The 70,315-nt window shown below is 36.5% G+C and overlaps 8 protein-coding genes and 1 pseudogene across 16 annotated transcripts; 5 read left to right on the forward strand and 4 right to left on the reverse strand.

The window, feature by feature from the left end:
- Positions 1-8,955: 8,955 nt before the first annotated feature.
- On the reverse strand, positions 8,956-13,538 carry LOC121741521. Of its 2 annotated transcripts, none has more exons than XM_042134307.1 (4): positions 13,350-13,538; positions 11,794-12,868; positions 10,148-10,264; positions 8,956-10,028 (listed from the first exon to the last, which is right to left on the reverse strand). In XM_042134307.1, exons 2-4 carry the CDS (start codon positions 12,859-12,861, stop codon positions 9,054-9,056), a joined length of 2,160 nt encoding a protein of 719 aa, XP_041990241.1. In that variant the 5' UTR covers positions 12,862-12,868; positions 13,350-13,538; the 3' UTR covers positions 8,956-9,053. The 2 variants fall into 2 exon arrangements, with proteins under 2 accessions (XP_041990241.1, XP_041990242.1); XM_042134308.1 differs by having other exon boundaries at positions 11,794-12,896.
- Positions 13,539-17,481: 3,943 nt separating this feature from the next.
- Positions 17,482-20,913, forward strand: LOC121810363. Its single transcript, XM_042211155.1, has 4 exons — positions 17,482-19,247; positions 19,712-20,020; positions 20,096-20,195; positions 20,281-20,913. The coding sequence occupies exons 1-4, from the start codon at positions 17,482-17,484 to the stop codon at positions 20,911-20,913; spliced, it is 2,808 nt and encodes a 935-aa protein (XP_042067089.1).
- A 3,103-nt stretch (positions 20,914-24,016) lies between these two features.
- On the forward strand, positions 24,017-28,378 carry LOC121741523. Of its 5 annotated transcripts, none has more exons than XM_042134312.1 (11): positions 24,017-24,274; positions 24,711-24,806; positions 24,904-25,062; positions 25,145-25,404; positions 25,612-25,812; positions 25,885-25,977; positions 26,281-26,379; positions 26,486-26,812; positions 26,894-27,115; positions 27,202-27,259; positions 28,126-28,378. In XM_042134312.1, exons 2-10 carry the CDS (start codon positions 24,716-24,718, stop codon positions 27,217-27,219), a joined length of 1,470 nt encoding a protein of 489 aa, XP_041990246.1. In that variant the 5' UTR covers positions 24,017-24,274; positions 24,711-24,715; the 3' UTR covers positions 27,220-27,259; positions 28,126-28,378. The 5 variants fall into 5 exon arrangements, with proteins under 5 accessions (XP_041990246.1, XP_041990245.1, XP_041990247.1 ...); XM_042134311.1 differs by having other exon boundaries at positions 24,714-24,806; XM_042134313.1 differs by having other exon boundaries at positions 24,714-24,806; positions 28,138-28,378.
- Positions 28,379-28,868: 490 nt separating this feature from the next.
- Positions 28,869-33,452, reverse strand: LOC121741522. 2 transcript variants are annotated; one of them, XM_042134310.1, is made up of 4 exons: positions 33,263-33,452; positions 31,707-32,809; positions 30,061-30,177; positions 28,869-29,941 (listed from the first exon to the last, which is right to left on the reverse strand). In XM_042134310.1, exons 2-4 carry the CDS (start codon positions 32,772-32,774, stop codon positions 28,967-28,969), a joined length of 2,160 nt encoding a protein of 719 aa, XP_041990244.1. In that variant the 5' UTR covers positions 32,775-32,809; positions 33,263-33,452; the 3' UTR covers positions 28,869-28,966. The 2 variants fall into 2 exon arrangements, with proteins under 2 accessions (XP_041990244.1, XP_041990243.1); XM_042134309.1 differs by having other exon boundaries at positions 31,707-32,781; positions 33,263-33,451.
- Positions 33,453-40,188: 6,736 nt separating this feature from the next.
- Positions 40,189-41,842, reverse strand: LOC121741069 (RHOMBOID-like protein 2). The gene is made up of 6 exons (XM_042133762.1): positions 41,510-41,842; positions 41,280-41,443; positions 41,030-41,193; positions 40,691-40,959; positions 40,483-40,600; positions 40,189-40,413 (listed from the first exon to the last, which is right to left on the reverse strand). Exons 1-6 carry the CDS (start codon positions 41,812-41,814, stop codon positions 40,288-40,290), a joined length of 1,146 nt encoding a protein of 381 aa, XP_041989696.1. The 5' UTR covers positions 41,815-41,842; the 3' UTR covers positions 40,189-40,287.
- Positions 41,843-42,527: 685 nt separating this feature from the next.
- Positions 42,528-44,036, forward strand: LOC121810364 (probable xyloglucan galactosyltransferase GT11). The gene has a single exon (XM_042211156.1). It carries the CDS (start codon positions 42,528-42,530, stop codon positions 44,034-44,036), a length of 1,509 nt encoding a protein of 502 aa, XP_042067090.1.
- Positions 44,037-45,075: 1,039 nt separating this feature from the next.
- On the forward strand, positions 45,076-48,885 carry LOC121811673 (PGR5-like protein 1B, chloroplastic). 3 transcript variants are annotated; one of them, XM_042212571.1, is made up of 7 exons: positions 45,076-45,430; positions 45,515-45,577; positions 45,676-45,762; positions 46,446-46,683; positions 47,677-47,750; positions 47,873-47,965; positions 48,439-48,885. In XM_042212571.1, exons 1-7 carry the CDS (start codon positions 45,212-45,214, stop codon positions 48,517-48,519), a joined length of 855 nt encoding a protein of 284 aa, XP_042068505.1. In that variant the 5' UTR covers positions 45,076-45,211; the 3' UTR covers positions 48,520-48,885. The 3 variants fall into 3 exon arrangements, with proteins under 3 accessions (XP_042068505.1, XP_042068503.1, XP_042068504.1); XM_042212569.1 differs by having other exon boundaries at positions 45,078-45,430; positions 47,873-47,992; XM_042212570.1 differs by having other exon boundaries at positions 45,078-45,430; positions 47,873-47,971.
- Positions 48,886-49,339: 454 nt separating this feature from the next.
- On the reverse strand, positions 49,340-51,136 carry LOC121742661 (protein INVOLVED IN DE NOVO 2-like). Its single transcript, XM_042135866.1, has 2 exons — positions 50,989-51,136; positions 49,340-50,413 (listed from the first exon to the last, which is right to left on the reverse strand). Exon 2 carries the CDS (start codon positions 50,411-50,413, stop codon positions 49,586-49,588), a length of 828 nt encoding a protein of 275 aa, XP_041991800.1. The 5' UTR covers positions 50,989-51,136; the 3' UTR covers positions 49,340-49,585.
- Positions 51,137-62,229: 11,093 nt separating this feature from the next.
- LOC121742685 lies at positions 62,230-68,249 on the forward strand (annotated as a pseudogene).
- Positions 68,250-70,315: the final 2,066 nt, after the last annotated feature.

The following is a 70,315-nucleotide window of genomic DNA, read 5'->3' on the forward strand; positions in this document are numbered from 1 at the left end:
TAAATTACTTTTATAATTTTTATTATCTTTTATATATTACATAGTATATACGAATACTTTTTATTTGTATAATATTATTATATTATATTATATTATGACATCAATATATATGTATATATATGTTGTCCTAGTATATAGGAGTAAATTAGATAAGGAAATTTCCATATTAAATACTAGTATTAGGAGAGTTTCCATAATATGAGCCAATGAAGTTAACTCCTCTTATTATTCCGTCAATTTACAGGAGTATATGTGTTAGCATGTGGCCCTATTTATTTTCATTTGTCAAAAAGTTAATAATAAAGTACACCAAATCATTATACCAACATGGTGTGGAGGGATCATGAAATTTGTAATCCATGTATCATACTATTAACTATTGTAAATTAAGACTATAACACAATAAATTAGAAGTATTGTGCTATAGTTTATTGTTGGCTGAAATTCAAAATTTTTACCAATACCCACCTTTAAAACTTTATAGAATTTGTCGTACCAATGAGCATTTAGCAATAGATTAAAATCTACAAGGTGAAAACTAATTATTTATGAATATACTAAACTATACTGCCTCTTAAAATAACAAGTGATGGCGGAATTGAAAAAGTTACTAGTTCGAAACTGATTACTTATATGCTTATTTTTTAAAAGCAGAATGCCGACAATTGTAAAATAAAGTGATATAATTATATAGTACATTGGTCAAAAAGCAAAAATTAGTTCGCCAATAAAGTTAATTGGAGTATTAATTTGTATCGCAGTGACATACATGATACATGTGTAAAAACAGAAGTAAAAATAACAGACGATTTACGCCCATTGTATTTAATCCAGGAAATGACACTCCGTTGACATATATATACCCCATTCAATACAAACAATACATGGACAAACATTTAGTTAATTAATTAATTAGTTGAATGAAATGAAACGTCTCTGGCTGCATGTTTGGAGTGTTTCAATTTGGATTATTATTTTAGACATTTGTCCACAAAAGACCTAATTTATAGTGTAATACGATTAATATAAATCTCACCAAGTTTTCATAGTAATTCACAAATATATATATTTTGAAATCCATCATCATATGATTTGTTCGTTTATGTTATCTGATTATTTGTCGTTATTTCTTGGATTTTCATTTGACTACTTTTATCTCTTCCGATTTGGTATTTTGTGCCTTATAGTCTCTCAAATTTGTAATGGTATTTTTGACCAACACTGTGAAGTTCATTGGCTTGTCTCAATAGTAATTAGTAGGCGTGAAAAGTCGCAAAATATATGCTTAAGTTTATTTCAAGGGAATTTACTTATTCATCTCGAACAATGATTAAGAAATATCAAATTTGGTTTTCCAAATGAGAGTTTACAAAACTAAAATTATACTAGCTATAATAAGTTCGATTTTTATTCAACAGGATAAGTCTCAAATGTATCTCTAAAAGTATTAAACATATTTTCTAAAATATTTAAAAAACACAAATTTTCAATTATTAACAAAATGGACAAAGTTCAAAAATTTGATCCACACAATTCTGATTTATGAGTCAAATTTCCTACGCAGGTGAAAAAAATATCTCTGAATTGTAATTAAAGGTACTTGATTTTTTTTGCATGTTTATTTTCATTACTGACCAATTCCATAAAACTAATAATTACTGAAACTATTTATAAAAATATAAAAAATTAAATTTGTTTGAACTAGACATATAAATCAGATTTGGGTTAGCGTGTCAATTGTTTGACTTTCCACATATAAGTGCCTAATAACAGCATAAAGTTTACGATCTATAAAGATTGCTTATAATTGCATTATATAGTTAAATGGAAGACCTCGATAAAACTAATTTTAATATACAACGCTTGATAAGTTTAGTGGAATCAACGGTTGATCTAGGTAACAACTCTTCACAAAAATATACTAAGGCCAAATTGCCATAAAAATCATAAATCTAGATTAAATTTAGATTAAGGTTAACTTTAAATTTAGTAATAAAATCATAAAATTTAGATTTGTTCTTATTATCCCACGATAAAAAATTCAGTCACCTTCATATAATATATTAATTATATTTTCAACCAAACAAAGATATTTCATTTATGGGGACTTCATTGAACTTAAAACAGTCATTTATCATAAGGTAACACACAAAATACTAAAAATTCCAATAATTGATCAATATTAGAAAATAATATAAAATTATTATTTAAACCTGACAAAAACATTTTATCTCAATATCAGGAATGTTTTTTTAAGTTCATATACATCAAAAAAGGGATATTGCATGTGACAAGTTGCCGGTTTATGCGTTTATAAAATGAAACTACGTGTTTTGTGCTACTATAAAACAGTTCCCACAATTGTTGAGTTTTTAGTATTTTCATTAAATTACTCCTAAACTAATACCAATAGTATTATTTATTGTGCTAAAATACGAATTAATATTTATAAGACGAGTATGATTTCTTTTGCGAAGTTTTTAATTTAAAACGTTGAATGGCAATTTGTAATTTATTAGTACTATTTGTTTACAAAATTTTAGAGTATTATTTGAATGTTGAATGACATGTTAGTCAAATTAGAATGTACTGGTTTATGCAAGGTCGTCTTTTGTCTTTTCTCCTTGAATATTATTGTTGCTTATCTTTAACAACCAATTGCACATGGGGATGTATTAATCAAGTTATTACCACCAAAAACGGAGTATATACTTATTTTTCTATTTTGATCTTCACCTAGATGTGCCCTATGACTTCTAATATTCCGGTTAATTAATTATTCATAATTATGGACATTTAAATAATAAACCTTTTTATGAATAAAAAATTACTATTTCAATTCAAATTTCAACCTCACTCCAGATTGAAAGTATATCGAGTGAAGTCGAGCATTTGAACGATTGCGTTTGTTGCATGTTGTGCATTTTCTAAACAAAATTTAAACTTGCAAGCATTATCAATTTATCACGATCCCTTAATGAAATCCATTCATACCATGTGACAATTGATTAATATTTATTTCTAATTAGTTTAACGCAAAAGCTGTACATTATAGCTAAGGTAGTTTTGGTATAACTAGAATAAATCGCCAATGTTATTATTATATTGGTATGATAGGGTGTATTTAATAGATATTGGAAGATAAATCAAATTTCTTGATTTGAATATAAGTATTTATGATGTTATTAGATTTCTCATAAAATTACATTTAATTTGATAAATATTTTATGAGAAAAAGTACAAATAAAAGAGTTATTCGAAGTCTTGTTTTGAGATATATTTTAAAGGGATTACCTTTTAACTATAAGTCTCTCTATTATAATACCCTGCGACAATATATTGTATACCATTATTGAATACTTATATCCGTAGCAATAAATCCACATCATATATTTTATAATCAAATGATTCAAATCGTCCATATTGGTTATATATATATATAGTCTCATTTTAAGAAGAGTTCTAATTCTATATATCACCATCATTCGTTCCAGAACTTATAGTATGTGGCGTATAATTAACTTACTATACCGAATATATATGAGAATTATTATTTTTAGCCATAAGTTTTAGAAAAGTTCAGTTTATATCCCCAATTTTGATTTAATTTATTTTATTGTCCGGACTTTGAGAACAATTTCAATAATAGTCCGAACTTTATTTTCGTCTAGATATAATAAATAATATCTCATAATTTGAGTTATAATTTAAACTTTCTTAGAGTTGATATAAAAACTAAATCAAAGTGTAAACTATAGTTGAATCTTATCTTAAAATTTTACACCTATAAATAAATTAAACCAATAACTTTTCTCAAAAAATAATTGTAGAAGGAATCATGATGTATCGAAGAATTCGTTAAACTTTATGCGCAGCAGGGGCAAAATGTAAACTTAACTATTGGATAGTGACTTGAAGATGATTAATTTTTTTATATAAAAGAATACAATTGCAGAAATTTACTACGTCAAATAATGTTAAACTTAATAGTAGTAAAAAATATTGTTAAAAAAAGGATATAACAATACACACATGTTTCATCGCATATCTCTACTTTAATTTGGCCAAAGAAATACTACTACTACTAGTAGTAGTAGTAGTTCGTAGTAATTAATTAAAAGTCGTCGCAAACAAATCAAACAACCTAAAACAAAATTGAGCTTTTAATTGAAGAACAAGTTTCGCAAATTAATCTGGATTTAGCATATTAGAATGAGATGAGTGGTGAAGTTGTAATAGTAGTACTATTATTTTGTACAAATCAATTTCGATGACATTTTTTCTTATCTATAAATCTTGTGATTTTTGGACAATATTTGCAGATTTTGATATGAGCCCCATTTCTGACATTTATGTCCTCCAATTTTTCTTGTTTTCTGTTTCACACCTTCATTGACCAATAATATTATGTAGATGTGAATATGTCCAACCTAGTGTTGCAAAAATACCTACTTGTCCATATCATGATCCATCTACAACGTGACCAGCCATTCTCCATTTAATTGCACCACACTATATTTGTTTCCCTTCATTTTTATATTTACGGATGAAATGTATATTTTCGAAAAGGACCCTTGGATCATTGGATGTTATCTATAAACCCAAAAATCATGTTGTATTTTTGGAATTATTGATACCCTTCTCGATATTTACAATCTCCCTTCTCGTTAAATGTTTATTCGTAATATAAAAGAAAGAGTCTGATCTACTTTCTGAATTTTGTTGCTTGCACATTCACAAATCACAATCCTACTAAATATATCATCAAAAGTATCTGAATTTCGCAATTTGTATAAAAGAAAGAGAAAAATATAATAGTTTCTGAATTTTGTTGCTTGCACATTCGCAATCCATACGAAAAAATTATATCAACTGAAGTATCTGAATATTGCACTTTCGTTCATTTATTTTTGCTCTTTTTCAATTTTTTGACTAAAATGCCTATAAAACTATAAGGAGCATTTTCGTATATATATTTCCACAATTTAAATAATTATCGGGAATGCATTTGAGAAAGAAGAACAAGGTGGATTGCAGGTGTCGGTGATGTGTTTTACATGCTAGTTAAGGATTTTTTTTTACAGTTCATTTATGATATAATCTAAATAAATATCTCTAGTTAAGGATTTTATTACAGTTCATTTCCACAATTTAAATAAATATTATTTTGTTTTTTAATTACACCTGGCAAATACTAGTAATATTTTTTGATACTCCCTCCGTCCACGAAAAATAGAGCACATTTGTCATTTTTAGTTGTCCACGAAAAATAAGGCACATTCAAAAAATGAAAGTTTTCAACAACTTCTCTATTTATTTTTTTTTCATTCTCTCTTACTATTATAATATGGACCTCACATCTACCAACACTACTTCTCTCTTACTTTTTTCTCTTCTCTCCTTTTTTCCCTTCTCTCCTATACTAATAATATGGACCCTACATTCCACTAACACTACTTCTCTCTTACTTTACCAATTCTACATTAAAACTCATGTCATTCACAAAGTGCCCTATTTTTCGTGGACGATGAGAATATAACAAACAAAATATTCAAACTATGTCAAATTATGACCTAAAAGTTTACAAAAAATAGAAAATAATAACAATTATCTTGCTAGCAAAACATAAAGGTCAAAAGTAAAATGACAACTAGTAGGCTCTGTCAACAAACCAAGATCACTATGGAAATGACAATTACTATCCAAATTTAGCTAACAATTATCTTGTGAATGCTTTTTCCATTATATATTTTGATTTGGCTAACGTAACTGTTGCTTCAATTGATGCTTACTTTATTTTACTTATCTGTGCAAAATAATGAATTCTCATATAGTACTCTACTAAATTAACCACATCTATTCAGATTTCCTCCAAAAAAACTGAAAATTGTTTCAAATTCCACTAATTTTTTATTCATTATTCTATCTGTACAAAAAATTAACGCCGAAGAAAACAATTAGTCTGCAAATCACAAATAAGAAAACACAAGTAAACATAATTTCGACAATCTGTGTGAATGAAGAGACCTTTGAAAAAAAGTGTCTCACTTTATATAAATAGATGGTGACAGAGTTGTATAATACATTTGACTGCCATCTTAGTCGTCACATTAATACAAACTTCTGTTTTTGGAAAAATGGTCTGTGCCACGATACATAATTAAAGAAAAGGGCCCGACACTTACTCAACATGATTAATTTTTTCAACACATATCTTTTTTTAAGGAGAAACGTACATGCTTTGAATATTGTATCAATTTATTAAAGTTCAGACATTTATTGAAACATCATTTAAGGAAGCAAGTACTATCATCCAAAAATTAGTTTATATTCATTCATGCCGATGTTCTTATTGTGTGCGCCTTATATAATTGAAATAATTTGACGCGTGTCGCATTCTCTTAATAATTAATTAAATCTAGTATTTACTTGACATTAAATCAATTCAAGATGTTTGAGAAAGCATAATTTTTGAAAATAATGTGGAATTCTTTTTCATCATTATCAATTGAAATAGCCATTCTACCTTTTGCAGAGAAATTTGGTCTTCTTGAAAGAGGTCATAGTTTTGGAAAACCCAATCTGAACTAAATCTTTCTTGTATCAAAAAAATAAAAGAAAATCTACTCAAATCTCAAGAGTGAGATACAGCTAAATAGCTTGGAAATTTTCAAGATTTTCTACTCAAGACTTTTTTGTCTTTTCTACTTGAGAGCATATATAGCATGTCCTCCACTTAAGTATGTTTAGCAAACCAAATTAATGCATAAATGATAAAAGCTAGCTAATTGATAACCTATTCTTAATTTAGGTTACATGAGACCTTTAATAACAATTTGATGGAGTGGAGAAGAAAAAAAATAATTATGCCACTTATTAGGGGTGAGATTTTTGGAAAAAGGGGACCGTTTTGTTTAGAGTTGTTTCGCATGCACCCTCACTTTGTTAAACTATGTCTGGTCTTCCACTTTAAGCAATCCCCATAACTAATCGAGTTTTTCACACCCTTTTACTTTTATCAATCATATTGCATCACACATTATCCCACCAGGCCCGCCCGTGTGGCCTGTGCGACCGCACAGGGCTCCCAATTTTCAGGGGCCTCTGAAATATTTCAGCCCATATACATGTATTCCTATTTTTTCAGCCCAACAAAGCTATTTCTCTTGTATAGCAACGCCCAGGCCTTTTTCTAGCACCGTGACTCCAATTCTGATCGGTTTCTTTTCCCGATCGTAGACCTGGGAGCCGCCTGTTCGTGTTCGGTGTTCCTCATCGACAAACGCCGCAACAGGGACCAGCTCACCAGAGCCATCGTTGATCGCTTCTGCAAGCGCCTGCCATCGTCGGCCATTGCGATTGGGAGCAGCGCAAACGCATCAATTTGTCTTTTTTTCTATAGTATATTTCTTTAAAATGCATTGTCTTTTTTTCTTTAATTATCATATAGCTTTAAAATGCATTGTCTTTTTTTCTATAGTGGTAGGCCTCATTTTAGATTTTTGCACAGGGCCTCTGATTTTGTCGGGACGGCCCTGTATCCCACCATTTCAAACAATTCTACTTTGTGCTGATAATAAGATGTATTGCACCTCTTTTCATGCCCAATATTTTATACATCATTCCTGTAGGAAAATACACAGCGATATATATAGATCAAATAAGTAGAGATGCCAAATATTTTTTTATCCACTCAATTCGGAAATAAAGGACAAAAGTAAAAGGGAATATGAAAAGAGCATATTGTAATTGTGTCTAAAATAAGATTGAGTTTTGTAATCATGGCAGATATTGGAGTAATATAATTGATGTTCCTAAACAAATTGTGTTGAGCAAACAAGGACCAGAACTCCCTTCTTTAACTTTTGCTTTTGAATGTGCAGCATGCCTATGACTACTTTAGAAGATACTGGAAACCAACTGCTACAACTACCTTTAACTAACTTCTGATATGGACTTGTCCAAATCTGGTGAAAACTCAACCAAAAAAAAGTAGTACTACAAGCAATCAAGAAAAGTCAAGTTGAGAGGAGAATGAATTATTTGTGATATCCAAAGTATAGAGTGGTACCAATTACCCTATCGATACTTGTTTTCTACTTCTAAGAGCATGATCAATTGATTCTATCATCGAATAGAGGTGCGCCCATTTCTTTTCCTTTAATACCAAGCAAATTAATTTCTCTTATACTCTTAATTATTTTCCAAATGAATTTAACGTGGCATTTCAATAGAAATATGCTTCACTTGAAACAAATCGGCAATCAACAATTACAAACAAAGATAACATATGTATTCAGTTCTCTAACATAAATAAAATGTGACCTTTCAAATCGTCCCAACTCCCAACTAAAGTGAGCGTTAAAGTTAGAATTCACCTAGTCTTGTATGGAGTATATACTACGGTTTGATGGAATCACCAATGACTCAAAACACATTCTAAACAACAAATATGTCCATAAATATTAGTTTAGCCCATCCCACAAATTTGTGAGAGTAACCTACAAATTTTATTAGATACGAACGTACATACTAGCATCAATAAGCCATAATAAAAGTTACCTTAATTTACGTAAATAAAACAACAATCAACTACAACTTCTTCCCCTTGATATACACATATTGAAAGAGGCCCGCCACCTTAAACAAATAAATATACAAACATAATCCTCACGCACAATTAAATAAGCTCACCACCTTCAACAAAAAATTTACGAACATAATTCTCACACTTGTTTTCACATCGAGAAAAGAAGCCATCAATCTTCAACTTCTGTATACAAGCGGAAAATTGTTTCCATATCCTGTTTGAATCATGATATTTATCTTCACTAAATAGCAGGATATGGTGGAACAAGAAAACCCACCGTAAGAAAATATGAGCCATAAATGTAATGGCAACCACTACCATTAAAATCTGATAGTAAATCATTAAACAGCCTAGAGAGTCTAATGTTATAAAAATCTGATAAATCATTAAAACAGCCCAGGGTCAAATGTCACAGCTTTCATACCGTCGCTAGAATTTTTATTACAAGGACTAACCAGAAAACCTAAAGACGATACAAACCTGCCCGGGACGGATATGTTGCAGGATACAGAGGGTCTGCATAGGATAACCGCTCCCTGTTTGAAACATAAGCATCACGGCTAACAATGTCCTGACGATTCCTTGAGTCTGACTCGGACCGGAGTTCATCTAGCCTATAAGAGTCCCGGAGCTCAACCCCTCGGTCATCTCTATAAAAATCACGGCTATCTGATAATGGAGGCCTCCTGTATGAGTTATAAAGCTCAGAATGTGCACTGTCTACGTATGGAACCTGGCGCTCCAGATACAGAGCTCGTCGATCTCTAAGAGAATCACGTCTTTCTATGTATGGATCTCGCCCATCTCTGTAAGACTCACGTGTCTCTATGTATGGATCCCGTCCATCTCTGTATGGATCACGAGGCTCTAAATATGGAGCCCTTCCTTCTCCATAAGGATCACGCCTCCTTGGATAAGGGTCCACGCCATCTATATAAGGATCACGGCGTTCTATACGTGAATCTCGGCTGCTATTGTAAGCATAATGACGTTCTAGAGGAGGTTCGTGCCCGTCTCTGTAGCGATCACTACGTTCTATAGGTGGAGCTCGCACACCTCCGTAAGGATCAACACGAATTAGGGGCCGATCATGCCTCTCTTTGTAAGGGCTACGGCGCTTCAAATATGGATCTCGCCTATAAGCATCTGTGCCTAAAGCTCTGTCATAGCCATATGAGGAAGGAATCGTAGAAGGCAGTGGTGGTGGAAGACGAAGGCGTGGTGTTGCTGCTGAGCTCATAACCTTCCTCTGACGCTTACGAGGTTGCTCAGGGTGTCTGACCTCCTCCCTCAATGGAAGACGTCTCTTATCACCTGTTTTCTGCCTTCTACTACTCTCTCGGAGTATGAGGCGTTTTTCTGCTTTGAGACTCGCACCCAACTTTTTTGATGGGCGCCCTTTGCTCGAAGCAACAAACAACCTACAGAGTTTCTTGACCTGAGGTGTGCGGCCAAGCTCATTGCATCAGACAGATGCAGATAACAACATCATAGTTGGGAATATAACGCTATAGGTTATCCCGTTAAGACATTATTACATAAATGATATTAATATACCTGCTCGGAGTTCAGTTGGCAGTCAAACTTGGTTTTGGTAAAGTAATTCTTCTCGATAATCTTCTTGAACTTCTCCTCAAGCAATGGTAAGCAATTTTCCAAAACTTTGAAGCGAACCTAATAGTAACCAGACTCTAGTCAAAAGCAATATTTAACATATCTGTCTAGGAGATTTTCCATTTCACGTTCTCTATAAACAGAACAATAGATTCACTAAGAACTACTATTTTGCTACATATTTGCTATGTCAACTAAGCAGCAATGATAAAAAATAAAGAAAAGACCTTGTACACTCTAAACACTATTGATACAAAATATCTTATATGAATCTAGCGAGGACCCTATGACCCGGTGTTTACTACAGTAACTGAAAAGCTCTGTTTGGGGTAAGGGCAGTAGGCCCTATAATAAACTTTAATATTATAATTTGCTCCATGCTAGTTTAACTTTTAAACTGACTGGTATGAATGGATTACTTAAGTTCCAGCACGTAATAAATCATTCTTGCAAATATCGAAGTAATAGGAGAACTTCAGATATCTCCACATACGAATATTTATGCTTGTGTTCTTACCATTCTTCAGTTTCATCAACAAACACTTCTTCGGACATAATTTCCATAACCCACATGTTGACCCAAATCGCTCCATGTCATATCTTTTATATTCTGAGGTTGTGTACATGATGATGGAGCATTGATACATCTAATCACATGTTTATGTTTAATAAAAAATCTGTCAATTGATTTTAGTGATTTTCTTGTCCTACACCTACGTTATTTAATCATTACTGTATACCAATGTTACAACCTAAGGGTCTTCATAAAAAAACATAAGTGTAATTATAATCTCAACAACAAACAGAAGTTCTTTACTTTACCCCGTCACTGAAATTTGAAAATGAGTCCCTGATAGTACTAAATGAAGGCCCTAAACTAGGTAGGGAAGAAGGTGAATTATCTACTGCTACTAAAATAAGCTCGTAATTTCATCTTCAAGAAAGATAAGAACAGGTTATTGGTCTACTAAAGCTTCACATAATCTGACTAGGAAATGTACTTGGCACTCTCAATTAAACATAGATGTGTTCAAATTATGCTTCACACTATCAAGCAATGCCAAGTACTACCTCCGTCCCGCAATAACTGTCACATTTACTTTTCTGCACTCGTTTTGTAAATATGATAATAAATAGTTAAAGTGGAAAAATAGTAAAGTACTCCTCTACCTTATTCTCTCTCTTATTTTACTATTTCTCGACTTTAACTATTTATTTTCATTTTTAAATCGAGTGCAAAAAAGTAAATGTGACAATTAATGCGGGACGGAGGTAGTATATTAAAGTAAATTATTTCATCGTAAACTCATCTCTAAAACATACTCCAAAAGACAATGATCAATTGATCATGGTCCATGAAAACTTCACACAAGTGTGGCAATCATAGGTTTTAAAAAGGTCAGTGTAATGCATAAAAGATTATCTGAGCTTTTCAATTTTTAAGGATGATTTTCCTTTCGGAGATTGCACTTCAACTTATACCAACTTGCCTAACTGTCTGAACCTTCACTGAACAAATTATCTACAAGCAACGAATGTTAAGTATATAATAGCATAGGTTGTAACAAGTAACTAAAACTCAAACAAACCTGAGATGGAAATTGTGATTTGAAGGCATTAGGTTTGATATTGTAACCCCCAGGTCCTGCAGCTTTGTAGATTCCATACATCAATTTCAGATCAGTGTCATATAGAAAGAGTCGCATCCCAGTATAAATCTTTTTAACAATATCTTTCTTGTTTTCTGGCAGACCAAAAACGCCATGCTGATAGCAGTCTTTCTTTGTCCCTGAACTGCACATAAAAATCATTCCCATGCTTTCCACTCTCTTCTTCACCTTTCTCTTGCGTGATGACTCTGGCTTATCTTCAGAATCCACTTTTATCAACCTGCCTGCTTGTTCCTTTTTCTTTCTGCTACTTTCATTTGACTTCTTGATGTTCTTCAAACTGGCTTTTGATTCATCCTTATTAGAATCCCTTCCATCTTCTTTTACCTTGGCATCCCTTCCATCCTTTTTTACCTTGGCGCTCCTTGCACCTTGTTCACCATTACCTTTTTTTTCTTGACTATTTTCTTTGCCCTTTTTTTCTTTTACTGCTTCTTCCTCACTCACTTCATCCTCTTCTGTTGCCTCTTCCTCACTAACTTCATCACCCTCGTCATCCTCATCTGTAGCCTCTTCCTCACTAACCTCGTACTCGTCAAGAACTCTGTCTTCACTGTCGTGCTCAAAAGCTTCATCCTCATCCCCCCACAGCATATCTTCATGATCATCTATTTCATCATCTTCAAAAGCATTTTCACCCAGTTCTGCCTTATTATCTCCATCTGATTCTGTCTCTGGCGTACTCGGATGTTCATTGTCTACTTGTGTCACTTTTTCACCTTCTTCTCCAGGTATCTCACTGAAATTCTCATTGCTTGTCTTGTCAGTAAGCAAGTCTTTATTTTCATCCAATTGAGCATCCTCCTTGGGCTCATCCAATTGAGCATCCTCCTTGGGCTCATCCAATTGAGCATCCTCCTTGGGCTCTATCGTATCCACTGTCGGCGAAGCAGAAAGTGCCTCGGCTGGACCGTTTTCAGCAGCTTTGTTCTCCTCAGGGGTCACATCGGAGCTTGCACTCTTTTTCCTGCCTCTGGTAGCCACCATTTTCAACCTTTATGATTCAGAAGCACATGTCAGACCTATCCCATGAACACAAAATTGAGAGGGGAGAAAAATAATGATACCGGATTTACATGTAGTGGTGAGCATTGCTCGACCAAACCAACTGACAGTAAAAATACTAACAGACCGAAACTGAATTCAATCAATTATTTGCTACAACAAGGAGAATCAACCAGAATACGGCAGATGCGTTTGAAAATACATACAGAATATTCATTAAGTTACGAGACAAAAAACAGCCAATTTGAGTAAATGCTAAAAAAAACCTAATTTTGCAGCGCCGTAGAGATACCTAACAAATCTTCTCTGCCAATTGAAAAGACTTAATTAAAATATGAAGAAGAAGGAGAGAAGATAAGCCATATTGAAAAGCGAAGTGCATGTAGATCCAATTTTTATGCTTAACAGATTTAACCCTAAAGCTGTAATTTTCAGGAAATAGGTATACAATGTTAAACAGTAAATCTCACAGTCGAGTGTGGCGACTCCGTGCTGGGCGAGAGGCGAGAGGCGAGTCGGCGGCAATTGGTTTTCGATCAGTCGTCGGGAAGGTAAACAGCTGAGGGCGAGATGCCTGGGTGTGCGTACCTCAATAAATTGGTAATTGACGACTGAGAAAGAGGCTACAGTCAAGGATAAGAAATCGGAAATTCAATAATGCCCCTTTGTTCGTGTCACAAAAAAATAACGTCAGTTTTAGGCCATCGGCAAGACTGTCTCTTATCCATCCTTAACCGTATCTTAGATTACTATTCTTGGGCCTCACTGTACTTTTTTACTACATCTCTTAACTAAGGGACAGAACCTGCAATCCTCCATTTCTTATCCGTCTCTTAACCATCTCTTAAATTACTATTCATTCATTTTCATTTTTTATTTTTATTTCCAACAAATTCAATTAATAAAAAACATACTTCATTAAATAAAATAAAATTACAACATAAAATAAAAATACAACTTAAAATTCAAAAAAATAAAAAAAAACACATAATTAAAATCCTAAAAATATAAAATTTACATAATTTAAAATACAATTTTATAGAAAATAAAAAAAACCACTCTGCTGGCGAATCATCCCCCGAAGGCGGTGGAGGTGCACTGAAGCCACCTGGAGGCGGAATACCAAGTTGTCTTGCCATAAACTCAATTCCGGCAAGATAGGCTTGGTATTGGGGAGGCGTCATGCGGGAAGTGTCCGCCATTGTGGCGGTCATGTACATGGACATTAGGGAGTTCGAGGGTGCCCCCGAGCCCGCCTAGCTTGATTCGGCTGGGCCCCTCCTCCCTCTAGCCTCCTTCGCCGCATTTCTCCCTTGCGGCCGACGGCGCCCACGGGAGGACCCCCCCGGCATCGTTTGTCGTGCCCTCAACCTCCTGCGAGGCAAACTCTTGTGCGGCGCTGCCCGAACTGCCCTCACTAGACGAGTATTGGACACCCGCCGTGTGCTTCGTGCCCTTCGAGGTCGAGCCCGAGTTGGATCGGACACCGCCGGCCCACCTTTCCTCGTCTTTGACGACCTCCCAAACATCGACATGTTTGAATTGTTTGGCGGTGTCGTCGAAGTAGACTCGCAAAGCCGACCTCAGAATGTCGGCTCCCGTGGCTCCGCTTTGGCAATGAGTCGCTTCACTCTTGTAGATGGCGCATAATTTTTTGACCTCTCTGTCGACTCGGTCAACGTGAGCGCGGAGCATCTTAAATGTGCGGCGGCGGGACCCCTTCGCTTAATCTCGTGGTAGGCCTCGGTTACCTTTTCCCAGAAGCACTTCCGAGATTGTTGATTCCCGACGATGGAATCGTACGAGACGCTGATCCAGGCGTTGTACACAACCAGCGTTTCCTTGGGGCTGTACGAATGCCGGCCTAGATCCTCCTCCTCGTCCGCCTCCGCCCTGGAGCTTCCACCGCCTCGGCCTCCTTTCGGAGTGGGTTCAACCCAATAATCCTCCCGAATCTGGGATAATCCCTGCAAATACCTGGGGCGGAGGGACGGGCGTATGCATCCACATCAAAATGGGGTGGTTGGTACCCCCGGCGTCGCCGAACCCTGGCTGCCTGGCGTCGACGAACCGGAACCACCACCCAGGACATTGTACATGCTCCCAGTCGCCGAACGCGTTGATGTCAAACCCGCCGGAGCCGCCACCGCCAGAGTTTCCGTCGCCGGACATTTTGTGATGAGAGGTTAGATGAAAATTGGAGAGGAAATGGAGATGATTTGGGAAGAATAGATATGCATTTGTGTGTGAAATGAGGATGAATTAGGAGTATTTATAGAGTAAAAAATATAAAAAAAAAACAGTCGAAAAACGGTAATATTACCATTTTTCAATTTTTTTTAATTTATTTATTTTTTTTAAAATCAAATTTTTAAAAAAATAATTTATTGCGTCAGCGTGACGATACCCACTCGCGGGCCGGCTAGTAGGCGTCACGCATGGCGCCGGAGCGCGCCACGTCGCGCGGGCGCGTGGCGAGACGGCTCGCCATTCGTCTCGGCGGGACGGGACGGGATGCTCGGTGGGCTGGGGACGAGACGGGACGTTGCAACGCGTCTCGCCGCCGTCTCGTCCCGGCATGATGGTACGAGCCACCCGCGTGACGCGTTGCGGGTGGTCTTAATTATTAGATTCTTCTGTTTGGTTTAGTTATATAAATATGAGAAAATAATAAATTTTCACATATTCAAGCCTTCTTACAATCTTCATTTGTATATAAGGTAATTAAGAGTCAATTAATTGTGGTTATTACATTTTAATTAGGTGATTAAGAGTCAATTCACTACTAGAAAATTGGGCTATCCTTACATTCATCTTATGGCACTTTGTAAAAGATGTCAACCAAGATATTTTATCACCACACCATCCTTTTGCTGCATTTATATTCAATACTAATACTACATAATTAAATAAATGCCAAAATAAGACTTCTGTATTTACACTATCAAGTTTCTTTCAATTCTATTATTATAAAAGTTTTCATGCGTAATTATTAAAAACTAGTCTTATTAAAAAATTATGTAAGTAAAATAAAGTACCGCATTAGCAAATTGACAAAGTACACGCATTAGCAAATCAAATTGTCAATATTTACGGCTTTTGTTATTTTAATTATATATTAGGTGTCATAGCAAATTGGCAAAATTATAGTATGAAGCCTAAAGGCCCAAAACAGAATCCCAAATTTATGCTAAATTAACAGAATCAACTCCATCGTTCTTGTCTTTCTCTTCAACTCCACCGTTCTAAATTAACAGAATCTGCTCTCTTCATCAACCCCACCGTTCTTGTCTTTCTCTCCCCTACTGCTCTATCGTTCTCCACATCTGCCAATGCTATTTGAGTCGAAAGAATTCAATCTCTCTGTTCTTGTGTGCTCTATCTCGGACGAAGGGTTGTCGTGCCACCACACCACTGTCGTGCTTTGTCTTCTCTCTCAGGTCAGCTCATCATCATCATCTCGCATTCTTAATTAATTTTGGTTTTATAGCCTTTTTTAAAAGAATTTCCGTAATAATTAAAGATTGCATTGGATATTTTGGATTGAACTGAAGAGCATTCATATTACTGTTTTAACAGCAAGTTCGATTTTTGGCTCCCAAATTCCATAGTGATTTGTAATTATTGACTCTCTTACTTTTGCTTATATGATTTTCTATTTTGCATTGTCAATGCCTATTGTCCTGCTGAAAGAGTTTTAAGGTTTTAATAATTCATGATATGAACAATAAGATTGAGCTTTAAGGTTTTGCTTGCTCACCCTGTTGTTCCAGTTTGTGCTTACTGAGTATGTTTATGTTCACCATGTTTTTCCAGATTGTAATATCTAAGTTTCATTATTGGATAAGTGAAAAATGCTCTTTTATTCTATACTTGTGGTTGTACTCAGGATATGAGGATTTAGTTTTTATATAAAATATCGGATACGCTTCAATGATCAATAATATTGTGTCACCCGGTGGGTCTAGATGCAAAATATTCCATACTCTCAATGTTAGCTAGTTAAGTTACCTTGCTTGAAGGAGCCTTTGTACCTACATTTGTTAGTTCCCTTCACAAGGAGTAGTTGGTTCAAATTGTTTAAAACCTATGATATTCTTGTTTCTAGCTATTTTTATTTTTGGACATTGCTTATATGGAATTCATAATTATTAAGCTAAGCACTTATTGTTCTCATACAGATAACTACATTTGAACATTTTTTTTACTATTGAATATGACTTGAACAAATACTTGATGACTTGAATGTTAAAACCAATATAAATATTTTATAAAGATTTTGTCCAATAATTTAAAATCAATTAAAACAATACAATCTGGGAATTGTTAGTGAGTTTAGCACAATTAATATTACAAAATTAATTTGTTATCTCATGTTATTTGACATTTTATATGACTATTCATTCTCTTATTGACTAAGTTGTCTACATTAATTTATGATATATATAGGTTTGGTAGGAATTTATTAATATGGATAAAAGTTGGATGACAAAGTCAAGAGTAACCGATGAATACCAAAATGGACTTCAGTACTTTTTAGATTATGCTTTTCGCAATGCAAGCATAAATGATAAGATATTGTGTCCATGCAAACGCTGCCAAATGACAACATTTGCGAGTAGAGACGAAGCGTATGAACATTTGACAGTCGATGGATTTATTCCTGGATACACGGATTGGATAGCTCATGGAGAACTTCCTAGTATTCTTGCTTCTAGGCGTGAAAACCAACAAAATAATGTAGAGGCTTTAGGTGATGATGATATGCAGGGTTTAGTTCATGATGTCTTTGGAGTTCCAAATGAAGATGGATATACAGACGATACTAATTCCCAAATGGATTCGGAAATTGCTAATGGGCAAGCAAGAGAGTTCTATAGATTGATTGATGATTCAAACCAGCCTTTATATGAAGGATGTGCTAAATTCTCAAAACTATCATTCATAATCCGTTTGTTGCATTTAAAGTGTCTTGGGAGATTAAATAATAAGGTATTTGATATGCTATTGGACTTACTAAGAGATGTTTTTCCTTATGCCATGGTTGGTCTACCAAAGTCTTATTATGAAGCTGATAAATTAATGAAAAAGCTAGGACTTGGTTATGAGAAAATTGATGCTTGTCCGAATGATTGCACTCTGTACTGGGGGGTGAATGAAAACAAAACTTCATGTGACACATGCCATAAGCTTAGATGGTGTACTACTGATAAAGATCCCACGGGTGAGAAAAGAAAGGTTGCCCAAAAGGTGTTGTGGTATTTTCCACTCAAACCAAGGTTGCAAAGGTTGTTCATGTCTTCAAAAACGGCATCCCATATGAGATGGCATGCTGAAAGTCGTACGAAGGATGGGTATATGAGGCATCCCGCCGATTCCCCAGCATGGAGCACATTTGATAGTTTGCATCCTGATTTTGCTGAGGAATCTCGCAATGTTCGATTGGGATTAGCGTCAGATGGAATTAATCCCTTCAAAAATATGAGTGTATCACACAGCACGTGGCCTGTCATATTGTTTCCATATAACCTTCCTCCATGGATGTGCATGAAAGAGTCTTCTTTTATGTTATCTCTATTGATACCCGGTCCATCAGCTCCTGGACAAAATATTGATATTTATTTGCAACCACTTATTGCTGATCTAAAGGATTTGTGGGAAGTAGGAGTTGAAACGTATGACGCATCTAAAAAGCAAAATTTTCAGCTACGTGCTTCATTGTTATGGACAATTAGTGATTTTCCAGGATATGCCTATTTATCCGGATGGAGTACCCAAGGTGAATATGCATGTCCGGTATGTAACAAAGAAACACATTCTATTAGACTGAAACATGGTGGAAAGTATTGTTACATGGGGCATCGAAGATTCCTACCTAAAGAACACGAGTTTCGGAAGAATAGACGACTCTTCGATGGCACCGTTGAGTTTGGAGAAGCACCGCAACAACTATCTGGCGATATGGTGATGGATGACTTGAGAGACTTTACTATGAAATATGGTAAGCTAGTTAAAGATAATCCAAAGCTTTTCAGTTGGAAAAAAAAGAGTATATTTTTTGAGTTGCCATACTGGAAAGATAATATGGTTCGTCATAATCTCGATGTCATGCATACTGAAAAAAATGTCTGCGAGAGCATCTGTGCCACATTGTTGGATTTGGATGGTAAATCAAAAGATAATTATAAATCACGCCAAGACTTGGAACAGATGGGAATAAGACCTGAACTTCATCCAATTACTAATGAACGGGGAAAAGTTTATTTACCTGCGGCAGCTTATACAATGAGCAAGAAGGAGAGAACAATATTTTGTCAGGTTTTGAAAAATCTCAAAGTTCCTGATGGTTATGCCTCAAACATCTCAAGGTGTGTTCAGTTAAAACCACCAAAATTGCTAGGCTTGAAAAGTCATGACTATCATATTATGATGCAACAATTATTACCTATAGCATTGCGAAAAACACTCTCTAGGACAGTACGTTCACCTTTGATTCAGCTTAGTAAGTACTTTCGAGAACTATGTTGTAAAGTAATTTGTCCTGCTGATATCATTCGTTTAGAGAGAGATATTGTTGTGGTACTTTGCCAATTGGAGAAGATATTTCCACCATCTTTCTTTGATGTAATGGTGCATTTGATTGTACATTTGGCTACAGAAGTGAAGCTAGGTGGGCCGGTTCACTACCGTTGGATGTATCCAATAGAGAGGTAATATATATTTGCAAGTTATATTTATGAAATTTAATAGTGTATATAATGAATGATGTTTTTTCAATGATGAACCATTTAAAATATTTGAAAATCTAATACTTGTTTTTTTTTGCAACTAGATATTTGGGCACATTGAAATCATATGTTCGTAATCGAAGTAAACCTGAAGGTTCGATTGCTGAAGGATATCTAGCAGAAGAATGTTTGAGATTTTGCTCTTTGTATTTAGCTGACTATGTGGAGTCAAAGTTTAATCGAGCATCTAGGAACGAAACTATTACAGATAATACAAAAATAGGATTAGATGTATTTACGATTAACGGTCGTTCTCTTGGAAAAGGAACTGCAATGAGATTAGATGACGTAACATTGAAGAAAGCTCATCAATATGTATTGTTCAACTGTGAGGCTGTCAGACCATACATTGAGTAAGTTATTTTGTGAATTCCTATTTATTATAGCTTTTGAACTTTTTTTTAAAACTAAGAATTGTTCTATTTCAGGCAATATTGGGCAGTAGTTGAACAATCTCATCCTCACGTTGCACGTCATCAGTTGGAACGTATCCACAGTGAAAGGTTTGCTGGTTGGTTTGCTCAATATGTAAGTTATATGCTTCACAATGATTGTAATGGTTAATATGCAGTGTTGTTGCTATATATTATTGTGATTTAATTTCTTTCAATAGGTTGAAGGGTTAACTGTCCATGTGGAAAATCCAACATTAAGAGCTCTGAAGTTACTTGCTCGCGGGCCTAATATAATTGGAGTGAAATATAAAAAGTATATTGTAAATGGTTTTCGGTTCCACACGAAAGATTTGGAGTGTACAAAGAAAACACAAAATAGTGGGGTGCGTGTTAAAGCTACAACGTCAAGTTTTTCAAGTACTAGGGATCAAAATCCAATCTTAAGCGAGTTGGACTATTATGGAATTCTAACCGATGTCGTTGAGCTGGATTACAATTGTGGACATATAGTTGTGTTATTTGATTGTGAATGGGTGTCAAAAGGAAAACGATTGAAGATAGATGCTGATGGATTTACATTAGCTAATTTTTCAAATGTGATACGCCATAATGAACCATTTATTCTTGCATCTCAAGCTGAGCAAGTCTTCTATGTAGAGGATCCAACTGAATCACAATGGAGCGTAGTTGTCTCTGCTGCAGCACGAGCTCATTATGACATGGAACCTATTATCGATGTGGAGACTTACTTACAAAGTAATATTTGTGTTCCTGCTGATAGTATAGAGTCGGATGACTTTGGTTGGGTTCGTGAAGACATTGATGGAATAGAGGTTGACTTAAATGAATGATTTTGATGACTTATATGTTATCAGAAGGTGGTTATCGAACAACATTCAGTATGGAAACTACGATGGTGAGTAAAGAAATATCTTCTTATTTTGACAATAGATACATGATTAATTGATATGCATTGATTTTTTGATTCTTGAATGTCTATACATTGTGTTCATACACATAAACACATTTATTAAAATCGAACTAATTTTCAAGTTTTTATTCTGTTTTGCAGCATATAAATTTTGGCATCTTATAAATCAGAGTGAAGAGGTGTATTGTTGGTTATTGATTAGAGATAGACTGATAGATTGCATCCTATTACTCAGAATTTTTCTATCAGGAATTTGGTCCAGGTCCCTCCGTCTATAGCTATTTTCTATGAATCTTCGTTTGTGTCTGAATTAAGATATTTTGTGATTCTATAGAAAAGTTTGATCCTTTTGGGTATTATATCACATTCTTAGAATTGTTTATTAATGCAAATTAGTATGATTTTACAGCTAAGCTTGTCCCTGTTGGATGTGGAAATTATGAGGTTGTCAACACCATGGCAGCAGCCAAGAAGGGTACAAAGTGAAGAATGTTCACTCCACATTTCAGCTCTCCCTATATTTCTTACAAGAACTCTTATGTTTTATCGGTCTTGAAACTTTTGGGCTTTAAAATTTGTCTGGTATTTGTCGTGCAACTTTGGCTCCCATAATTGGATTCTGGATCGTGGATGGCGTCAGTTACTATGTCTCTGTTGCTATGAATCTTAGTTTGTCTTGATTGAGATAGGTGTGAAAATTTTGTGCAAATGCATTCTCATTTGAGATTTTTATACTATGAATGAGTTTCATTGTTAACTTGAGGTCTTACACGATTCAGTTGAGCTACACTGTCTAGTTAGTTTGATCACAATATGATTCATAAGATTGATTTTCTGATATGGTGCATGAAATGGAGCTGGAATGCACGTGTTTAGATTAGCATTTGTATGAGATTCTGATATATAGCTTTGTTGCCACACGAACTGCCCACCCAGAAGGCATGGGTTGTCATCTGCTGCCACCTTCCAGCCTACTGTCGAGAGCTGCTGCTGCTTCGTCGTATCCGCAGCCGCTGCTGCTTCGTCGTATCCGCAGCCGCTGCTGCTTCGTCGTATCCGCAGCCACTTAATATAATACTCTAGTTAACGTATTACAAAGTTTTACTCAGAGTGTAGTTTCTCATAAATGTCTTAAACTATTTTTAATTTCTATATTTCTTGTGATCGAATTTCATCATCAACTTTCAAAACTCGTGTTTAAAATTGACTTGAATTTCATTGGAATTGTTTAAAGTATAAAGTAAATGGTGCCAACTATTAGTTGGTCAATTCTAGATTCGCCACTTAATATAATACATATTAAAGTAAAAAAATTTAAAATATTCATAGTGTAGATTCTAATAAATGTTCTTAAACTATTTTCAATTTCTATATTTCTAGTGGTCGAATTTAATCGTCAACTTTCAAAACTCGTGTAAATTTTACTGGAGTTGTTTAAAGTATAAAGTAAATGAGTAAGCTATTACTTCGTACAATGATAATCTTGTTTTTCGTCCCGGTATACCAATTCTAGATTTACCACTTAATATAATATATTAAAAGTAAACAATTTTAAAAGTTTTGTTCAGAGTGTAGATTCTAATAAATTTTTTTAAACTATTTTTAATTTTGATATTTCTAGTGGTCAAATTTAATCGTCAACTTTCAAAACTCGTGTTTGAAATTGACTTGAATTTCACTGGAGTTATTTAAAGTATAAAGTATATGGGGTCAGCTATTATTTCGTACAATCATAATCTTGTTTCTAGTCCATTTATTACCCATAGGGGTGGCAAATCGTGCGGATTGGGTCGTTATCGGGTTGACCCGATAACGACCCAACCCAATAAGGCCAAACCCGAACCCAACCTGTTAAGGAAACCCCAAACCCGAACACGAATCCGACCCGCCATCTCCAAACCCGGACACGACCCGGACACGACCCAAACACGATAGCGACACGAACCGCTTTGGGTTGACCCGACACGATAGCAACACGATATCGACCTGAACACGATAGCAACACGATAGCGACACGATAGCGACACAATAGCAACACGATAGCGACCCGACACGATAACAACACGATAGCGACACGAACCGCTTTGGGAGGTAATTCTAATTTCTAAACCCTAATCTATTTTTTTATTATTTTCCTAAGTAAAAGTTACTAAATTAAATCTAATAAAAAATAAAAATAATAAAATAATAAAATATTAATTTTTAACAGGTTACCCGCATCCGACCCGCACCCGACCCGCACCCGACCCGAATTTTTCGTGTTCTTATTGGGTCAACCCAATAATGACCCGTATCCAATAAGACTTGATCCAAACCCAATTATTTCGTGCGGATTCGTGTCGGATTATCGTGCCGTGTCAAAAATTGCCAGCCCTAATTACCCATTCTAGATTCTCCTTAATCTTGAAGTTAGGAATTCTATTTAGAAAAAAGAGAACATATTAACCACATAGCTTTACAATAGTACTCCCTCTGTATTTAAAAAGTATGGACAATTTTTTTTAGTCTGTCCCTGAAAAGTATAAACATTCTAATTTCTGGAAAGTCTTCTCTCTAAAAAGTTAGGACCCATTATCCACTAATCATACTTTAATTACTTTTTCACTCCAACTCTTTCTTACTTTAACAATTATGAATTAAAACTCGTACCGAACCAAATTTTCATACTTTTCATGGACGACGGAGGGAGTATTAAATACTATGCTTCAAAACACGGCACAAAATGCTGTGGTACAAAACGCACATATTTCCTTTTCCTTTTTTCAATATATCATTCTTGTTTTTATATTTTTAAGTAACTACTGCATTATTAATTTTCAACAATATATCATTTACTGTATACCTTTGTACTTAATTATTTTATACAATTGATGATTTCAATTCATTAACATTAAGTTGGGGATAATTGAGTTTGAAATAATACTCTAATTATAAAAATATGGAAAAAAACAGAAAGAGAGAGATTGATTAAACATGTGCGTTTTGTAACTAAATATGTGCGTTTTGTACCACAACATTTTGTGCTGTGTTTTGAAGCACATAGGGGATCCTCCGCGTTCTTCATTCTCTGAAAATCAAGCGCCAAATCCATCCAAATCATAGCGCTAAATCTCAAATACCAAAACCGTCCACTCTTTCCACAACTCCCATTTACGATTTCTTTCTACAATTCCCAAGCGAAAAGAATAACTCATTCTCTGGTGACCAAAGATAATTCGAAATTAAAACCAACAGCTGAAGGTTAATTCTCTAACATCGGAAATTTCTAATTCGATTATAAGGTAAGTGTTCTTTACTGAATCTTGATGGAGACATTCTTGCAAGAGTAATATCTGTTTTCATTGTTGGATTGTAGGGTTTCTCGTTGAAATTACTTTGAGAAGGTGAAATAATGCTTGAAATTAATTGAAATTGGTTAATATATATAGCCCCTGTTCTGGGAAGAATAATGCTTATTTATATTTGGAATACAAAAAATTTGACAATTTTGGGTGCATCATGGGAACTTCATTGATAGTGGTTTGGTTTATTTTGAAATCGTTATGAGCAAAACTAGTGTCAGTAGCCAAGCTGTCAGATTATGAACAATTGAGAGTTTATAACAGAATGCATACTGAAGTCCCACAACATTTTCCGGTTATGAATAATGGTGAATGTTATCCACTTACAATGATCAATAATAATGTTGTCTATGCTTACTTTATTACTCTAATGTAGCAGTTATGACTTCTAAACGACGGGGGCAGTGTAGCAAAAGTGTTCGTTTGCAAGACGAACCAGATGTTTCACAACAAAGGTTGAAAACCAGTGAAGGTAACAAACAGTGAACTGATTATTCTAACATGGAATCGGATTTGTTGTTCGAAATGGTGTACTATACTTCAGTATATTCTTTTATAATGATATACAGGTTTCACTACTAAGACATCAATAGGCAGAAGAGTTTATAGTAGAAATCTACATCAAAAAACTTTGGACATGGTCACACCTTCGCACCACAGCCATGAAAGTGTGCCACCATTGGAGAATGAGAGCTTGAGTGTTGACGTCGAACAACAAGAAGATGAAGGTAATGGGAAATCAAACATTGTGACAAGTTGTGTAATCTTTTAAGTAATAGACTAATCATATTATACTCGTCGTTCTTCAAGGTATTGCATCTAGTGCTGAAATTGTTGAAAAGCAAAGTAGAGGCCCTACGTATATGAAAAATATTTGGGGTCGCCCTCTAAACTTGCCCCCCATTCATGTTGAATATAATGAGTTCGGTCAAGCTATAGGTGGTGAGGATAGCACGCTCTGCCATTTCCTAGGTTCGATAGCAAGAAGCGGTAATTATTGTCCTATAGATATTAAAAGTTGGCATGCCATTCCAAAGGAGAGAAAAACTGAGATGATTGACATTGTAAAGGTAGTTAATGTTATTTAACTTTGTCAGATATTTTCGTTCCCTTCTATGCTTTTTGACTATCTTTTAACTTTCTCATTTACTACATGATTGATGATTATACATATATATATACATATATATATATATATATATATATATATATATACGGTATATATATATATATATATATACCATATATATAACATTATCTGACTATGTTTAACGTAGTTACGATTCCATGTCCCTATCATTGCTGAGAAATGGATTCTGGAATCTATCGGGCTTAAATGGAGAAACTGGAAGCATTACTTGAAAACGAGATACTGGGCTGACGTACCTATCGAGCATTTAATAGATGATAGGGACGAAAGAGTTTTGGAAGTTCAATGGATCAATCTCCTTGCCTATTGGAGAACGGAACATGCAAAGGTTTAATCTACAATTCTAATGCTCATTTCATTTCAACTATGCATTCACTTCCCCTTTATCTCTTGCTATTAGAATGCAAGCAAAAGAAACAAAAAAGCGCGAGAGAAAAAGTTAATGAATCAAAGAACAGGAAAGAAGTCGTTTGCTCAAGTTAAAGCAAAAATGGTAATGTTTTCTTTATTTCTTTTTCCTATGTTTTACTGATTCTTTTTACAATATATTACTCCCTCCGTTCCGCGGTAGTTGAGTCATTTCATTTTCTGCCCTCGTTTTAGAAAAATTATAATAAATAGTTAAAGTGGATAAAAAGTAAAGCAAGAGAGATATCTAACTTATTCTCTCTCTTGCTATACTTTTTATCTACTTTAACTATTTATTATCATTTTTCTAAAACGAAGGCAGAAAATGAAATAACTCAACTACCGCGGAACGGAGGGAGTAGTAATTTGACAATGTACATATTCCTAGACCAAAGAACTTGGACAATGCCCATCTCGTGTTCAACTATTCAAAACTTGTTTTGTTTCTTCAAATGGAAGCACAAGTGATGCTGTCTCTAGCAAAATTGTATGTGACGGTATATTTGTCCGTTATATGAAATGTATTATGCAATCTAATTCGTGCATTAACTTTTTAAAATTTATGCATTAACTTTTTTAAATTGTGTAAACAGTCAGCAATGGAAGATTGTAATGATCAATCTCTTGAAGGTTCGGACGATGCAATTGGTCCAGATGATATCTTTGCCCAAATTATGGGGAAGGATAGACCCGGCCATGTTAGGATGATGGGTAGGGGAGTGCGTCCTTCAGATTTATGGAACGAAACTTCTAAAAGCACATCAAACCGTTTGCTAGTGGAGTATCGAGAAAAGATTGAACGGCTAGAGGCAAGGCTTGCAACACAAGAAAGAGTTTGTGGTTCACAAGCAGACACTATGCCAAATGTGATAGTCTCTAAGCCTTCCTCAGTAAATGCTACAACAGCTCATATTGATCAGGTAGCTTTGCTTTTATTTTCATACCATTTTAAAATATAGTACATATTAAAATGGTGATTAATCAATTTTTATGTTTTGGAGGTTGGTACATACGTGTCTCTGAGAAGCATTTTCACAAAAAAAATTGTTGCCAAAGGATGTATTCATAGCATAGATCCAAGTACAAAAATGTTAGGATTGAATTGGTGTGAAATAAATGTTAAAGTTGTGGTTGAACCTAAGGAGCAATTGATCAGACCCTACGACAACTTGCAAGAGCTTTCCCAGACAGTTGGTCGTATGATTGCTTGGCCATGTTTTTTGGTATATTTTATAAATTATTTACTTACATATAATTACAAATGTATTTTAGTTTGATCCATAGTGCATATCCACCTCTATGTATGCAGGTGGAACCCATTATGTGACAACCATTGAATATTGATACATTCTCTTCTTGGACCACAGGTACTTGGAAAGTTTAAATAAATTATAGTATTTGTATGATTAATTTGGTATATGCATTTTATTATGCAACTTGTATTAGGAATTATTTTGACCTTTACTTTACAACAACTCTTATGTTTTATCGGTCTTGAAACTTTTGGGCTTTCTGCTGAGCATGGCTACTTCTTAAGGTAAGTTGCATTGTTTTGTCTGCTGCCCTGTCAAGTCTTAGTTGCTTTAAGCTATGGTAGAAGTTCCTTTAAGTTGTGATGAAAGATCCAGTCCGCATGGTCTGATGTCGTTTAAGATGAGGAATCCATGGAATATGATAGTAACATAGTCTGTATAATTCATGAGCTGATGAATGTACTGTGTTCTGTTAGTTGAGAAATACTCTTTATGGTTTCTACAAAAATGTTTGCTTGGAATGATTGTTTCCAAACTATTTGGTAATCGGTAGTTATTTAGACCTTTACTTTTCTTCTCATGTTATACATATGGCTTTGTGGATGTAAATCATTTTAGATTCCCCAGTAGATATAGTTTCTTATCATATATCTCTAATACACATTTTTATACATCATATAGTTTAGAGGGATGTTGCTTGTGCTAAGTTTTATCTTCCTATAACATTGTTGCATCTTGCTCATAGCCTTATATACTTTGACATTATCTAAAAAACATGATATTCTAGAATTGGGACCACAGTTACAGTTACAAAGTTTTGTGCCTCTATTTTCTAATATGTGTTTTTTTCTTCCCATTTGGTTATATTTCATTCTTTAACAGTTTGTTTCTTACAGTTTTTTTAATTCTTCTAGTACATATTACATATATATAATTGTTGTTTATGTATAACTCCAGATTTTTAAAATCAAATGTTTCAGGTGGTGTCGCAGAGAACGTTTGCCCTTTCGACAGATTTAAGAGGCTAACATATCTGAAGAAACAAGCAATGCACTTCTGGATAGATAGGATTTTACTAATTCTAGTATCTTTTGTGTATTTTACGTAGATTATGAACAACACTTTTAATATTGTTTAGTATGTAGATTGAAAATGCATTACATTTTGGCATTAGATACTTTGACCTTATGTTATTTAAATATGGCGTTTTATTGGAATTTGTTGTTTATGAAATGTTGTTGGATGAATAATTATAGTTTAATATGAATTTTATATATGTTGGAAGTGAAACTAGAATATTATATAAACACTATATATATACGTCAAATATAATTTTAAGTATTTGAAGGATTAAAATATAATTTATTAATATTTGAAGGAGGTAAATATAAATTATAGAAATTTGTAGACTAGATTGTAAATTATTTAAAATGCAGGATGAAATTGTAATAATATATATTTATGGGGGGTATTCCTTAAATTTTCGTGGGGTAAATTGGTGTAGTCTAATAGAACATGTTGTGGCAATTTCTAGTGCCATTAGATGTGATTCTTCATTACATCTTTTGAGTGTAGCAATGATTGATCTTTACTTACACATGAGCTATTACTACATGTGTTGGGGCTGACACTTGCTTCAAGTGCCATTATAGATAAAGTGTAATGGCAACCACTACCATTAAAATCTGATAGTAAATCATTAAACAGCCTAGAGAGTCTAATGTTATAAAAATCTGATAAATCATTAAAACAGCCCAGGGTCAAATGTCACAGCTTTCATACCGTCGCTAGAATTTTTATTACAAGGACTAACCAGAAAACCTAAAGACGATACAAACCTGCCCGGGACGGATATGTTGCAGGATACAGAGGGTCTGCATAGGATAACCGCTCCCTGTTTGAAACATAAGCATCACGGCTAACAATGTCCTGACGATTCCTTGAGTCTGACTCGGACCGGAGTTCATCTAGCCTATAAGAGTCCCGGAGCTCAACCCCTCGGTCATCTCTATAAAAATCACGGCTATCTGATAATGGAGGCCTCCTGTATGAGTTATAAAGCTCAGAATGTGCACTGTCTACGTATGGAACCTGGCGCTCCAGATACAGAGCTCGTCGATCTCTAAGAGAATCACGTCTTTCTATGTATGGATCTCGCCCATCTCTGTAAGACTCACGTGTCTCTATGTATGGATCCCGTCCATCTCTGTATGGATCACGAGGCTCTAAATATGGAGCCCTTCCTTCTCCATAAGGATCACGCCTCCTTGGATAAGGGTCCACGCCATCTATATAAGGATCACGGCGTTCTATACGTGAATCTCGGCTGCTATTGTAAGCATAATGACGTTCTAGAGGAGGTTCGTGCCCGTCTCTGTAGCGATCACTACGTTCTATAGGTGGAGCTCGCACACCTCCGTAAGGATCAACACGAATTAGGGGCCGATCATGCCTCTCTTTGTAAGGGCTACGGCGCTTCAAATATGGATCTCGCCTATAAGCATCTGTGCCTAAAGCTCTGTCATAGCCATATGAGGAAGGAATCGTAGAAGGCAGTGGTGGTGGAAGACGAAGGCGTGGTGTTGCTGCTGAGCTCATAACCTTCCTCTGACGCTTACGAGGTTGCTCAGGGTGTCTGACCTCCTCCCTCAATGGAAGACGTCTCTTATCACCTGTTTTCTGCCTTCTACTACTCTCTCGGAGTATGAGGCGTTTTTCTGCTTTGAGACTCGCACCCAACTTTTTTGATGGGCGCCCTTTGCTCGAAGCAACAAACAACCTACAGAGTTTCTTGACCTGAGGTGTGCGGCCAAGCTCATTGCATCAGACAGATGCAGATAACAACATCATAGTTGGGAATATAACGCTATAGGTTATCCCGTTAAGACATTATTACATAAATGATATTAATATACCTGCTCGGAGTTCAATTGGCAGTCAAACTTGGTTTTGGTAAAGTAATTCTTCTCGATAATCTTCTTGAACTTCTCCTCAAGCAATGGTAAGCAATTTTCCAAAACTTTGAAGCGAACCTAATAGTAACCAGACTCTAGTCAAAAGCAATATTTAACATATCTGTCTAGGAGATTTTCCATTTCACGTTCTCTATAAACAGAACAATAGATTCACTAAGAACTACTATTTTGCTACATATTTGCTATGTCAACTAAGCAGCAATGATAAAAAATAAAGAAAAGACCTTGTACACTCTAAACACTATTGATACAAAATATCTTATATGAATCTAGCGAGGACCCTATGACCCGGTGTTTACTACAGTAACTGAAAAGCTCTGTTTGGGGTAAGGGCAGTAGGCCCTATAATAAACTTTAATATTATAATTTGCTCCATGCTAGTTTAACTTTTAAACTGACTGGTATGAATGGATTACTTAAGTTCCAGCACGTAATAAATCATTCTTGCAAATATCGAAGTAATAGGAGAACTTCAGATATCTCCACATACGAATATTTATGCTTGTGTTCTTACCATTCTTCAGTTTCATCAACAAACACTTCTTCGGACATAATTTCCATAACCCACATGTTGACCCAAATCGCTCCATGTCATATCTTTTATATTCTGAGGTTGTGTACATGATGATGGAGCATTGATACATCTAATCACATGTTTATGTTTAATAAAAAATCTGTCAATTGATTTTAGTGATTTTCTTGTCCTACACCTACGTTATTTAATCATTACTGTATACCAATGTTACAACCTAAGGGTCTTCATAAAAAAACATAAGTGTAATTATAATCTCAACAACAAACAGAAGTTCTTTACTTTACCCCGTCACTGAAATTTGAAAATGAGTCCCTGATAGTACTAAATGAAGGCCCTAAACTAGGTAGGGAAGAAGGTGAATTATCTACTGCTACTAAAATAAGCTCGTAATTTCATCTTCAAGAAAGATAAGAACAGGTTATTGGTCTACTAAAGCTTCACATAATCTGACTAGGAAATGTACTTGGCACTCTCAATTAAACATAGATGTGTTCAAATTATGCTTCACACTATCAAGCAATGCCAAGTACTACCTCCGTCCCGCAATAACTGTCACATTTACTTTTCTGCACTCGTTTTGTAAATATGATAATAAATAGTTAAAGTGGAAAAATAGTAAAGTACTCCTCTACCTTATTCTCTCTCTTATTTTACTATTTCTCGACTTTAACTATTTATTTTCATTTTTAAATCGAGTGCAAAAAAGTAAATGTGACAATTAATGCGGGACGGAGGTAGTATATTAAAGTAAATTATTTCATCGTAAACTCATCTCTAAAACATACTCCAAAAGACAATGATCAATTGATCATGGTCCATGAAAACTTCACACAAGTGTGGCAATCATAGGTTTTAAAAAGGTCAGTGTAATGCATAAAAGATTATCTGAGCTTTTCAATTTTTAAGGATGATTTTCCTTTCGGAGATTGCACTTCAACTTATACCAACTTGCCTAACTGTCTGAACCTTCACTGAACAAATTATCTACAAGCAACGAATGTTAAGTATATAATAGCATAGGTTGTAACAAGTAACTAAAACTCAAACAAACCTGAGATGGAAATTGTGATTTGAAGGCATTAGGTTTGATATTGTAACCCCCAGGTCCTGCAGCTTTGTAGATTCCATACATCAATTTCAGATCAGTGTCATATAGAAAGAGTCGCATCCCAGTATAAATCTTTTTAACAATATCTTTCTTGTTTTCTGGCAGACCAAAAACGCCATGCTGATAGCAGTCTTTCTTTGTCCCTGAACTGCACATAAAAATCATTCCCATGCTTTCCACTCTCTTCTTCACCTTTCTCTTGCGTGATGACTCTGGCTTATCTTCAGAATCCACTTTTATCAACCTGCCTGCTTGTTCCTTTTTCTTTCTGCTACTTTCATTTGACTTCTTGATGTTCTTCAAACTGGCTTTTGATTCATCCTTATTAGAATCCCTTCCATCTTCTTTTACCTTGGCATCCCTTCCATCCTTTTTTACCTTGGCGCTCCTTGCACCTTGTTCACCATTACCTTTTTTTTCTTGACTATTTTCTTTGCCCTTTTTTTCTTTTACTGCTTCTTCCTCACTCACTTCATCCTCTTCTGTTGCCTCTTCCTCACTAACTTCATCACCCTCGTCATCCTCATCTGTAGCCTCTTCCTCACTAACCTCGTACTCGTCAAGAACTCTGTCTTCACTGTCGTGCTCAAAAGCTTCATCCTCATCCCCCCACAGCATATCTTCATGATCATCTATTTCATCATCTTCAAAAGCATTTTCACCCAGTTCTGCCTTATTATCTCCATCTGATTCTGTCTCTGGCGTACTCGGATGTTCATTGTCTACTTGTGTCACTTTTTCACCTTCTTCTCCAGGTATCTCACTGAAATTCTCATTGCTTGTCTTGTCAGTAAGCAAGTCTTTATTTTCATCCAATTGAGCATCCTCCTTGGGCTCATCCAATTGAGCATCCTCCTTGGGCTCATCCAATTGAGCATCCTCCTTGGGCTCTATCGTATCCACTGTCGGCGAAGCAGAAAGTGCCTCGGCTGGACCGTTTTCAGCAGCTTTGTTCTCCTCAGGGGTCACATCGGAGCTTGCACTCTTTTTCCTGCCTCTGGTAGCCACCATTTTCAACCTTTATGATTCAGAAGCACATGTCAGACCTATCCCATGAACACAAAATTGAGAGGGGAGAAAAATAATGATACCGGATTTACATGTAGTGGTGAGCATTGCTCGACCAAACCAACTGACAGTAAAAATACTAACAGACCGAAACTGAATTCAATCAATTATTTGCTACAACAAGGAGAATCAACCAGAATACGGCAGATGCGTTTGAAAATACATACAGAATATTCATTAAGTTACGAGACAAAAAACAGCCAATTTGAGTAAATGCTAAAAAAAACCTAATTTTGCAGCGCCGTAGAGATACCTAACAAATCTTCTCTGCCAATTGAAAAGACTTAATTAAAATATGAAGAAGAAGGAGAGAAGATAAGCCATATTGAAAAGCGAAGTGCATGTAGATCCAATTTTTATGCTTAACAGATTTAACCCTAAAGCTGTAATTTTCAGGAAATAGGTATACAATGTTAAACAGTAAATCTCACAGTCGAGTGTGGCGACTCCGTGCTGGGCGAGAGGCGAGAGGCGAGTCGGCGGCAATTGGTTTTCGATCAGTCGTCGGGAAGGTAAACAGCTGAGGGCGAGATGCCTGGGTGTGCGTACCTCAATAAATTGGTAATTGACGACTGAGAAAGAGGCTACAGTCAAGGATAAGAAATCGGAAATTCAATAATGCCCCTTTGTTCGTGTCACAAAAAAATAACGTCAGTTTTAGGCCATCGGCAAGACTGTCTCTTATCCATCCTTAACCGTATCTTAGATTACTATTCTTGGGCCTCACTGTACTTTTTTACTACATCTCTTAACTAAGGGACAGAACCTGCAATCCTCCATTTCTTATCCGTCTCTTAACCATCTCTTAAATTACTATTCATTCATTTTCATTTTTTATTTTTATTTCCAACAAATTCAATTAATAAAAAACATACTTCATTAAATAAAATAAAATTACAACATAAAATAAAAATACAACTTAAAATTCAAAAAATAAAAAAAAACACATAATTAAAATCCTAAAAATATAAAATTTACATAATTTAAAATACAATTTTATAGAAAATAAAAAAAACCACTCTGCTGGCGAATCATCCCCCGAAGGCGGTGGAGGTGCACTGAAGCCACCTGGAGGCGGAATACCAAGTTGTCTTGCCATAAACTCAATTCGGCAAGATAGGCTTGGTATTGGGGAGGCGTCATGCGGGAAGTGTCCGCCATTGTGGCGGTCATGTACATGGACATTAGGGAGTTCGAGGGTGCCCCCGAGCCCGCCTAGCTTGATTCGGCTGGGCCCCTCCTCCCTCTAGCCTCCTTCGCCGCATTTCTCCCTTGCGGCCGACGGCGCCCACGGGAGGACCCCCCCGGCATCGTTTGTCGTGCCCTCAACCTCCTGCGAGGCAAACTCTTGTGCGGCGCTGCCCGAACTGCCCTCACTAGACGAGTATTGGACACCCGCCGTGTGCTTCGTGCCCTTCGAGGTCGAGCCCGAGTTGGATCGGACACCGCCGGCCCACCTTTCCTCGTCTTTGATGACCTCCCAAACATCGACATGTTTGAATTGTTTGGCGGTGTCGTCGAAGTAGACTCGCAAAGCCGACCTCAGAATGTCGGCTCCCGTGGCTCCGCTTTGGCAATGAGTCGCTTCACTCTTGTAGATGGCGCATAATTTTTTGACCTCTCTGTCGACTCGGTCAACGTGAGCGCGGAGCATCTTAAATGTGCGGCGGCGGGACCCCTTCGCTTAATCTCGTGGTAGGCCTCGGTTACCTTTTCCCAGAAGCACTTCCGAGATTGTTGATTCCCGACGATGGAATCGTACGAGACGCTGATCCAGGCGTTGTACACAACCAGCGTTTCCTTGGGGCTGTACGGATGCCGGCCTAGATCCTCCTCCTCGTCCGCCTCCGCCCTGGAGCTTCCACCGCCTCGGCCTCCTTTCGGAGTGGGTTCAACCGAATAATCCTCCCGAATCTGGGATAATCCCTGCAAATACCTGGGGCGGAGGGACGGGCGTATGCATCCACATCAAAATGGGGTGGTTGGTACCCCCGGCGTCGCCGAACCCTGGCTGCCTGGCGTCGACGAACCGGAACCACCACCCAGGACATTGTACATGCTCCCAGTCGCCGAACGCGTTGATGTCAAACCCGCCGGAGCCGCCACCGCCAGAGTTTCCGTCGCCGGACATTTTGTGATGAGAGGTTAGATGAAAATTGGAGAGGAAATGGAGATGATTTGGGAAGAATAGATATGCATTTGTGTGTGAAATGAGGATGAATTAGGAGTATTTATAGAGTAAAAAATATAAAAAAAAACAGTCGAAAAACGGTAATATTACCATTTTTCAATTTTTTTTAATTTATTTATTTTTTTTAAAATCAAATTTTTAAAAAAATAATTTATTGCGTCAGCGTGACGATACCCACTCGCGGGCCGGCTAGTAGGCGTCACGCATGGCGCCGGAGCGCGCCACGTCGCGCGGGCGCGTGGCGAGACGGCTCGCCATTCGTCTCGGCGGGACGGGACGGGATGCTCGGTGGGCTGTGGACGAGACGGGACGTTGCAACGCGTCTCGCCGCCGTCTCGTCCCGGCGTGATGGTACGAGCCACCCGCGTGACGCGTTGCGGGTTGCCTTAATTATTAGATTCTTCTGTTTGGTTTAGTTATATAAATATGAGAAAATAATAAATTTTCACATATTCAAGCCTTCTTACAATCTTCATTTGTATATAAGGTAATTAAGAGTCAATTAATTGTGGTTATTACATTTTAATTAGGTGATTAAGAGTCAATTAAGGTTTAATTGTTAGTGCTCATGGAGTGAGAGACTACTTTGGGCAGTAACAGAAGCATGACAGCTCTGGGGTCGTTGTCGGAGATACACGAGCAAGAAGAAGAAGAGATAGTAGGAGAGTTTGAGACAATGACAGTAGATGAAGATCAGCCGAGCGAGGCAGTGAGAAGACAGTGGCCTCGCCGTAATACTCGCCCGCCGAAGAGGTTTCAAAATTATGTAGCCGTTAGATTGTAGTTTGGTCCTTGCTTGGCAAGTAATTATTTAATTTCTTTTTGAGTATTTAAACATTAAGCGTCGAGCATATCTATAAGCTCCTTTCCGAATTTTTTTTGTTATTCTTTCCCGGATCGCAAAAAAGAGTCAAATTAACCCTATGGTCCTTAGTCTATGAGTAGAAGACTTGTTATTTTTCCACAAGCAATAACAAAAACCCTATTTTCCTTTATGCATTTTTATTCTCACAAACCCTAGTATCGGTTTGATTGACAAGAGCAATCCCACGACTGCCACTTCTTGGCCAACGAGCGCTATACTGTCGCCATATCGTTGTTAAGAGAAATTTTCTCTTCACAATGTGCATGTAAAAATGCTCTTATTACATTTTGACCATGCATGGTAGTTATAAGGGTATAGTTGTAAGGGTAGAATTGCGGGAAGATGTGGAATGTCACTCACGTTGGTGTTCATTAGGAGCGTTCAACAAATCAATTCATATCTATTTATCTATCTATACATATATAAAAGACGAGTTTTAGCCTTCTTTTGAAATATTTATAAGTTTTGTCCTCATTCTGAATTATTTATAAGTTATAGGATCAATTTGAATATTTATGAATCACTAATTCCTTCCAATAACCATTACATGCAGAAACGTATAGTTATCACTTTATGTATATTTACGTTACGTTATCACCAAACCAAAGAGAATGATTTGGGCGTTACTTTTTCTATCAAATATTGCATTTCAAAGTCTAACTTAAAGTTTCAAATTCACCACACCAAAGAGAATAATTTGGGCGTTACTTTTTTCTATCAAAAATTGCATTTCAAAGTCTAACGTAAAGTTTCAAATTATCAGTTACTTTGGCAAATAATATGACAGATTATTAGTCTCACTCCATTTTAGGAGTTTAGTTGTTGGTATAAGACTTTTTCTATCTGAATATTCAAATTAGTAATTGGACGAAACATAATTGTTCCTTATTAATTTGTAACCGCCCACGTTTATGATTCCTTTTTAATACTTCCTTTTTAATACTTTATATCTATAAATATGTATCATTTGCAAGATTTTATTCCACTTCTTCATTCTCTCTCCTCACTCCATCACAATTTTTCGCAAAAATAAAAGTTTGGTCACATCATGGAATTCACATTTCTTAACTATCTACAACCTAACAATACTTCGTCAGTGATTCGAGTGCGGTGCGTGTTTATGAATTCATTAAACATGGACAAACCAATGTAATCTCCTTGGAATGTGTGTTCCACGATCGGAGTACTACTTTTTAGTTATTTATCTAAAACTAATTCATTCATTGTTTATTTTTCCATGCATGGAACAAGGATTTAAGGTACGGTCCCAAGGAATTTACAGAATACTTTCAACTTTTTGTCCATTATGTATCATTTGCTAGCTTATAGTAATTCATTCTTCATTGTCTTGTCCCATTGCATCATGAATTCTATGCAAAAAGAAGAATTTTTCACGGTATGGTTATTACTCTTTACCTATAGTAGTACATTTATAAGAGATTATTTTGTTTTAGTGATGCTAGTTCGTATTTAAGTTTTATCTTGACGTTCGCTTGTTTTATTTTTTGTTAGTTTTGTTTTAATTTTTTCGTCCAGTCTATAATAGTTATTTTTTTTTACAGATATAGAAATCACATAAGCTTCTGACTATCTATAATATTTTGAAGCTACAACTTTACACATTTGTATCCAACTTCGTCACTCCATAGTTTTCATGCAAAGAAAACACCTAAAACAACAAAATGACGTAAGGAAGCAAAGGCGATATAAGGCGAAGGAAGAGTCAGCGGGATATTGGAGTTTGTATTTTATTATTTATTTTTTCTTTCTTTTGCAATTCTTATTATTGTACAATTAAGGTTGTTCGCATATAAGTTTTTTCATGTCTTACGAACTACTACATTCGTCCCTTAAAAATAGAAACTTTCTAATGTTTATGTGTCTGTTTTTTATTTGTTTTGTACATCATTTTATCTTTTATGACAATATTATTGTTCTCATTATACTTTTTAGTTGTATATTAAATATTTTATTCTGTCAATTTAATACTGATAGTATTTTAGTTTTGAAGTATGTATGATAGTATCTTTTCATGTTAGTTTAATTTAAAATTTATTTAATTTTATATCTATACTTATTTAACATAATGTTACTATATAGTACAATATTTTTTTATTTTATAATCTTAGGTAATGATGTATTTTTTTATTTAGTTTATTCACAATATCTAATTAATAGAATAAAAATACTATAGTCGCGCATAGCGCCTGGGCTAGCACTAGTTAGAGTAAATTTACAAGATATTTGTGCTTAGAAATATCAGAGTAAATTTATAGGAGTACAAGATATTTGTGATTAGAATTAAAACCTAAGTACAATACTGGAGCATAAAAAATGTATTTTTCGATCTCTTTTTGAAGAAATAAAGTTTTAACATTTAGTTGCTAAGTTGAAACCTATAAAAACAATATTTCATTGAAATCCCCTCTTTTACTTTCATTGATTACTCATATACTATCAAAAAGATATGTTATTAGCATATTTCAAAATTCTCTCACTCCCCTAATGAAGGATGCTGTATTACTGTATGGAAAACACTCATATAAGGTCGATTATATGACCAATGTACATTTATCCTACTTTACTTTAACAAATGAATTTATTAAATCATTCCTTTTTATCATACTAGTATTAACACCCGAGCTATGCACGGGACATAAGAGTTTCAAATAATGAATATAAAATATAATAAATATATAGAAAATAAGAATTGAAAGCAATATGGAGATTTAAAAAAACAGAAATGTACTTATCTTGTCTTACTCAAAATGAAGAATTTACTAGTGAATGAAATATTTATGCAATTTTAATTTATAATCTAAGTGAAGTAAAAACAATAAAATTAATGACAAAAATAAGATGTGTGACTAATGATCTAAGAGTATGACTTAATTAGAATAAGATATACAAATAACGAAAATATGTGTGAGTAAAGATGTTTATTGAAAGTGCTATGCAAGTCATTAATCTAAATAAAAGGCAAATTAATATATAAATTTAATAGCTTAATTTATAAAAAATTAATTTGAAAAAAATATATGGAATATTAAACATATCCACATTAAATATATGAATAATTTAAATCATATATATTTAAAACTTCTTTGAGAAGTCAAGTTAGAAAATTTGTATTATCCAATAATCACATTTTAGTTTACTGTTTATTTATTTCTTTTAATTTCAGATCATAGCATAACTTGATATACATTGCCAAAGACTAAATGAATTTTTTATATTGGAAAGAATAAATTTCTTACTTCCCGCCACATATACGTATAAAAAGTAAATTACTACTATCACTTAAAATAACGATAATATTTTATGCATCTTGTTTGTTTTGAATAATGTGAGAATTTACACTACTCTTTATATTAAGAAGTTATACTAAGTTAGATTTAATTTTAAATATATATAATGTCATCTTATTCCTTAGTTTAATCTATAAACTTAGTAGTATTGTTTAATTAGAGGCGAATTAAAATATAAGAACTAAAAAACTTTAATTGAGTAAATATAGGATGGAAATTGTAAGCATTACATATATGTGTTGTCGTTTAGCTTGTGAATTAATTCGGAGAAAAAGTATTGCAATAAATGATTAAATCTCAATTTGAACCTAAATAAATGGAAGGCAAACTAAACTCTGTAGCACAATTCCAATTTAACTCAAATATAAGTCTAATTAATATATAAATTTAATAACTTAATTATAAAAAAATTTTAATGGTAGTGCACTATTTAAATGTGTTTTAAAACTTCTTCAAGAAGTTAGCATTTTATTGGGCTATTATTTGTCCAATTGTTTTTGCCTTAAAAAATTATTTTTGAATAGAAGACACCTCATCTTCTATTTTCCCTCCAAAAATGGCATTAAGAACTTTTCATCAAACTTGCACTTTAGATTATGATAGATTCTTTAGCAATCAATCGAGCACAATACAATTCCACTTAAACATTGTTATTACGCATGGTTTTGTATTGTCATGATTAATTATCATATGATAATTCATCTAGGATTAAATTGTGAGATTATTTTAATTGAAAGAGTGTGACTATAACTAATTATCACATGGCTATCCATTGGAGATTAAATTATAAGATTCAATCTTATGAACTAAATACAAAATCATGAGATATAATTTTGCAAACCGAACAACCCCTAACCGTTTCCAATAGTATTTAGATTCCATATCCTGAGAATGAAACTATTAAAGACAATATAGAATGCAATGCTAATACAAAGGTTACTAGTTTACTTTTTTTCATTTTAATGTTAACATCCATAGCTCAGTTGTGGGCACGCATCAGTTAATATACACTGAGATAGAGAATGTGGGTTTTGATGAGAAAATGATTTCCCATATTCACAAGCATTTACAATACAAACATATATATATGGATCAACCGCAAAGTTCAGCACAGAGCTGCTGAATTGGTACAGCCGTGGTGCCATTGTTCAGCGTGTATATCTGGCTTTTCCGGTTCTGCATACACGTTAACTGCACTCGATTCTCGTATTGGCTCGACTGCACATTCACACTATCGTCTCAGCTTTTTATTCAAATCGAAAACACTTTAACTAACTCAACACTTACCGTGCATCGTGCTTGACAAGTCCAGAGCGGGGAAGGAACACAGCTCAAGTAGTGACACCAAGAGCAATGATCATTCCCATTTACCCCTTTCAGCAGCATTGTCAGCCCAGTAGTAAACCTGTTCATCATCATATACATTAAACATTAGTAGTATATCATTTAAATTTACATCATTTAATGGATGGATGTGTGATTGATCATGACCCACCCTGTTATCAATATAACGAGGGCCACAATGAGCATGATACACTGGGACGGCTTGTACTTGGGTTTGGACTTGGATTTCGCGGAGGAAGCTATGTAGTCAGGCATCTTTTTCTTGTTGATGTATCCATATTGTGGCCGAATCATAAGCACGAATCCGAGCATAAACCCGGTCAGGAATCCGCCCAAATGGGCAAAGTTGTCGACATGAGGGAGGATTCCTACGGCTAGATTGACGAGAATGATGAGCAGAAGACTCATCAGCGATTGCACCTGACCACATTGTTTCCATTTCATTTGCTTGTGTATAAAATTGTAGTAATTAATAGTACTGGGCATGCACCTTGTTTTCGTATATGGACCAATTGATAATGAGTTCAGAGAGCATTGCTCCGAGCAACCCGAAGAGGGCACCGGAGGCACCAACTGAAATGGTGGTCCGAACGTATAGAGACGAGGCCAAACTGCCACCGATTCCGGATATAACATACACCCCACCAAGCCGGGCTGTTAACATTATTATTGTACTATTTCAATCTTTTATTAGTTTAATTAGTAGTATATGTTAAGAGAAGAAAATAAGGGGTGAGTACCAAATCCAAACTCTTCCTCCATCCGAAACCCAACAAACACAAAACTCAGCATATTAGCCAATACATGAAATACTCCGGCGTGCAGCCACATACACGTCACCAGCCGCCATGCCTCGCCGCCTTCCACCACCTTTTTAACATCCATAGCGCCCAATTCCAATAGCCTGCACCAAATATATAATCATTTCTTTTTATTAATTTAGAAAATACAATAATACGGAGTCGCGTACGTGGTGGCGGAGGGGCCGAGCAAGGGGTTCTCGTGGATGCCCTGGAAGGAGAAGCGGCCGAGGAAGGAGGCGCCAATGCATGTATGGGAGTGGGAGGGGCAATTGTTGAGATACATCGCCACTAAAAACAAGGCGATGTTGATGAAGATGATGGTGGGAGACAGCCAGGCGACCCATTTGGAGGGTTCTGGCGGCGGCGGTGGTGGGCGCGGCGGCCGTGATCGGCGGGGCTTCTCGCTCCGGCGGGTCGGGATTTGGATCGCTGCCTCGGGCGCCGGCGAAGAGGCGATCGGGGTCCTTCCCATCGGAGAAGCGGTCAATGGATGAAATTTATGTGTGGATGATTTTGATCGTTGCACATTGGCCAGGGATGATTGGATTTTTGGGTTATTTCTGGATGCATGAATGAACCTTATGTTTGGTTGATGTAAACCAAGCGTTTTTGTTTACACAAGCACCCAAATCTCTTCCCTTTTTCTAATTTTTCTTATATATAGACGTACCATTAGTACTAGAAAATTAGATTAGATATATATGTTGGTTTAATTTAATTACACTTTTTCACCAAAGGAGATCAAGATCAACCAACGGATCATACTCTCAATTCCCAAACATACGTGATTTGATGATTGCCTTAATTATATACTCCACATATGGTAAGAAGATCACGAGATTTTGTGGATTTTTAAATAGCGCATAATTGCAATACATAATCACATACATATTGACATGTAGTATATAAAACCTTGGTTGAAATCTTAACTCAAAATCTCACGATTTTAATTGCCATAATTAAATTAACCCCCTCACGAAATGGCTCTATAAATATATTCAGAATAATTAAAAGTCAAGACCACAACAATTGAATCGGAACGGTCTAATTGGAACCATTCATATACCGTGTTTCTCTCTCACTCCCGTTCCACTGTTGCTAGCATGCACACAAGAAAAATCACTCCAAAAAAAATGATCCAATAATTTGATGATCCATAGCAGAAAGCTCTCGAGAAGAACATCAATGGAGAATCCTCCTAGATCACTGAACAAATTCTGGATCGGGTCATGCCTCATGTTCGTCTTCTGGTATCTCATCATCTACGCCTACGATTGGTCGTCTCTCTCCCTCCCCGGCCTCTCCTCCCTAGCCCTCGATTCAATCTCCACCGACGAAAGGAATCAGTCGTCGAATTCGAATCTCGACTCCTCCAACAGGATTGCGGAGGAAGGCGAGAGAGAGAAACGGTGCAGAGGCAAATACATATACGTTCACGACATCCCGAGCCGATTCAACGCGGATTACATCAAACAGTGCCGCCTTCTGAACAGGTGGCAGAACATGTGCCCTTACTTCGCCAACGACGGTCTCGGCCAGCGCCTCCGCCCCGGCTGGTTCTCGACCAACCAGTTCTCGCTCGAAGTCATCTTCCACAACCGCATGAAGCAGTACGACTGCTTAACGGAAAATTCATCCAAAGCGGCAGCGGTATTTATCCCCTACTACCCCGGACTCGATGTGGCGCGGTACCTGTGGGACCCAGCCAAAGCGGCGCGGAAGGACTCCGACGCCAAGGATCTTTTCCAGATGCTAAAGGCCCTGCCCGAGTGGGGGGCTATGGGCGGGAGGGACCACTTTCTGGTATCGGGACGGATCACGTGGGATTTTAGGAGGACGGGTGTGAACGTCACGGATTGGGGGAACACGGTGATGGTGCTTCCCGAGGCGAGAAACATGACTATGATTGCGATCGAGTCTAGCCCGTGGGACCGGAACGACTTCGCCATACCCTACCCTACCTACTTCCACCCCTCGACCGATGGCCAGGTCTCAGGCCACCAGACCAAGATGGCGAAGCAGAAGAGGAGATTCCTCTTCTGCTTCGCTGGCGCTCCCCGCCCGAACATGGCGGCCTCGATCAGGGACCAGATCATGGCGCAGTGTTTGGCCGCGGGGAGGAGGAAGTGCAGGATGATGGAGTGCAGGGACGACAAGCGCAACTGCATGAAGCCGGAGAATGTGATGAAGGAGTTCGAGAGCTCGGTGTTCTGCCTGCAGCCACCCGGGGACTCGTTCACTAGGCGGTCCACGTTCGACTCCATCCTCGCGGGTTGCATCCCGGTCTTCTTCACCCCGGCCTCGGCTTACGTCCAGTACCTGTGGCATCTGCCTGAGGATCACGCCTCCTACTCGGTGCTGATACCGGAAGGCGATGTGAGGCGCGGGAATGTGAGCATTGACGCCGTTCTGTCTCAGATTCCGAAAGATAGAGTTGCGGTGATGAGGGAGAATGTGATCAAGATGATTCCGAATGTGATATACGCGGATCCGAGGTCGAGGTTGGAGAAATTTGATGATGCGTTTGAGTTGACGATTAGAGGAGTTATTAATAGAGTGGAGTGGCTGAGGAAGGAGATGAGAGATGGGAGAAATGAGAGTGGTGAGTTTGATTTGGAGTTTAGTTGGAAGTATTACACTTTTGGAAGTATTGAACCGCATGAATGGGATCATTATTTCAAGAGAGGGGGTTAGTTCCATTGTGTGAAAATGTATTCCAACACCAACACTGTTTTCATAGTATAGTCATTCTCATCATATGTGATTTTGTGAAATTTCTTAGCATTCTCCATAATTTTACTTTGAAATTTGAATTAGGACAAATCATTTTTTTATGAGATAGAAGATAAATTTACATAACATGTGTACATGATCTCCCTAAATTTTGAACCGACGATTGATTTTTTAACGATTCTATTTCAGTGCCTAATTCGACACAATGATGAGAAGATATGCATAAATTGGGATGAAAGAATCGTGCCTAATTTTTGGATGAAATATCTTACCTTTTCATTTTTAATTTGACACAATGATAAGAAGATATGCAAAAATTTCCGGACATTATTAGATTCAAGGACAACAAAGATCCTTGGCTTGTAGGCAAGCTGTTTTAAGCTAAAAATTTTGTAAATTTTATACCCCCATTTTTTCACTCTTTCGTATTATTAGTATGATTTTTGTTTCTTGTAGCTCTTTGATTTATTTTACTACTACTAAACTTGAATAAATTTTTAATGAATTTATGTTTCAGAATCCAACTTGAAGTGGGGATATCAAATGTAGACTTATAGTTTTTCGTATAGTGATATTCATGTTAAGTATTTTAGGTAAATTATATCTTTTCAAACGAAAAATATTATAGTGATATTTTTACTACCATAATTCAAGCTTTTTTGAGATGATATTGAATTCGTATAGTTAATAAGTAATGTTACATCAAAATTATACTTCCTTGGTCCCAGAGCTAATCTATTTTTATTTTTTTGGAAGATCGCTATCTCATATACAAAGTGGTTTACAAACTTTGAAGTCCATCTCCAAAATAAACTTGTAGTTGTAGTAGTAGTAGTACTTGTTTTCGAATATATAATTAGAGACGTGCAAACAATAAAAGAGACGTATAAACAATAGTAGATCTAATCATAAAATTTTAAAGCCAAGGGCATTTCCGTCAAAAAGAAATCGAAGCCCTTGATTAAAAATTTGAAATAAGACCCCAACCTCAAAGCCAAGGGCATATCCGTCACCTAAAATCGTCTACGCTTTGTGGCCTCAAACAGTATACCAACAAATAATGAAATTACAGAAAAATATCTAAAATCGTAATGAAAATCGGGAAATTGGTTATGCTTTGCCAGATTCGGTAGTTCATGGCCGGCACGTGCTCCCCGGTCATCCCCCACGTGATCGGTTCCACCGTCGTCGAGCTATCCAGAACAGGTCCTCGAACCAGAGCGCCTCTGTCTGTCCGTATATCCTCCCGGAGCTACGCCGTTCCGACCACCGCGCCGTACGAAGGACCGTCTTGTATCTTCGTCGGGCCAGTAGAAACAGCCAGCCAGGAAACCCTTGAAGCATTATATTGTCAAGTGAGAGAGTAATATACCGTCCTCTTAGCTAATTTTGAATCACTAATTTGGCGCTCACCCATTTTTTGGGTTGTTTATTGTAAGGCTCGTGATGCTTACTATAGCGGCCAGCCGTTGATTGTCGATGACATGTTTGACAAAGTTGAGGTGAATTTTCTTTATAGCTTCAGTTTTTGTTAGTATTGTTCCTTGATTTGATTATCATGGTTGTTTAAGTGTTGATTATAACGAAGCTGTTATGCCAGTTAAAACTGCGGTGGTATGGCTCCAAATGCGTTGTGAAGTATCCGCGTTGCAGTCTCAGGCGCCAATCTACCTATGCCGATGCTCAGGTTATCTTTTTTTATAATGTTCTCCATCATTATTATCTATTAAACGACCCTTTTTTGGCAAATATATCTGCTAGTTGTTGTTTAGGCGATACCCTAGTGCCTCTAAGAGTAAGGCTGCAAATTAAAGAAAAGAAAGTTTGTTTTTTATTTGGTCTTATGTTAGCCTCTTTATTGATGAGTGATGTTTTTACTCTCCCCAATATGAAACTATTATTTTAATATCTTTGATTCCATGCTTAAGATCTGGGGTGGGGAATGTAACACATGCAAACTTATTTATGCTAAAAAATACATAATGAAGCAATGAGACGTCTTCAGAGCACCCTTGCATTGACTCCTTTTGGTTTACATCGATAGTTAAATAGGGAGTAAATTATGATAGAGCAAATATTGGATATTCTACATTCTATAATTATAATAGCAAGAATTGGAAGACTTGGCCCGATAATATCATTTTGCAATTTAGATGTGCTGAGAGAGTTCCAGACTTGACGGTGTAGTCCTTAATAGTAGTACTTATCATTTTATGTCTTGTCTAGTAGCAGCACAGAGTCTCGCGCTTCTAATCATAGCATGGCTTCTGTTGTGCAATTCTTTTTTTTTGGATGTATTAATGCTAATTGTTCATGACATGAGCCATCTTTTCTCTGCATCTGATATTGAAGAACATGCATGTAGGGCAGGAAGATCCTTCACAAGTTTTTGCATTGGCAAGTGTATGGCTCTTGATCTTTGGGTTTGGTTCTTCAGCCTGTCTCCTACCTATAGTATACGGCATTGCTCGAGCTTATAACGATGCATTCAGTTCTGGATATTCAAATATTAACCAAGGACCATCTCTAGCACTCCTTGCAACATTCAATGGCGTGCTCTTCATGTTGTTTGGTTCTGTGGTTGGGTACCCCATTGTATCAGCGTCTGGTAATGAAATATGCAGTCTACAAAAATAGTTACTCATACACTATTTCTCTTTAATTTTCAACTCTGGTGATTAAGTAGTTTTTATACCTAGTACTCCATATAAGTTATTTGTTTTTATTCATTAATCAATCTGACTTGGTATTCTTTAATTGTCTAATGCTGAACAAACTTATATTTGCCCCTATGTGTTTGAAAGACCAGCTGGTATTTCTTCTGCAACTCATCTCATTCAGAGAACTGACTCACTAATTAATGAGTATTATCCATATAATTGACCTTATTATATTAAATTGTGTCTTATATGCAGTGTCATTGCAGATCTTAAAGACATGTGAATGTGATGCGTATGGAAGTTAGAAATGTCTTGCTCATATAATTCACAAGTACAGGTTAAAACTTAAAACCATCAAAACAAAGTTTTCCTGGACAAAGTCCTGAAACATATTTGGTTACAAAATTTATTTACTATTAGGTTTGGAACTATGTGAAACTGAAATAAAATAACCCCTTTTACTCGTCAGCTCCTCTTTGTGGTCGATGGTGAACTTGCTTTGGGAATATGTATTAGTCGCTTGTATGCATGGGAGGGTCGCAATTCTGAATTGAGTCCCCATTCGAAAAAATCTGACTGCTACCTTGTGTAGTGAGGAATTTGGTGAGCTGTGGCCTGTGGATTACATTAACTTCCCTCGTTCAACTTATCAAGAAAGGCTTTAGCATTGCTATTATGTCCAGTAGGTGGCATGAAATTTTGAAATGTGGACTTGTTCATTCTCATGTGACTGCAAATTCTGGTACAAATTTAAGAACGTGTTCCCTTGTTTGGGGCTCAATTGAGATGATGATATCTCTGTTGACCATTTCTAAAAATGGTTAACTGAAATGTGTAATGAAGTTAGTTTGCTAGGTCACGTCGCATCAGAACCCCCATTTTCCAATCTTACAGTTTCTTATTTAGATTTCATTTGTTTTGTCTTGGCGAATTACTTGCAGTTGGTGCACTTAAGGGACTCTGGAAGAATGATCTGGTGGCACTGAAAGGGGTATGCCCAAATTGTGGCGAAGAGGTTAGTGTGGAAAGTTCACTGTTCACCAACTGAATTTCCTGTCATATTTCCTTCTATATGCGAAGATGTGATTCCCATTGAGGTATTTTGAGCTAAAGATTGAATGATTACATTTTTTTCAGGTATTTGCTTTTGTTAGATCTGATAGTTCCAATGATTCCCCGCATAGAGCGGAATGTCATGTATGTGAAAGCTCATTGGAATTCAGAACAAAGGTTGAGGTACTTGAGTTACATATTTCTGTAAGTATATTGATGAACTCTCTTAGTTTTGAAAATGCCTATAGATAGTTTTAGCTTCAAACATAATGTAGAGGTGAATTTAGTACAAATTAAGTGCGTCCGTCTAACTATTAAGTTTGCTCTGCCAAATAGGCAAATACAAATACAATCTTGTAAAGAGCTAACATAGGTTGGGAGTTTGTAGCTAACATTTTTTAGGAATAAATTATTTGGACAAATTATTTTGCAAGCTGCAATGACAAAATCAAAGAAAGATTGTACTATGCATATGCTGTTTTGCTGCAGGGCAAATGAGCATTACATTTCGTTTTTTTCTTCCTTTTGCTCATTTAACAACTCTAATAGCACTACAGCTGGTTTAGTTTCTTGTTGGGAACCATCGAGTCTCAACAAGGTATTGGAAATTGACTATTGACGGGAATCTAATGTATCCTTTATAATTGCAGCAATCTGTCTCAAGACCAGGTCGACAATGGGTACATGGTCGGATCTACTTAGTCCGGGGTAAACGTCAAAGATGGAAGTAAGGCAAGAATTCTTTGTCTCGCACACAGACTAAACTAGTTTGTATAGGAGGGCGTTCAAATGATTGCCTCCTTTAGTTATCAAGTTATGAAAGGAATGCTGAAATATTCTGATGGAGGCTGAACTGCAGCGTATTTCGTAGTAAAGTTCACACCAAGGAACATAGCTTCCAAAGTTTTGCAGGAACAACCTCAGAAATCACATATACTGAAGAATTAGCCTGTGTCTTAGTACATCTGCTTATGTATTCTTGAAATAGGATCCTTCCATGCGCCACGGTCTGTTATCTTGATTTCTCTTATTCTTCGCTCATTTGTTGTGAACATCTACAATTGGTTGTATCCGAAAGAGATTGTAAGTTTTACCAATTTTGTTTCCCGAGCACTTAAGTTCTTTAGACAAAATTCAAGGCTGTGGGAATTTCACATGCCTTATAAACTTAGTTGCACCCTTTTAAAACTAAAACATTTTAAAGTGATATCTGAAAATCGACAAATTCTTTATGCTCCTATATTGTGATGAAGTTGATGAATACGACAAAGCTAAGTGTAAAAACATGAGGCAGTCCACACCAGGCATTTGAGGTGAGGTAAGTAGATGGCATTGCAGCTAATAGATCAAGCAAATCTTGGAATTGATACAGTCGCAGTTGAGCAAAATCGGCAATCCATGTAATGAAAACAAATTAGTAGTATAGAAAACAGAAGCAAACGACGAAGAAAGTTTTATCCGATCAAAGAGATGCAAGAAGTAGTATTTGCGAAACAATCTGAGGAAAGTAACCAGCAACAATGAAAGCAGAGGAAAATCTCACCAATGACATTTTTCAAGAAATGAGAAATTAGTAGAACTGCAGATTGCAAGTAGATATCCCAGTCTGGAAAATTCCATAAAATGTCTTTACCAAACTATATACTAACCAAAATCACCATCAATTACTTCTACTTGCAGAGTCAAACATTATAATATTTGGAGGAGAAGATACAAGCAAAACATCGATGACACCTGTTTTTCCCAACAAAGCTACAGCCAATATAAGACCATCATTCAGTTAAACTGGCTTCCTGATTAGGGTTCAGTGCAGTTGCCTTCAACTTTCTTATCAAGGCACCCATTTTTTTCAACTTGCACCCTCAATTCTTCAATAGTGCTACCCAAATGAGCAACGAGCAAGCTAGTTTTGCGCCGTCCCTCAGCTTCCACATCACCAATAGTCTTCAAATCTCCATTCTTCTGAAGGTACTCTCCCAAGAAACCCTCCGCATTATAATCATCAGCCCGAGCAACCCAACCATACATGCCATCTGAATGCGAGGCTGCCAAATAATCCTTCTTCCCATGATGACCGACCTCAAATTCCTTCTCAAACATAACAGCATTATAGAAACCAGACCAGTCTCTCTTAAATTCCACCACTGCATACCTACCATCAGAAAGTGGTCGGATTCTGGCAGGATCAAATCCTCTCTTGGCAAGATCAGTTTTGAGTTTGGAGATACTCTCTCCATCAAGATTTGCTACAACCCCCATCCAAGGCCACACAAACAGCACACTCACACCGTCCTTTGGGGAAGGCTCGACGGTTAGCCCAGCAAGTTCTAGAGCCAAACCTTCCTGGTCGAGATCATTCTTCATGTATTTGACGAGACCCAAGTGCTTCCCCTTGTGCTTGATGTCCCTGTTCTGTGAGCCCTTGCCAACATCTGAGGCGTGCTGAAGAAGGTCCTTGAATGCATAAACCAGCTTCTTCTTCCCTGGGCAAAACGGGCACCTGAACAACTCAGTCGAAAACTTCACCTTGTGGCTTTCAACCCTCAGCTGCTCGTAGCATCGATCAACATACTCATCCAACTCTGAATCACTTATATCAGTTTCATCTTCGGACGAGTAAGACATCTTCCACATTATGAAATTAATGAAAGTTAGTATAGGAGAGACACATTTTGCTTAATACATCAAAATTCAAAACTGCATGTGGAGCTAAACAAATTTTAACAGTACATATAATTAACTTCATTGTGTTGACATAAGATGACAGAATTTTATTAATAAGATCACAAGATAATTATTGCACTGGTGTTCACACTTTTTTACTCGTAACATTTTTTGCAGAGCTCCAGCTCAAGCAAGAAACCTTGGTTGCTTCTAAACAAGAATTTTAAGGAAATGGAACACAAGAAAGCTTTCAAAAGAGAGACATCTCTGATCTCTCAGTGCGTGGTTTCTGAACTTCTTTCACGTTTTATAAGAAATTAATGATTTCATTAAACTCTAAAGAGATGACAATGTGCAAAAATCAACAATCTGAGAAGCTAAAAAAAGAATTGTACTGTGTGACTACTTCGAACAAAACGTTTAAAAAAAAGAAAACAAACGGCATACAAGCATTGTAAATAACGGGAAATGCAAATTCCTGACTGCTAGAGAGGGAAGAGATTCATCCTTCATCGTGAGGGAGATAGATTATTTACCTTTTGAATTCGATTCCCAGCTGTGGCAAGGAGAGAGAGAGAGTACTATTTGAGTTTTTCTTCGAATGGGAAAGTGATTTAGGGTTTTTGAATCGCTCGCAAACGTGGCAGTGACTGCTTCAACCCCAGGCAACGTCTCTCCTCTCGACCTTCGGGATTCAATATTTATGGAAAAAAAATTTATGAATTACATTACAATATTTAATCCTTCAGTATTTTTCATCCTTTCAATTTTTCATTGTAACTTTGTAAGTAATTTTTAAAATTTTATAAGTAAATAGAAAGAACACAATAACTTCGAACCCGATTTAACCACTCTACTCTACCTAAAATTAGGACTTTGACAATTTTTAACATGGTACTATAATATGACTATGACACAAACACGCACAAAATTAATGAGTTTGGGTCAAGTGTTGTTGAGTTTGGATCATTATGAGATGACCCAATAACAACTTGATGATTTCAAGTCGGGTTACGGTTGGGTTCGAATTATCCGTTAAAAAATAAAATTATTATTTTAATTATCTTAATTAATTAAAATAAACTACTTTAATTTTATTATTTAGATTTAAATCGTGATAAAATTTAATCATGTTATGACCGGTTTTAATTGTGTTATCATATTTTATCGTGTAATATCATGTCCTGCTCGTTATTGTTTCTTGTCAGGCTAAATTGTACTATGCAATAATTAATAACATTAATGGTAGAGCTGACAATTTTCAATACACCACGATAATATGATATGAACACACGAAGTTGGGACCCAATAAAAACCCAACGATTTCGGTTTGGGTTATGATTTAGCCTTATTGGATTGATCCGATAACGACTAAATATGCACGAGTCCTACCTAGAATAACACTCCATCCGTCCACCATTTTAGGAAAATTGTTTAATTTTGTGAAAAAAAAGTAAAGGGAAAAAGTATCTGGAATGTGAGACACATTTAAAGTATCAATTTTATATTGGATTGTGAGTGTAAAAAATTGGTAGAATGTGATGTTCGCATACTAAAAGTGGAATAAAATAAATAGTTCCATAAATTGCGGGCAACCAAAATTGGTAAAATGATTCTTTTAGAAGCGGAATAAACATGGACAACCAAAAATAATAAAATGATTCTTTAAATTGTGGACAAAGTGAGTACTACCTCCGTCCCACAATAAGTGTCACATTTTGTCATTTCGGTCCGTCTCACAATAAGAGTCACATTTCAATTTTACCATAAATGGTAAGCAGACCCCGCATTTCACCAACCAATTCTACTCACATTTTATTATAAAACTAATATATATATATATATAAGTGAGACTCATAATCCACTAACTTATTCAACTCACATTTCTTTAAATTTCTTAAAATCCGTGACAACACTAAATGTGACATTTAATGTATGACGGAGGTAGTACATTGTATAATGAGATACATTAAAAAAGAGAATAATACTAATTTTTATATTCAGTCCCATTCATTTCTTTTACTAAAGAGTTTAATTCTATTCTATTTTGAATTAGTATTTCTATATATATGGAAATAGTTGTACATTCCAACTATTTTGATACTTTAATCATTCCATTTTATATTATTCTTATTCCTCTCAATTTATTAAATCAAAAAAATTCATTGTATATGCATAAAAATCAGAAGATGTGAAATATTTGTATATTTAATGGATAATAACATGCCAATTTGATTTGTTACATTTGGCCTCGTAGACTGTAATGTTATAAATGTATTTCACATCAATTTTAATTTGACCAAATTGTTTATAGGAGAAAATTAAGAAAAATTCAAAATTCATACATTTAGATTATAAAATAAAAATTATGGTAAAAAATGTAAAAAGTTTATATATTTATAGACTAATAACCCAAGGATAATGATAAAATGCAAATTCTATATATTGTACAAACTCTAAATTTTTCAACACAATGTCAACACAGTCTAAAATTTCAAGATTTTGCTGTCAACACAATGTCTTAATACGGTGTCAACCATTGACATTGTGTTGATATTTTCGGTTGATATTATTTTGTCATCTATTGACATTTTTGAATGATCCAGATCATAGTTTGAAGTTTATACAATATACGTACTCTACATTTAATTACATCCCAATAACCCAATATATAATAGTACTAAATTTATGTATCTTGTATACTAAGGGTTCGTTTGATTAGATGAGTAGCAAATACAAATTTTTGAAGGGTTGTGTTGCTAACTTAATGTTTGTGGTAGTGTATATTATGCATAATGGAGTTTGGTTCGTTGAGTTGTGTTGGAACATGTGGGCAACATCAGTGTTTGGTTGGATTAGTTGGAAGCATGTTTTATTGGTTTGCATGACATATTTATCCCTAACACATTACATTATTTTCCAATTTGCCATTTATCAAAAGTAGCATTTATAATTTGGATCTACCCCAAATTTTTCACTACCGCCTTCTCTAAAATCTGCTTAGCAGTCCCGCCAAAAGGAGACGCCCAACACCTCTTGGCCGGCAAATAATTACCGTCGAGCACAAGCCGACGTCTTTGACTGGGCACACGACCAAGGTAAATTTGCTTACTAATTCTCGTTGCATTTTTGTATTGCTTAATCAGTCATCGTCGGCTCCGGCGTATGTTCATAAATCGTCACGCCTTCCAAAGTCGTTTATGATTCATTGTCGACTACTGATTACCTTGTGCTCCCTCTGCTATTACTTCAATTTTGTCACATTATTTTTGTTTTTTGTTGGAGATTTTGTAGTCTTAGATCAAATATTCTTGTGTGAATGATGTCTGACTCTCACATACTGCCGGAATCAAAAAGCCACAACCCAAATGGTTAGTTTATGCACTGCAATTAACATGAACTTTAAGGATTAGTAATTGATGAACCTTTTATTGTTGTGAAGGTGGTGTTATTCGTGGTAAATCTGGTGGACTGAAGCCCGACAGGTCTAGACGCTCATGGTCTCCTCGTGAGGAGGAAGTCCTCATACTAGCATTGAAGGACCTTGTGACTAACCGTTGGAAGGCCGATAATGGGTTCCGAGCAGGATTCCTCACTCGCGTTGAAGAATTTGTCCGTCGAGAAATCCCTACAACAACTGTGAGAGCCCAACCTCATATTTCCTCCAAGATCAACACTTGGAAGAAATTCTACAATTCATTGAATATGATGCTTGACCGTAGCGGTGTTGGGTTCAACTCAGACGGCGACTGGAAGATAGAATGCAACGACGACCAGTGGGCCCAAATCGTTAAGGTTTAATCGATCCCATCCCCCCAACTCTTCTACATATTGTTGACCATCACTTTCTATTTTAATTTGAAGTTGTTGTTTTACCTTGTAGGCTGACTCTAATGCACACTACATGAGGTATAAGTCTTGGCCATTTTACAATGACTGGAAGTACATCTACGGGAAGGATCGTGCAGCCGGTTTGCGGTGCGAGGGCATGACTCAAGCTTTTGCTAAAATGGGAGCTGCCCCTTCTCCGTCTGGTGGTGTCTCTTCACCAACTGGTGGTGTTCCTTCTCCCATGCGTGAGCCTCATCCTGATGTGTACAATGTCAATCTGGAGGATTTGTACACCCAAGAGGAGATCCAAGAAAGCCTCAATCCGGATACCGGATGTGAAAGCTCTTACAAAAGCCACACTACATCGAACAAACCTAACCGTAAAAGGAAGGCAGGGTCTGCATTGGAATCAATCTTAGAGGCGATGTCAAAGATGAACGAAGACACGAACCAGCGTCTAGACACTTTAACAACCCGTATCGGGTACGAGTTTGACCTAAGTGCTAAGCGCACTGAAGTTTCAACACTGCTGCGCACCGTCCCAGGTTTGGATAGAAAGCAAAAATTCCTTGCTAGCGACATACTTGTGAAGGAGCCCGAGAGGCTTGACCTTTTTATGGGATACGACGATGATGAGAAGGCCGACTACCTCATGCATATCCTTGAGGAAAAAAATGGTAAGTGATCGCACACCAAAGGGACGACATGGTTTTGGTGGACTTCCAAAGCCTAGTAGCTCCAAGTATCCATTGATTTAAGTGGTTGTATGTAAAAGCCTTATAACTGAACCTCTCGGCAATAGCCTCGATCTCTAGCTTTTGTTATTGGATACTCATATTACTCTTTTGTTCAGGCATGTATGTCAGACTAATAGAACTATAGACAAGGGGGTGTCTGTATTTTTTGTATGGCCGTGGGTTTGGTCCTCCACCCTCCGTCCTAAGGACGTGTTCACTACTTTAGAGATAGACAGTTTATGCTTCATTTATGGTCATATTTGGGTGTTCACTAGTCTTGATTTAAATGAAGATGGCCCTGCATTTTATTAAGGCCCGCACTGTTCACTCCGTAAATAAGGCAATAGCATTTATTGACAAAATGGTGCTAATTGAAATGTCATCGAAAACCGCATCAGGAATTGGATGGCAAAAGTCGAATGGGGTGGCCTGCACATCGGGAGATGTTTAGGAATCGAGGAACAGGTTGCCATGTTTTAGCTGCTTTTGTGGTAATGTATGACTATGATCTGAATTAGGACATTTGGATGGCTAAGTCCATTGATATTTTGGCGAAATGTATGAAACTTAATTGTATGTAATGTATGACTTGTCAAATCATTTTTAATCGAAGTTTAGGATGAAAAAAGCTATATATCCGCTTAGATTATCATTTTATAAGGTAAAAGTATCATTTTATTAAACAAAAATGTCATTTTATACACCAAAAATACCTATCATTCTATCGGCTGAAAGTATCATTCTATCGGCTGAAAGTATCATTCTATAGGCTGAAAGTATCATTCTATCGGGCAAAAGTATCATTCTATCAGTTTTATGTCATTTTGTCACGTTAAAGTATCATTTTATCAGCTTATATGCAATTTCTCCAGCTAAACTATCATTTTTATAAGCTAACTGTCATTTTATCCGCTTAGATTATCATTTTATAAGGTAAAAGTATCATTTTATTAAACAAAAATGTCATTTTATACACCAAAAATACCTATCATTCTATCGGCTGAAAGTATCATTCTATCGGCTGAAAGTATCATTCTATAGGCTAAAAGTATCATTCTATCGGGCAAAAGTATCATTTTATCAGTTTTATGTCATTTTGTCACGTTAAAGTATCATTTTTCAGCTTATATGCAATTTCTCCAGCTAAACTATCATTTTTATAAGCTAACTGTCATTTTATCCGCTTAGATTATCATTTTAAGGTAAAAGTATCATTTTATTAAACAAAAATGTCATTTTATACACCAAAAATACCTATCATTCTATCGGCTGAAAGTATCATTCTATCGGCTGAAAGTATCATTCTATAGGCTAAAAGTATCATTCTATCGGGCAAAAGTATCATTTTATCAGTTTTATGTCATTTTGTCACGTTAAAGTATCATTTTTCAGCTTATATGCAATTTCTCCAGCTAAACTATCATTTTTATAAGCTAACTGTCATTTTATCCGCTTAGATTATCATTTTATAAGGTAAAAGTATCATTTTATTAAACAAAAATGTCATTTTATACACCAAAAATACATATCATTCTATCGGCTGAAAGTATCATTCTATCGGCTGAAAGTATCATTCTATAGGCTGAAAGTATCATTCTATCGGGCAAAAGTATCATTTTATCAGTTTTATGTCATTTTGTCACGTTAAAGTATCATTTTTCAGCTTATATGCAATTTCTTTCAGCTTATAATATTTTGTGTTAGTTGTAGTTTTAGTTTATTTTACTCCCTCCGTCCCGGGCTACTCGCTCATTTCCTTTTCGGCTCGGAGATTAAGGAATGAGTGTATAGGAAAGTCAAAAATGACGGCTGTAGGTGAAATTTTTTACTAAAAATGGAAAGAGTGCAAGTAACTTGGGACGCCCAAAAAGGAAATAAGTGCGAGTAGTGCGGGACGGAAGAAGTATTATTTGATTTGATTAGCCGTGAGTGTAGATCTGTTTTTAACTATAATTTTCCATTATTGCACTGTAAGTAGATCTGTTTTGGTAGTATATCTTATTTGCATAACACTTCCAACTATATATAATTGTATTTTAGTGATCAAAATAAAAATAACATATGCAAGAAAATGATGTACATGGTTCATCAAAGTCATTTATAAAATAATGAAATGAAAGCTCGTAATCAGCGATTACCAAGTACTAATGGTTTGAAGATAAAACAAATTGCACAACCTTGCAGAGTACTAAACTACTAGCTAAGCTACGCATTATTCCACATAAACTCGGCTATCTCTGTCCTGGTCTGGTTCCACGCTGGAGTAGATTCAACTGCATCTACATACTCCACGACATCTCCTTCTGCCCCTGCTGAAATGTCCCCATTTATATCTTCAAGGTCTTCAAGGTTCACATTTGCATCACTAAGTTCCAACTCAACTGGATCAATTTGCATTTGGCTCCGAATGAAATTGTGCAGAATGAAGCATGCCATTATGAGACGCGTTTGTGTTGTGATCGGGTAGAAGCTGGCACTGCGTAATATCCCCCACCTCATCTTCAATACTGCAAAAGCACGTTCGATGATATTCCGCGCCATGGTGTGCCTCATGTTAAACATTTCTGTAGGGTTTTGGGGCTTATGCGCAGAAGGTCCCCACTCCTTCAAGTGATACCGCACCCCTTTGAATGGTGTGAGGAATCCTTCGTTGTTTGCATATCCATTATCACACAAGTAATAACAGCCTGCGCGTGAAAAAATGAGAGATATCAGTTACTAACAATTGTCCATTACCGCATAAAGATCGCAGAGTGCAGCATAGATGTCGTACCTTTAGGGACTCGTAGTTTGTCAACTTCCCGTGTGACAGCATCGCGTAGAACACGAGAGTCACCTGCTGATCCCTCCCAACCAGTTAGGACGTAGACAAATCGCATAAAACGATCACAGACGGCCAAAGTATTAGTAGCGATGTGGCCCTTTCGTGTTCTATACAGTGGTGCATCACCAACACTAACACGGACATCGATATATGTTCCATCCAATGCCCCTAGACAACCCTAATAAAATACGAACAGCCAAGTCAATCTAAATTTAGTTATGAAATGCATTTCTGGAAAATAAATTCAGTGACGTTTTGATGAAAATACCTTGAACCATTTCCACCGGGGGTCGTCGCAATCGTCGTCCACGGGCGTGGGTTTAGCCATGAATACCTCATGAAGACCAATCACCCCTCTTAACACCTCATGAATATATCGAGAAACAGTCTGTCCGGATCGCAAATACTCAAACCCTATTATCTGATTCTTTTTGTGATGAGCGAGGATGCTTAAGAGCATAGACACTTGCTCCTCAACGCTTACAAATTTTCGATCTTTCAAACCCATGCGCTCACGTAGTAGTAGACACAGCCGTCCAAAGCAGTTACGGTCCATCCGGAGATTGTTCACACAGTCCGTGTCAGTTAAACGTATTAGCCTATCCATACGCCGAATTTGCTCCGGTATCTTCCACAACAAGTCAGTAACCATGGTTGTATCATCTTCGTCATCACTACTCCTCCGCCGACTAAAATACTCAGCCAAACTGAGCAGAAGAAAAGATTGTTGGCGCTGCCGACAGACCAAATCTTCAACTACAACCAATACATTTTCAATCTCCTTTCGTTTTTTATTTTCCCTGTCCATGCCTGTACACAACTACAACACAGAGCAACCAACAACACTTAAGCATAACTATTTGCATTCATTTGTAACTGTTAGCTTATGCCTTTTATCTACTGGGAGATTCTCATCAAAATTCGAAGTCCTAAAAAATGAAATTTACCACATATTATACACTGCAACTAATCAAACCGCTTTAATGAACATACATTACGCAAATATACTGAGTTATCAACCTTCAAAACATCTTCCTACTAGTCAAATTTTCCCATTCAACCAAGATACAAACCAGATCGGAAAAAATTGCTAATGAAAACGGAAAAATTATTCATTTTATGTACAAATCACAAATAGACATAAAAAACGGGAATAACATAATAGAATTTAGTAACAATCCTAATTACAATTGAACTGTAGAACCTGCACCAAATAAAACACCATATAATTCAAATCTAATCTCATTTGCATGTCTAATCAAATTGGGGGTCATTCATAGATGTTGCAGACAACAACCATCTACCCACGACGGAGAGCGTCGAGCTCGAATGTCTACGCAACAACAAAAATGGTTGGATTTACTGACCTGTATGGAGTTTTCATTGCAGCTATGGTGTATTTGCTGCGTTTTTGCAGTGGCCTTCGAGCAACATTGAGGATGGAGAGAGAGGGTAAAAGGGGAAGAAGAGGGAGAGTCTTTTTCAAACAATGAAACTCTGTCTCACTAAACCTTCTTTTTTGGGGGTTAGAGTTACCAATTGAATATGGGTAGCTAACATTAATTTCAAACGGGCCGTGTTTTTTCAAACGGGCTTGATAAAAAACAACAAATGCAAACAAACGATGGTTAGAAAGGTCCACGTCAGCATTTTCCATCCTTTTCCTACTCTACTCATCTAATCAAACGAGCCCTAAAAGTTCAACATATTTCACCTTCCATGCATGGAAACCATGATTTTAAGGACATGTTTGTTTGTCAAGATATGATGATATTGATTCCTTAATTTTGAATTGTGATATTTGTTCTATGTTTAATAAGAGATCATTATAATTTTAAAAATAAGGAAAACAGTACTACAATGTTTTAGGATAGTATTATTTCTCCCAACTTTGGGATTTTACATATTTAAATATTTAATATTATTATGTTACAGTATACTATTAATAAGTAATTAAAAAAATCTTAAAGTAATCTTTAATTTCATTTTTTTGAATTTTTTCCTTCCTATTGTTCTAGTTTTTTTTTTCTATTTTTCTTATTTAACATTGTACTAGTATATGGAGTAGTTTATAGTTTCTACTAATGTCTAAAAGTACATCATAATTTTGAGATAATGTGCTAAACCCTCCTAAAAATGAATAATATATTTTTATTTAATTTAAATACTGTCTTTTTAAATTTTGATAAAACTTGTAAGAGCATCTCCAGTGGTTCTGGACATGCAATAGCTCTCCCATAGCCTTGCCACTGCCATATCATCAGCACTAAAATCCTCCTGCCACATCATCTGGACATGCAACTGGACATGCAATAGCCCTCCCATAGCCTATCCACGTCACTAATAACAATTATATAATTTAATTTACAATCGTAGCAACATACGGAATTTAATTTACGAGACAAATACAGGAAAATTGAATAATACTATTAAAATTTTAAAAAGTACAATAATTTTAAAAAAAAGTACATTAATTTTTTAAAAAAGTATAAAAATTAAAAAGTACAATAAAAAAAATTACATAAAAAATCACTCCTCGCCTCCGTCGTCGCCCAGCCCTCTCCGTCGCCACCAACACCGCGGCTACTCCCGCCGGTATCCCTCTGCAACCCCTCCAATTCTTCACGTATGCTCCGGAGCAATACGCGAAGATAAGCCTGCTCCTCGGGGTCCACCGCCGTCCGGAAGTCGGCTAACGTCTTCACCATTTGAGCGCGCGTTTGTTGACGCGCGAAGAATTTGAGCTCCTCGGTGGACCTGCCGAGGGGGGATGCCGACTGGACCTCCTCGGAACTCGGGGTGCCCCCTCCGCATCCCGTTGCGCCCGCCTTTGGCCAACCGGGCGAGGTCGGCGACCGAACGAACGAGGGGTCGGGACCTCCTGGGCCGTCTCGGGGAGGTCGTGGGAACCACCGCTGCTGCCGCTATAATCACCGGTATAGTTCAGTTTCTGCTTCTTCGGCCAGCCAGCGTCGACACCTGCCCGGAATTTCTCCGACTCGTTGAGCACAAGGTAGCAGTTCCAGTAGGTGAACTCATAGTACTTCCCGGGATTCGGGTAGGCTCTCTCCGCAATCCTCCTGCAGTCTTCCTCTGTTTGGCCACTGGTCCGCATGCGGAGGGCGTTGGCATACAAACCCAAAAATCGAGAGACGACGGACCTGATTCGGTCCCAGCACTTCCGGCACTCCTCCCCGGTGCGCGGTCTCCCTTCAGGGCAAAATGCCCTGTAGGCTGCGGCTATCTTGGCCCACAAGTTGCCGATCCTCTGGTTGTTCGAAACGAGAGGATCATCGCAGGCACTCACCCACGCCTTGGCCACCGCAACGTTCTCCGCGTCCGTCCACTTCCTCCGGACCCGGCTATCCTCACCCGGCTGCAACGACTCGCCGACCTTCTTGGCCTTGCCCTTTTTCTTAGGGGCGCTCTAACCCCGCCCTACTCCCCGGCTTTGAATGGGAGTTTCCGGAACCTCGTTAATATCAAAACCCAACTCCTCTAAGGAGAAGGTCTCATACTGCGTGTACTGTGCATCCGTTAGGGTCGATGTGTGCGAAGAACCGGTGGAAAAATCAAAAGCCGACCGATAGACGTTTTCCCCCCCGGGCATCCCCTGCGGCGGTGGCATCATCTGCTGCGCCGGTGGCTGCATCCCGGGTGCCCACCCCGGCATCATCTGCATAGGGGGTTGCATCGGCGGTACCCTCTGCCAAGCCGGCACACTTCCCCCGGCGGCCATCGGTGGCATCATCTGCTGCCACGGGTACATGTTGTAGTAACCGGTCATCGGAGGCCAACCACCTCCCACAGGAGCCGGGGAGTCTGAGACCCTCCCCCGGGAGTCAAGGGAGTCTGAGACCCTGTCGTCACTGGAGTACCTTCGTAGTTGTTCTTCATTTCTCGTTGTTGATCTTGTACATAAATTAATTAAGATAGAGAGAGTACTCATTAAAACAAGTGGTGCGAATGAAAATGATGTCCAAAACGCGTATATATAGTGTTTCGAAAAATAAAAAAAAAATTAAAAATCTGACGTCGGTCTGACGCCGATCCGGGGCCTACAATGACGCCGTGAGGATCGGCGTGAGAATCGGCGTCAGCCCAAGAATCGGCGTGGGCACGCCAATTTCGCCGACGCCGGCTGCAATGGTTCGGCGTCAGCACCGGCGTCCGCAAAAAATCGGCGTGCCGATGCCGACGCCGCCATTGGAGATGCTCTAAGTTTCTTTTTAAATTTTAATTAGAATGAGAGAGAATTAAAATTGAAAGTATAATCAATGAAATTATAAGTTTGCCCATAAAAAAATGAAATACTAATAAGTGTGAAGTTTCTGGAAATGCCCTTTAATTTACCCATATAATCATATATAGATTACTAGCTTAATTCCTTGATTTGCCCTTCTAGATTTCATTTCCACACTAATTTTTTGTTCCTACTCTACCGCCCTCTGTTCTTCATAATCTCCATTCTGCCACACCGCTTGGTTGAATTTAAATATCGTCAGTACTAATTTTGATTTTTGACAAGTCGAAAATTTCCTTCTCGTCACGTGATCGCCTGAGTGATCGAATTAGGGTTCCCAAATTGTAATCGGTGATTTGAATTATAGTTTCGTGGAACAAGATGGGGAGTCCGGAGAAGGGTCAGAGCTCGGGAGGGCTCTTCGCGGCCATGACGTCGGGTGTTGCAATCACAAATTATCATATGCAATGAGCAAGTTGAGGTGGAGAGGAATAAGCCACGTCGACAAGTGAGTGTAATCGTCTAATATGAGCTGGCGAAATTGAGCTGACTCAGCGAGAGTGTGCAGCTATAAATAGAAGGCAAATGACAGTTGTTATTCATTCATGAAATTTGTGTGAGCTTGCGAGCTGTGGTCATCGTGGGAATCCGGTGATCCGGTGATTCTCCGTTGAATGTATCTTGATCTTATCATTGTATCTCTTGTTTCCATTTACATTTGAAGTTCCATTGTGTAGTACTCATTATCAATGCAGTTCCTATTCACCAGTTCTATCGATTTGTGTATTTGATTTGAGTTGCGTCTATTATGGAGGTGGAGATATATTGGGGATCTTCACCCCTTGTTTATTTGCCGATACCGGGAAAAGGATGCAACATCGGGGCTATCGGCCTTCAGCAACGCCATGCATAGATCCGTCAGCGGGTATATACGTATACAATTTTAACTGATCATGTTAATTCTTTCGCGATGCTACATATTTCGTCTTCTGGATTGTGAATCATTGATTTGATTTTGTCTTTGTGTGAGTAATTGGAACTGTGGCGTGTCAACTTTGATGTGATTTTGATGCTATGGCCGTGATTCTGGAATTATGGTGCTATAATATCTGATGATGCGGCTTTGAGTTTATTGATTCATCGATTTATGGACTGAGGATCAAGGAGTGTTCAATTTATCCTATTTAGACTGAGATGGATGCTTTTAATATACACGTAGATCAAATACCCCAAAAGAAACTGCTCGTAAATAAAGTTTGTGATGTACTAAATGAAAAACTTTTGGCGCATATGCATGTTTTCAGAGATGAATGCCAGCCTTACTTCATCTTTTTTTTTTTGTCAAGATATGATGGTTGTCTTCTTCTTCTTTCATTAATGCAATATCTATTGATGGTTATCGATTGAAAATCAGATTTAGCAGTAAGTTATATAAGACAGGTTCTTATAGTATTTATTAACACATGAGACCGTATTTTTTTTTCAAGCTTGGTGGTTTACATTTGCATGTTTATTCTCCCTTTTCTTTTCATAATGAGAAGTATTGATGAAAAGCAATGATATGATACTCAATATGTGAACGCCGAGCTAGGAAGCTTTTATCTTAATGTTAAAGATATAATGAAATTTCCATAGAAGCTCATGTTTCTGTTACCCATCCAAAATTCATTTGCAAATTTGAAATTTGATTGATACTGTAAAAAGTCCCGATCTGTCGGCATTAGGCTCGACTTTTACTCAATAAATTACATAACCTTTGTCGTATTTCTTTTGTTTGATTTTGGAACCGTTTTATTTACATGTCTCGGTCTTGCAGAACTCTTTTTTTTTGAATTTCTAGATCTTCTGACCATCAAATTGTATATTCAAGTTTTTTTTTGTTTCCCTCTTCTGGCTACTTCTGTTTGTGCTTCAACCCAATTTTAGAGACTACTACATATGCATGCATAGAGGATTATTCTATCAGATAGAAATCTTGAGTCCTATATGTTTTCTTGGAACTTGGGGATATGTATGTACAAAAAATTATTAAAGTAATCATGTTATCTAAATCAAGGCGACTTTGGTAATTATGATCTGATTTCTGAGTATATAATTTCTATACCACCTTTAGAGTGCATGCCCAGGATGGTATGCAAGTTATAAATCCTGAAGGAGGAAAAGAAGATGCAGAAGAGGGAGGAAGATGGAAGGATGAGGTTGGTTATCTTATGATTACCTGTGTTTCTTAACAAGGAATTTGATTCTATTCTCACCAAGTGATGTTTGTGTGTGTCCAATTACTCGATGGGATTAAACTAGAGGATTTCTTTTGACACAAAAAGACTTACACACAGTCTTGATTAGGTTAAATTTATGATGGTTATGTTTGTTGTGTGCGAATTAAAGCCATGATGCATAGAAAGAGGATTAAAATGCAAAAATGATTTGTATGAAGCTCTATGAAAATTTTCTGTTGGAGGCCGTAGACATTTCTGATGCAGACATATGTATCCACAACAGCTGATTTCAGCATGTGGAACATATTTGAGAGAACTGGCATCTTGGTTTGTTGTGCTGCACAAGGTCCTCAGAGCCCAGTGTGCTCAAGCTGAGCCTCATTAATACTTTCTTTTATTTTGTAATAAATTTCTACGAATTCTCACATGTTAAGCATGATTGATTTCTTTCCAAATTCCAGTTGTGTCTACAAGTGAGTTTGTTATGTGCATGCACTGTATGGGTACTGATACATCTATTCTTTCCTCAAAGGAGCGAGATAGTTACTGGAAACTGATGCAAAACTATATTGGTTCTGATATTACATCAATGGTGACTCTTCCTGTCCTCATATTTGAGCCAATGACAATGCTTCAGAAAATGGCAGAGGTTTGTCTGTTTTCCTGTATGCTCTTGCCACAACTTATATAACATACTGTTATCACCTGATGACCAGAACTGTTGCTTTCATTGCAATTTTTATGGCAGTTAATGGGGTATTCTTACCTTTTAGATCAAGCAGATAAATGTGATGATCCCTACATGCGGATGGTGTATGCATGTGAGAATCTCTTTTCAGTGATGTCTGAATATTGTATTACTAAAGTTTACTCTGATAAATTTAATCATTCATATACGCATTAAATGCCAGCTTCATGGGCTTTATCTTTTTATTATGCCTACCAACGTACTTGGAAGCCTTTCAATCCAATTCTTGGCGAGACTTATGAAATGGCTAACCATGTTGGGATTACTTTTCTATCAGAGCAGGTGAGTTGGTCCTCTATCATTCTTTTGTTTAACAATCGTGTTAACCATCATGTAATTCATTTCTTCTTCACAAGTCCTGATTAATTTCTTGAAACTCTTCCACTGTTTTAGTAGTGGGTATTGATATTGTTGCATACCATGGTTGTCCATGAAAGGATCTGTGTGAACTGCCAGTTTTTCCTAGAGATATTGTTATGTTGGTGTCAGTTATAAGTTCTCTTTTTTTCGAACTTGTAGGTCTGCCATCAACCCCCCCCCCCCCCCAATGATTGCTGGCCATGCTGAAAATGAGCATTTCACATATGATGTGACATCTAAGCTGAGAACTAAATTTTTAGGCAACTCACTTGATGTCTACCCTGTTGGAAGGTAAAACCACTTATTTTATTGCTTGTTTATTATGAAAGTTTGATGCTTGCCTGTTGATGATGTAAAAATACGACATATATTTGATGCAGAACACGTGTGACTCTAAAAAGAGATGGTGTTGTTCTGGATCTGGTTCCTCCTCCTACCAAAGTCAACAACTTGATTTTTGGACGAACCTGGGTGGACTCATCAGGAGAAATGATTATGACAAATTTGACAACAGGGGACAAAGTTGTTCTATGTTTTCAACCTTATGGTTGGTTTGGGTATGCAACATATAATTTTCACTTGCCTTTCACCCCTCGACCCGCAATCACTTTATTTTGTCATTCTTAACTATTTTATGGTCGGATGCTTTCCATTCAAATGAGTAGTCCTCAATCATCTCATTTTTTGCCACTGATTTTTCTGGAAGAACTTGATTATGTATGTATTTTTCATTAAATGATTGTCTGGTCCTAACATTTTAGGAAGAAATTATGAGGAAATGGCAATTTAATAGGATCCCACAATGTGCTAATTTCTCTGACTTTGCAGTAAAATTCTTAATTGTAGAAGCATAGTGGTAATTAATTCCAATGATGAATTAAAGCTAAGCACGATCTCTCCACATAGTAAGACTCTGAGAAGACACTCACTGACAGCCCCAGAAAATATCCTTTGTATACAAGAAAGCACTTCTCTTTATTATTGATGCAACAGCAAATGGATCTACATATAAAAAATATTCTGATGTAAAGTTCCTGAAAATTATGCAGTGAATCTTTTTAATGAAACAGATTATTGTGTGTGCTTGTCTATCAATCATAAAGCACCTTTTTTAAAAGTCTGTTTGCCAATGTATCTGATGTGTATATGACCATTTTGGGTGCAGAGCTAATAGATATGAGGTAGATGGATATGTCTATAATGCTGATGAGGAACCTGGAAAATGGAGTGAATCCATGAGTTATCAACCATGTGATCTGGAAGGGGAGCCTCTTCCTGGCACTGAACTCAAGGAGGTGAATATCTGATATTCCTTCTTTTTGAATCTGCTAAGATAAAGGAATCTGTAATGGTGATTTATCTTTGCAATTGATGACCAAATTTTGAGATGTTAAAGCTCCTAATTAAGTTACAGAATTTGATGTGCCATTTTTTCTCGTAAAATGTACTCCATTGTTTATCTTCTAGAAATTCATATGGTAATGCTTGGTGACACATATTCTGATGCCAAACATTGATTAGATAACCTAATTATCTGCTGTTTGATGCATATATATAAATATGTTTATAAGTGTGTTTGTATTGCTCTGGTTTGATTATAAGCTTTTGCTCTCAAGTTTAGGCAGTATGCAAGTGTTTCATATATGCTGAAAATCTTATGCATTCTAATTGATTTATATGTTTTTCCTCCTACATGTTAGATATAACAATCACGCTGTTGATATTGTCTTACTTTTTAAATGTTCTGGACTGAGTGATTGGAATGTATATAGGTGTGGCATGTTGCAGATGTTCCACCAGATGACAAATTTCAGTTCACCCACTTTGCACACAAAATAAACAGCTTCAATGAGATTCACGTTTACGCCCTGATAGGTTGGCTCTTGAGAAAGGTGACCTCTCCAAGGCTGGTGCTGCAAAGAGCAGGTCTATATCTATTTCTTAACCCTCTCTCTGGACCTGCTAGCTAGTTTATCACTATATGTGCATTGCAAGTTGACCGTCATTGTGATTATTTGAAACAAAGTAACCAAGTGCATTCCTTTAGTCTAATTTTCTATTTCCTATAATCTGAATTTTAATTGCATTCATCCATGGTCTACTACTACCAGTGTATTTAGTTGAGTGGTTGGAATGTAAAAATTGGGTCCTATGGAGTTTGATTGACAGATATAATATTTAATCTAATGTGGATGCGTGATATATGAAGTTATTCATTTCGGTCGCAAATTTGGATGCAGCTTAAACGCGTCTTCTGAAAACATGATTTCTTTCTCTAGTGTGAAATGGTTTACTTTAAGAAAATTTGCATAAGTTTGCATAATTATATTTTCAAATACGATGGTTGAGGGAAGTTTTGTGTTTCCAGTGGTGTGCTGCTACTGCAACATGTGATTGTGTTTTCAATGTTGGTTGCAATAGTACTTGAAAGCACAATGAATATAAAATTCTCTCCAGTGTGCCTAACTTGCAGTGCATTGCAGTTTGTTCAGTTTGGAGGAGAGACAGAGAGCTGAAAAGAGAAACCGAGAAGCAAAGGGTGATGAGATGATTTTGTCCCAAAATGGTTTGATACACCGTGGGGTGACTTGGAAGTATACCATTACAACGGCAAGTACACAGAGCATCGGAACACTGTTGACTCATCAGAATTTAATCCGTGGCAATATGCTGATTTATCGGAATGAGGATTGTGTTGCATTTGGTTTATACTTTTGCTGGACAAGGTTTTGTGTGCGATATAGAATTAATGAGCGGTTGTTTATGTGTTTATGTTATATGTACGTTGTAATCCGTACTACTGCATATTTATAGTAGTGACTATGACTATGACTATGACTATTCTATTGCAGATGACCAATGTTTGGCATTTTAAGCAGTACAAATCCACCAGTTTAACCGTAAGTAAATCTCGTAGTAGTAATTTCTTTGACCATATTAATATCGAATCAGGATGTGAGCTGCGGTGACATCTATATCTATACTAATATATCACATTTTCAAAAATACCATTAATATGTCTTGGAGGGAAACATCATAAATTCTTAAAAACAGTTTGGTTATTATATTTAAAGCATATTGTATAAATTTATTTTAAAGTCAAAACATAGATTTATCAAAAGTAGAGTTAGACATATATTTATTTAAAATAGAGTAAGATATAACCATTCATTAGTTAGAAAAAAACACTTGTGATTGTAAAGAAATACTACCGAAACTTTTGGGCTAGATAATTGTCTAATACATATAATAGAGAGATAATGGCTTCCCAAATAAATTTTAAATCTCTATAAATACCATATAAAAATGAGCAGGAACTTAATCTTTAATAGAAACAAAATCAATTCGAACACAAACAATAAGATCAAGATACTTGAATTGAAGAAAATCAATAACTGCTGTAGCACACTACAACAAGCCCGACGAAGTAGGCAGACAGCGAGGAAATGCGAAAGGAGATCTGGCGAGGCAGGCAAGCGACAATACAACAAACTGACAAGGTATGGTTGTGGAGCAACGAGGAAGGCTGACGATATGGCGGTGAACAGGCAAGGCGAGCCAGAGGTGCGGCGAGTGAGACAATCTTTAGAACTTTGAAGTGGTAGCAATACTTAATCTACAATTTTTATTTTTATTTAAAAAAAAAGGATTAATAATTGTTCCCTATTTATTTTCGTGATGACTTGAAATCCTAACCTATTAGATTGATATCAACTTAGTTGCGCTTTATCGTATTCTTATTTTAATACGTTAATTGTACGGAATGTGTTCAAATAACAATAAACCTGATTTTTGTAATTAAAAATTGAAGATAATTTATACTCCAGGAATAAATAGAATATATAAGAAAAACGTAAAGAATTCTAGAAGAGAAAAAAATAGGACGAGAACTTTAGAACAAATACATATGTTGTCTATATATATATATATGTCAATTGTAAATATTTTGTAGATGTTAATTTTGGTAAACTTAGGTTTTTTTAGTTTTCAAATTCAAGTAATGTGATATATTAAATTAATTTTCGTAAAATTAGTTAACCATGCATGCATGGAAAATAGATACTAGTTTGATGTTAATTTTCATAATCATTTATAATTCTCGCCATGAGTCTCATTTCCGTTAACTAGAGTTCTTATCTGTAGCTTTATTTAGACTTGTGATAATTTTGGCTATTTTAAGGAATATTCTGTTTTAATAAGCATACTAGTATAAATATGCTATGGGACCACTAAGATAGTCAATTGCTTTTGGACTATAGTCAAATGACCACATTTGATCCTGTAATAATTGTTACTATATTCAATAGTATGTTGAAAAAATATAGTAAAAATTGAACTCATATTCACACCTATAAGAAAATCCAATTTAGTTGCTCTTCGTCACTTTCTTTAATTTCTTTCTCAGCATTTTCAATGAGAAGAAAAAGTGGGCCAACTTCCATTTACACCGTTATGTTGTCGTGGTGTCCGCTCCACCCGCACCTTATCTCCCTTAATTCCGTTTGAGTTAGATTCCATTTAAAAAAAACTTTTTGAATTAGATTCCACTCAAAGAAATTAACTTTTTAAATTAGATTTCAAACTTTTTTTCCCACATAATACACATAAAAAAAGCCACCAATAAGGGCAGTCCTTATGCCACGTAAGATCTTTATGCACATAAGATCCAAGTGATCTCATGTGGCACTCAAATATGGAATATGATGGGGTACGAACTAAACAACTAAACCCTAGTTGTGAGCCCAATAACAGTGACGGCCCATCAGCCCAAAACCCAAGAAAGAGTATCAGTTCGGCATGACCAAAGAGTTCGGTAAAAGCCAACCAATCAAGCTCTACTCTCAAAACCCAAGAAAGAGTATCAGTTCGGCATGACCAAAGAGTTCGGTTCGGCACAACCA

The sequence above is a fragment of the Salvia splendens genome, chromosome 7 (assembly GCF_004379255.2).
Source record: "Salvia splendens isolate huo1 chromosome 7, SspV2, whole genome shotgun sequence".
Classification (NCBI taxonomy): Eukaryota; Viridiplantae; Streptophyta; class Magnoliopsida; order Lamiales; family Lamiaceae; genus Salvia; species Salvia splendens.

What these genes read in the sequence shown, in the direction of transcription:
- LOC121810363 (XM_042211155.1), top strand. Translation starts at nt 17,482, where the DNA reads ATGACAACATTTGCGAGTAGAGACGAAGCGTATGAACATTTGACAGTC. An exon ending in TATGCCTCAAACATCTCAAG is followed by an intron (nt 19,248 to 19,711) that starts GTGTGTTCAGTT and finishes TTTTGCAACTAG; the next exon opens with ATATTTGGGCACATTGAAAT. An exon ending in CTGGTTGGTTTGCTCAATAT is followed by an intron (nt 20,196 to 20,280) that starts GTAAGTTATATG and finishes TTCTTTCAATAG; the next exon opens with GTTGAAGGGTTAACTGTCCA.
- LOC121810364 (XM_042211156.1), top strand. Translation starts at nt 42,528, where the DNA reads ATGGAGAATCCTCCTAGATCACTGAACAAATTCTGGATCGGGTCATGC.
- LOC121741523 (XM_042134312.1), top strand. Translation starts at nt 24,716, where the DNA reads ATGACTTCTAAACGACGGGGGCAGTGTAGCAAAAGTGTTCGTTTGCAA. An exon ending in GGAGAACGGAACATGCAAAG is followed by an intron (nt 25,813 to 25,884) that starts GTTTAATCTACA and finishes TCTTGCTATTAG; the next exon opens with AATGCAAGCAAAAGAAACAA. An exon ending in ATGCTGTCTCTAGCAAAATT is followed by an intron (nt 26,380 to 26,485) that starts GTATGTGACGGT and finishes TTGTGTAAACAG; the next exon opens with TCAGCAATGGAAGATTGTAA.
- LOC121742661 (XM_042135866.1), bottom strand. Translation starts at nt 50,413, where the DNA reads ATGTCTTACTCGTCCGAAGATGAAACTGATATAAGTGATTCAGAGTTG.
- LOC121741522 (XM_042134310.1), bottom strand. Translation starts at nt 32,774, where the DNA reads ATGGTGGCTACCAGAGGCAGGAAAAAGAGTGCAAGCTCCGATGTGACC. An exon ending in AATCACAATTTCCATCTCAG is followed by an intron (nt 30,178 to 31,706) that starts GTTTGTTTGAGT and finishes GGTTACTATTAG; the next exon opens with GTTCGCTTCAAAGTTTTGGA. An exon ending in GCCAATTGAACTCCGAGCAG is followed by an intron (nt 29,942 to 30,060) that starts GTATATTAATAT and finishes CGCACACCTCAG; the next exon opens with GTCAAGAAACTCTGTAGGTT.
- LOC121811673 (XM_042212569.1), top strand. Translation starts at nt 45,212, where the DNA reads ATGGCCGGCACGTGCTCCCCGGTCATCCCCCACGTGATCGGTTCCACC. An exon ending in CTACCTATGCCGATGCTCAG is followed by an intron (nt 45,763 to 46,445) that starts GTTATCTTTTTT and finishes CATGTAGGGCAG; the next exon opens with GAAGATCCTTCACAAGTTTT. An exon ending in CCCCATTGTATCAGCGTCTG is followed by an intron (nt 46,684 to 47,676) that starts GTAATGAAATAT and finishes AATTACTTGCAG; the next exon opens with TTGGTGCACTTAAGGGACTC.
- LOC121741069 (XM_042133762.1), bottom strand. Translation starts at nt 41,814, where the DNA reads ATGGGAAGGACCCCGATCGCCTCTTCGCCGGCGCCCGAGGCAGCGATC. An exon ending in CTCGGCCCCTCCGCCACCAC is followed by an intron (nt 41,444 to 41,509) that starts GTACGCGACTCC and finishes TATTTGGTGCAG; the next exon opens with GCTATTGGAATTGGGCGCTA. An exon ending in CTCGTTATATTGATAACAGG is followed by an intron (nt 40,601 to 40,690) that starts GTGGGTCATGAT and finishes GATGATGAACAG; the next exon opens with GTTTACTACTGGGCTGACAA.
- LOC121741521 (XM_042134307.1), bottom strand. Translation starts at nt 12,861, where the DNA reads ATGGTGGCTACCAGAGGCAGGAAAAAGAGTGCAAGCTCCGATGTGACC. An exon ending in AATCACAATTTCCATCTCAG is followed by an intron (nt 10,265 to 11,793) that starts GTTTGTTTGAGT and finishes GGTTACTATTAG; the next exon opens with GTTCGCTTCAAAGTTTTGGA. An exon ending in GCCAACTGAACTCCGAGCAG is followed by an intron (nt 10,029 to 10,147) that starts GTATATTAATAT and finishes CGCACACCTCAG; the next exon opens with GTCAAGAAACTCTGTAGGTT.